We start from the raw sequence: 72,089 nt of genomic DNA on the forward strand, positions 1-72,089 counted from the left end.
TGCTCATGCTGGGCCAACAGGGCACTGATCTGCGCAGGGCTAAAGAAGACGAGAAAAAAGTTACGTTTCAACAATGGCCTGAGAAAACAATTGACACATGGTTAGAGGCCTTTGCAATATTATCGTCTGTAGTAATGGAAAAGTTTTCTGATCAGGGCCCTGGTCTGGTGCAATATGGCAGACTAATTCACAACGAGGCAAAAAAGTGGGGTGGCGTGGGTTGGTTAAACTATGACAGAGAGTTCAGGAAGAAGATGTCCAATGCCCCAAAATGCGCTGGGATCACAAAGAAGTGCAACTCTGGATGGATCATATGGGGTCCAGGGCGCTGCAGGGAGCGGGGACAAGCGGCAAGGGGCAATACGCGCAAGCAGCGGCAGCAGAAAAAAGTTACACTCAACAACAGCGGCACAATGACCAAGGGTCCCAGACATTTCGGGGTGGACAGCGGGGGAGGGGGCAGAAAAGGGCTGGCGGGAGAACACAGCCCCGAACTTGCAGGTTATTCAACAATGGAAATTGCCACTGGGGGAGAACCTGCAAGTTTTCACATGCACGCAGCAATTGCGGAGGGCAACATCAGGCTGGAGCATGCAGAAACAACAGAGTACAGACACAGAGAGGGCAGCATGGAGGGAGGGGGGCCCTGGGCAGGCCAACTAACAACTATGCGCCCCCCGCCAACCCCCCCCTGACATGACTGCTCCCCCTTTAACAACGCGCGACCTGAACCTGGCATATACATTACCATCTCCACAACCCCTGCCACCAGCGTCACAAGCTATAGCAGTGAAAGGGCCCTCACCAATTAGATTGGACCACCTGATCCCCTTGCTGAACAGATACCCCAACAAGACAGACGGGAGACTGCTACTTGGGGGTTTTGCCGAAGGTTTTGTGATACCTTATATAGGGATCCAGCGAGGGTGAGATGCAGAAAACCTAAAATCCGCTAAAGAAAGACCAGAAGTGGTGATAGCTAAGGTCCTCACGGAGATCGAGTTAGGTAGGGTAGCGGGTCACTTCCCTGAACCCCCCCCTTGAACACTTCGTAGTTTCTCCCCTGGGTATAGTTCCAAAGAAAGAACGTGGAGCATTCAGATTGATACATCACCTGTCATACCCCGAGGGCGATTCCGTCAACCACAACTTGGCAGAAGGTGTTTGTTCAGTGTCATATTGCTCATTTGATGTAGCAATGGACTTGGTAAGGTGGGCTGGCAAAGGAGCATGGTTAGCTAAGGCAGACATAGAATCAGCCTTCCGCCTACTGCCGGTACACCCAAGCAGCCAGCACCTGTTGGGCTTCAGGTTAGGAGAGGAGTACTACTATGACAGATGCATGCCGATGGGGTGCTCCATATCTTGTGCATTTTTTGAGGCTTTTAGCACTTTCCTGCAGTGGGTAATTGAAGCTACAGAAGGGGTGGCAAGCATGATGCATTACCTGGACGATTTCTTGTTGGTAGGGAGCAAAGACTAGCAAGAGTGCAGGAATGCATTATCGAAATTCAAAAAAGTGGCCAAACACCTAGGTGTGCCTTTAGCCCCTGAGAAGACGGTAGGGCCAGCTCAAGTATTAACTTTCCTGGGAGTGGAGATAGACACCAGGGCGAGGGAAGCCAGGCTCCCACCAGACAAGGTCAGCGAGCTGGCAGGACAAATTCGGACAATGCTGGGTCAAGAAAAAGTGTCATTGGAGGACATACAGAGTTTACATGGCAGATTAAGCTTTGCCACCAAAGTGATCCCCGCTGGCAGGGCATTTGCGCGCAGGTTAGCCAGGGCAGCTGCGAAGATAAAAAGGAAACATCATAAAGTAAGGCGCAGCAATGGGGTGAAGGAAGACTTACAGATTTAGGGGGAATTCTTGGAACAATTCAATGGCTCTGTAATATGGAGAGCCCCTTGGACCAGCAGCCAGGAACTGACACTGTTTACCGATGCATCAGGCAGGGAAGGCTTTGGCGCAATCCTGGACAGGGAATGGTGCGCGGAGAGATGGCCAAACGCATGGAGGAAGAAAAGAATAACGGCCAACATAACAGTCCTGGAACTATTCCCGATTGTGGTTGCTTTTCACCTCTGGCCGACGATGCTGTCAGCTAGGAGGGTGGTCCTGTGGTCCGACAACCTGGCTGTAGTACAAGGAATTAACACACAGTCCCCCAGCTGCGCACTCGTATTGTGCCTGCTCAGGGAGCTAGTGAAGGTATGCTTATATAACAATGTAGAGTGTAGAGCTAGACATATTCCTGGGTCTCTAAATACTGCGGTTGACGCTCTCTCCCCGTTTTCATTGGCAGCGTTTCCGGGAAGCTTGCCGAGAGCGAGGGAGGAGATGACACCTTTCCCGGCCCGGCTATGGCACCTGCTGCGGTGGCGCAGCGCATTAGAGAATTAGGTGAGCTGTCCCTGGCACCCCGGACAATGAGGAGGTACCAGGCTTGCGTGGAAAAATTCTGTGAAATCATGGACCCGTGGGAGCAAGCATATTACAGCAGGAGCGACAGGGTGCAGGCGTTCTTGATATGGGCCAAGGATGGGGGGAGGAGTCACTCATGGATGTCGGGGCATCTATCGGCCATTGGGCACCATGCAAGTTTATTGGGACAGGAAGACCCCACCACCTCATTCTCAACTAGGGCAACCCTCAAAGGTTGGGCCAGAATAGTGCCCAGGTCTCCTGACCCCCGGGCCCCCATTGACTATGAGACTCTCCAAGGTATGTTAGAAGCCCTCCCTTCAGTCGCACAGTCCGGATATGAAGCAACCCTCTTTGCCGCTACCTTTAGCCTAGCGTTCTTTGGGGCTTTCAGAATAAGTGAAATTGTAGCTAGGACCAAGACAGAGACCTCCCCCAAGGCCTTGCTGATGCAGGACGTACGCTTGTCCACAGAAAATGTAGAGATCCTCTTACGATTTTCAAAAACGGATCAAAAAGGCAAAGGGAGGGGGATCTCTCTGCATCGATTAGGGAACGACAGATATTGCCCGGTAGCACTGTTGGCTGCCTTCTTAGCCATACGCCCACTATCAGACGGCCTATTGCTCTTACACCTGGATGGATCCCCAGTCACTAAACCAGGTGGAGCACGTGATGCAGGGCTGCCTTTTCAAGGCAGGGTATACACTAAAAGGTGTTAAATACAGCTCCCATTCATTTAGGATCGGGCAGCCACAACTGCATACAAGGAAGGGTTACCCGCAGAAGAGATCAGGAAGGTAGGGCGGTGGAACTCGAATTGCTTCAAAACCTATGTACGGCCAGTAAGTGTGATTCAGCCCTTTACCGGGAGCAACAACAGTTAGGCAGGACAAAAAATGTTGATAAACATGCGCAGTTTGTGTATGCGCAGTCAGAAAAAGGACTGCTGTAATTTGTGTGACGTGTGTAATAAACTAAGTTTGCCAATCACTGTCTTTTATTTCAGGGACAAATGTGTGGGAGATGGAGCACCCATATGTTGCACAAACTGCAAGATGGGTGAAAGCGGTTCCGTGGAAACATGGTTTCAGCAACACCATTATATCCTGGTTTGGAGTACCGGGCATGCACTGGGCGGATCTAGTAGGAACGCTGCGCAGCACTTTGAACGAGGATAGACCTCGGCCCGACATCTTGGTGGTGCACCTGGGGGGGAATGATTTAGCAAGGGTTGGGAAGAGGCGCCTGTTGCAGGAAATGAGAGTGGACTTAAGCACGTTAAGCAGCGAGCTGGGCCCTTGCGGCAACTGGTGGTCAGAGATAACACCTAGACCCATATGGCACGGAGCTAGATCACAAGAAGCATTGGAAGTAGCCCGTAGGCGAGTGAATGCGGCCATGCGTAAGTTTACGGAAATGCGGGGGTTAGGTTTCATTAGGCACGGCCTGCTGCATGCGAAATCTATAGGTTGCTGAGATTCGGACGGGGTCCACTGGTCCAAAGTAGGCATGGCGATATTCTTGCTAGACCTAGGCGAAGCGCTGGAAGTAGCAGGATGTAGGTAGAAATAGTGGTGGGGGCTCTGGGTGCAGCTGCAGCCACACCCAGGGCTGTGGAGGAGTTACAGGGCGATCCCACAACAGGAAGGCGCAGGAACAGGAACTGAAGCCTCCAGGAAAAGCACACGCGTGCATGTCATACATGCTCTAAGGGGTCCTTCTTGGGAACTTGGAGTACGACGGCGCCCCGTTAGTTCTTAAGGCGGTTGTAAACCTGAGCAACCGGGGTCTTGCCATATTTAGCTCAGCCAGGCTGGCGAAGGTGTGAGTCACTCTCCCTTGCTCAGTGGGCGGAGTTATGGTGGACGTTAGGTTCACCGGTGGGAGTGTAAGTGCTCCCAGGGTACATCACCGTGCTATGGCCGCAGGTGAAGTTTGGCTATACTTCAGGTGCCCAGCAACTAGGGGGTTGCAGGGCTGAAGGGATCGTCTGTAAGTTAACCCACCTCTTATTTGTGTTACAAATAAACCTGCAACTTAATTTTCCAAACATCACTGTGTTTGTGTTTTTTGTAATGTGCGGGTTACTGTGGGGGGGCAGCGTAACGATAAAAGTACTATGCAGGATGCCCGCGGTCCCTGAAGGGGACCCCGTAGGAGGGCAGCCCCTCGTAGTACTTTTGAGGGAGCAGCTAGCAGTAGGACCCGAGAGGGGGGAGGCGGCGCGGGCGGCCGCCGGTGAGGGGCCGGAGCTACAGGTATATAGGGCTCCCCTCCTCACCTGCGCCCTCTTTGCCGCTGCTCCCCCTGCTAGACAGGTCACCATAGGGTTGCCTCCAGGCCTCAGAGTTTTAAGGACTATAGATAGCCTTCCCCCCCACCCCTCTACTTCGCCCTCCAGGATCAGGATCCACCCTTACATCGATTCCCCTCACTACCGTTCACCCGGATGAAGGGTGTGAAGTGGGGGGGGGACTGTCATAACATCTGTCTTGTGTTGCAGGAGGAGTTACAGGGCGAACCCACAACAGGAAGGCGCAGGAACAGGAACTGAAGCCTCCAGGATAAGCACACGCGTGCATAAGTCATACATGCTCTAAGGGGTCCTACTTGGGAACTTGGAGTACGACGGCGCCCCGTTAGTCCTTAGGGCGGTTGTAAACCTGAGCAACCGGGGGCTTGCCATATTTAGCTCAGCCAGGCTGGCGAAGGTGTGAGTCACTCTCCCTTGCTCAGTGGGCGGAGTTATGGTGGATGTTAGGTTCACCGGTGGGAGTGTAAGTGCTCCCAGGGTACATCACCGGGCTATGGCCGCAGGTGAAGTTTGGCTATACTTCAGGTGCCCAGCAACTAGGGGGTTGCAGGGCTGAAGGGATCGTCTGTAAGTTAACCCACCTCTTATTTGTGTTACAAATAAACCTGCAACTTAATTTTCCAAACATCACTGTGTTTGTGTTTTTTGTAATGTGCGGGTTACTGTGGAGGGGCAGCGTAACGATAAAAGTACTACATACTGTTGGCTATCTTGTTTGGCCACGCCCCCATCACTCAGCTTGGTTAGTCATGTAAGTAACACTGCAGCCTGTGTTCAAGCCCAAGAACGTGGGTGCTATCTTCTCTTTGTGGAGACAACGTAGAACAGACCACTTTTTGTATAAAATTCAGTATATGCTGCCCTCGTATACATTGCCAGCAATCAAACTGACTTTCTGTAAAGTGCAGCAATTGCCAGCAACAGTCAATTTTAAGCTGGGTGACCAAATTTCCATTATCATTTTTCAGGAGTGTGGAGAAGCATCACAAAATGTTTGGGGAGTGGTAGGACTGAGATACGTAAAGCATTTTGGGGGTGAATTCCATCTCCCTCTATAAATCAGGCCACAGAAACAATGAAACTCAGGTGGATACTGAGTTTATCATCTGGGATTACTTATCATATTGTATACCAGTCTCTTTACCGTCTCCTAAAGTAAGCCAAGACTGCTAGTTAATGCCACTTTAGAGAGGAAAGTTCATAAAAATACATTATTGTTTTACAATTTGAATGAAATAGCCTTATGCCTTGACACATCAGAGGTAAATATCAGTATTTACAACAGATACTTGCCAGTAATCACCTACTGCCATGGGATCCAAAGAAATAGTCATGTGCCTATTTATGCCTTTTACCCATTATATGAAAATATTGAGAGTACTTAGAAAGAAACAGGCGGCAGGCAGTGCTACAATAAAACCTTGAAGAGGACCCCATAAAAGGTAGATAGGTCACTGGGAAGAGCAGACAGCAGAACTAAATGTGTTCCTTTGGGTATGTTTTGGCTAAGGAACTAAAACATGTGAGCTTTAATCTCCGCTTTATAAAAATAATTACAGAGCGTTCAATCCCTGCAGAACTCAGCAATTTGTTTGCAGGTCTGGAATTAGTCAGTCGACCCATTGATTTTTTATTAAAATGATATGTATAATACCATAATAAGGGCTTTCAGACTGTCCTCTTTATCCATCGGAGTCCATAGCTGCCAAGGTTTTAGATTGCCATGTGTGACATTTCCACAATTTCAGAGCAATTATGAGTGACATTTCAAAGACTATGAGGGACACTTTCTCGTTCGCAAAATCAAGCAATGACGACGAGCGAAACATATAAATATCAGAAATTGCACCCATTTGCGCAACAGGAAACTCTAGGAAGATCTTAAAACTGCTGTAAAGCACCAAGACTAACTAAATGCCGAGGTGCCAGAGTGGTCTCAGGTACTGACTTAACACAGCATGGACTGTTGTTGAGTCATTCACATTCTTCATAGATCTATTGACTTTGCCATTGCTTGTGCAGTCATGCTTTCCTTTATAAAACCAGGACTAACCCGGAACGAAAAATATCTGGGGGCATATTTACAATAAGTGGCGCATCCCTGCTGATATGCAGGGATGCGCCACTTATTGTGCGCCATGCCTATGCTAACATGGTTGCGCTGCGTTTACAATGCAGCGCACCATGGGGCAAAAACGGCACAGATGCGTCACGCATCTGTTCCGTAAAAGTGTTGCATTGCTGGAGTTGCGTCGCAAGCACGACGCAGCTCCAGCAATGCTCGGGGGCCCTATTTTTCCAATGCTGCGTCTATCCTTACGCCTGCTTCAAGCAGGCGCAGGGTTTTGACTCAGCATGGGCCCCAAAATTACTGAGTGAAATCTTGTAGATTTCACTTGGCCACTTTCAGGAGGCGTTCCTGCGCCGGAACGCCCCCCCCCCCCCCCCTGCGCACAACGCCTCCTTCTTGTGCAGAGCTTTACAACGTGACGCATCTCCCAGATGCGTCACGTTGTAAATACCCGCACCATGGCGCATCTTTTGTGTCACCGCTGCGTCACAAAAGTGACGCAAAAGCGGCGCAAGGGGCTTGTAAATATGCCCCCTGGAGCGGAGTCACTACTCAAGATTAGACCAGAGAGAATTCGAGACCTGCAGACAAGATCCCCTTAACGTTTCTGTGCGTGCTTCTCATTATTTCGACCAGTTTCTGTCCTCTGAAAGGTGAGAAAATTTTTCTGAGAACGAGATCCGTGCAGCTTTGTGAGTCTTGTGTTATTACTTTTCTAACTCTTTTGAAAAGATTATAACTCTGTAAGTTTTCAGCTGCTTTATAACCTTGAAAATAACTTTGTTCGATATGTGTTGGCACCAGAATCCGTTATTAAAAAAAAATATCTATTTTATTGCGATTTCAATAACTAAAACATGTGAGCACGTTTTAAAACGGTTGCAACATATTTTAGGTATATGTTGTGCTTCAGGCACACAACAGTATAGATACTAAAAACATGATAAATCGGTTTCCTTACTTGATTTCTTTACACGGTTTCATGAAATCTCCTATTTCAAGATGGTGGCTTTGTTGTAGTGATACAAATGCTGTCCTTCTAGGAATTATCGTCGACCGTCTTCAGTTTCAATGGGATATTGAGTTTGCTGAGCTTGTAACCATGTGACCTTCGGTCATATGACAAACCTTTTGGAAACTGGTAATAGGAGTTCATAGGAGCCTAGGGTTGCAAACACTCCAGGTGAGCGCCTCTTGCCTTTGTCAGGTACGAGTGAGTCTGTGTGTGATATACCTTAGTTCGTATGTTTTGGGGGAACTGAATAAAGCTGCGCCTGTGTACAATACAACTAGTTGCAGAAATTGCATCTGTTTACAACTCAACATTCTTAAAATTCTATTCTATATAATGTGTTTATTTTTTTGCAATTTTATATAGCGCGGACATGACCTGAAGGTATCAGAGCGCTTTACAACAGTAGCATGATACAAGGGTTGGGCAAGTCTTGTGTAAGGACTTTAAACCTACTTCTGCCACATTCCCATCTCTCAGGAACCCTTCACTATCTGTGTCAGCCGATATCTTTCATCACACCCGTAACCCAGTCTTTTACGTATTTCCGATTATCCAGGGTTTCGATGAAGAATCGACCCCCACCTTCTCACGCCGATTATTCACTTTACTTTTTCGCCTTCCTATAGGTCAGCATTTGTGAACAGTTCGCGGGTTTAACAAAAAACAGATGTTTTTTTAGTTCCCATTAACGAACATATAAAGTGGAGGACGTTTTAAATGAGATACAGTGACGTGGAAGCAGCATTTTTCTTTCGCCACCTCCCCTCCCCTTTGTCAAGGAGTCACAGAAAAGTCACTTGTGATAGCAGGATGAAAGGATGGTGTTTCCTCTGTACAGATTTTGTGCACATTCTGAACTGCTGTATCTACTTGGTTGGGTATTTATCTCGAACTGAGGCTTAAAGCATCAAATATATGTAAATATTGTTGACAGTGAAGCATATCCTGCCCCACAGTAATAACAGAGAGAGGACTAAATCTGCAAACCATAGAGGTTTATTCACACATTAGTGAGTTTACAGTTTAAATCCAAATCTATTACGTCTTAAATCGGTAATCACCTGAATACAGCATATGTGAATACAGTCCGGGGAAGTCAAAAAGACAAATGGGAAGAAAGTAAAGTTATTTAAGGTTTGAACATGGCAAATAACCTCTTCTGTTCTTCTGACGGAAAGCTGCCTAATGCTAAGGTAAAGTGGCAGCCAAAGACGGGAAATTCATAAGCGGTAGGTGTCAGCAAATATAACATCTCGAACAATACCAAATGAAAGTGCCTATCAGAATAAGGAAGAAAGTGCTAACTCAAGAAACAATCTCTATGAGTAGGGCTAGAAGGAGTGTTAGGTCTCAGGAGTGGGAAACGGACATCCACCTCCAAAGGTGGACAGGAGCAAGTCTAACCTTCTGATACCAGAACACACTATTTAATAATGAAATTCAACAGAAAGAAACAACTCCTACGGTTCACACGGATAAGGAACAAGTCACAGTTAACATTCACAATGTGCCTGGTGTTGCCCACTTCTCACAAGAAGTACAGTGCAGAATTTTTCCATCGCCGTGGCCTTCATAGATTCCGTTTAAGTTTGGATTCTTCTTTCCCAGCTTCCTTCTCGCATAGGTGCTGAAAATCACTGGCCAACTCTTTACAATGCAACAACAATGATGACCTTCTTAAGAATCTAACAATACAATTAACAAGATCACAACATCGAATGGTGCCTGGAAAGAGGAGAAATAAACTATGCACAACAAGCAGGAATACCACGCTTCTTTTATTATGGGGTCGACCATCTGAGGCTAAATAACGTAAACATACTTTAACTCACAGTTCATGGAAAAGTCACATATTATTGTCAGTTGATATGTGAGATTGTGCATGAATATATGTAATAAATGATTATCACCATATGAACATGTAGTTCTTTGACTCGGATTCATCAAAACTATTTTTATTATCTGGAAGGAGGAGGAAATTCTACTTCTAAGTTTAGTAGAACATCTGAATGTTGGCCCGTTCAACATTAAATTAATTTTGAATATGAGCCAATAGAATATAGATTTCCTTGATGTCACTTTGGAAATAAGTGGATCAAAAATAGTGACATTAGTAACTAGAAAGAATACAACTTCTAATTATATAATAATGGGGCTATACTTACCAGGATTCATTTTGTCTCACTCACAATGGCTGAATCGCCTTGTGTATCGGCACTGCCCAATATATATTTTTTAAATGTGTGCATTGTAAACTCTGCAAAAACGCTTTGGATAAAGTTAAACATTTTGAACGTATGGTGAACCATTAAACAGGTGTGATATAAGTTACTTGTTAAACTTTTTGACAACCTGTATGATTTGAGTAATCAGTGTACATGCTGAAAAGTAAACATCGACAGTCCAATTGGACCAAAGAAACAAAGGATAACCAATCATCTCAGTGTTGTAAAGAATAGAGATGCGAAGTGTGAAACAACTCATAATTGTTGGAGTCTCCATGATGGGAAAACAGGTTATTTTAAATGTTTTGCAACTGATCATGTAAAGGTCCCTATCGGAGGTGGTGACAGAGAGAAAATATGAAAACAGTAGGAGGACACAGAGTTTTTTTAAAAAAAAGCCTCTCTTTATCCAGATGTTATTATTAAGGAATCAGAAATAAATGAATTTCTATGATTGTACCATAATCGAGTAAAGCCTCATCTGACACGTTTTGAGATGAAAACGGTTTTTATTGCAATTATCATATTCAAATAGTGTAATTGTAAGCTTTCACACTTCACAGAATAAAGCCATAACATCAGCAGGTATTCAATAGAAAACTAGGTTTATTTAAGCGGATGAAGTATCTCGCAAAAGCTGTGAAATTAAATGTGATTGGGTTTGAACTATTGTGCTGATGGGAGAGCGACAAAAGCTCTAAATCTGATTTGTGGTTTGAAACTCAAAAGTAAGGATTGTTGAGTGGAGTGGCCACCTGCTTAGGGCATGAGACGCTTCTTCTGGAACTCCACACTGGTCGACCTTAAAGTCATAGATCCTGTTGGGATGTTGTCTGGAAAATTACCTGATCCTAGTAGGTGCCACACTCTGGAATTCGGGGGCACCCCTGACTGTTGGTTCCGGATGGAATGCAGCTATAGTGAGTCCAGAAGAGGAACAGAATTCTAAATGAAAGCCCAAAATGGTGCCTACCTGACGATGAAGCATTGCAATGTAGCGCAGGGATGTAAAGCGGGCTTGTTGCAAGAGACAACAGAAGCATTGTAGACCTGTAGAACTACCAGGAGAGGTCCCATCAGCAGCATGGAGCTTGACTGCTGGATAGAGGGTAAAGTGGGCTGGAGAGTACTCCCCAACCACATACCAGGCTTGGTAATTAATTCACTGTCCAGTGTAACAAAGGCCAGAACATCTGGTTACTTCTGGATCAGCAGATAATGTTATCCGAGTCACAGTTGCAGGTTTGTAATGATGGGTGCCCACACTAGATCCCAGGAACCTCATTGATTGTGCACAAATTGTTTGATGGCAAACACCAAATCCGAAATAATAATTAGATATGGCGGACAATCAGCAGTAGAGCAACACCAGTCTTCTACTCCTACCAGTATATGTGGGAAATTGGGACGCTATTGATGGCCTCCATTTTGTTCTTTGGCAGGAGGCCGTTGTCTTGCCATCCTAGGTAAAGTTAAGATGGGGATTGTTTATTTTCGCATCTGATATAGAATAGTTATTTGCGTTGCTTGGAGACCAAGACCAGATGCTGGAAATACCTGGAAACTGGTGTTAAGAAACTGGTCTTTAATACTGCTCCGAAACGCTAGTTGTATGGTTGAGATCATTGAAGATTTAGGTATCTATAAATGGCTAATCTGAATGGAAGTGTTACCAATATACTCCAGGCTGCAAGTACGAAAAGACTGTGATGTTCAAAATCTTTGAAAATGATCTATTTAAGGCCCCATCTATCTGAAGTGTGGCATGCTCCATCACAGGGCTACTCCTCACCTGGTACTTAGAGGGTATCAATGTAGGCTACAACCTTCATAGAGGGGAGCTCTTGGGGGTGTAAAGAACGAGGACCTCCTGTGACTACTGGTGTGGGTGTCTTTCCACTAGTATTTGCTTTAGTTACTGAGCCCCTTCCAAATGAGGCAAGGAACAGGGGTACAGACATTAGCATAAATATATCAGGGGGAACTCCTGCAATATCATCATAAGAAGATGATATTCAATTGCATTTGAAATACACAACTCCTAGTCTTCAGAGCTGATTAGAGATCCTGAATACGTTTGGGGTTATGTCAGGCTTGAAGGTAAACTGATTTAGAACTGAATAAGAAGGGATGGCTTTGGGCAGAGGGAAACCGTTCCCTCAGATGGGAATAACATGCTCTGCTGTTTGGGAATCCAAGTATATCACAGCGAATCAGACTTGACATGTTCCTTACTAATCTAATTTGAAATAATGAAAAACATTGAAACACAATTGGAGGGATCATGGAAAAATGAATGGGAAAGAATGCATAATGGTATTGTTAGATATGGGAAGCAATACCAACAAATTATCAAGGACAAGTGTAGGGAAGGAACTTTAAGGCATATCGCTTACCAGGCATTGATAGTACATTTCATAATTCAATACCAGAAACACAACCTAGCAGGGCCTAACTGGTATTGCCTTTTAGTTGCACAGGACTCCTAACCAATGAAAATAGAATATTGTTGGACTGACAAAATATATAAAACCATTATGGAGTCCCAAAATGTTAAAATATTTCAGTGGGTGTGTAGTAACAGGATAGGCAGCGGCGGCTCCTCCGCTAAGGTGGAGGAGCGTCGCCCCAATGCTTTCCGAACAGTGCAAAGGTAAAAAAAAAAAAAAAAACATTTTATTTTTACTACAGAACTTGCAGTCAGGTTAGGGGGGGGCTGGTCTCACGTGACGTGAGATAGGAGGAGTGGTTGGTGCACCATAAGTGCGCATGACAGTTTGGCCGGCTGCCTTGGGCCAGCCAAACCATCATGCGCACTTGGCATGTTCTTCACCGGGCTGTATTGCATAGCTTGGGTAGAGAAAATACACAGGCTCCCACTCCATGTCGGAGGGCTGAACCACGTGCTTAGACGAATCACAACGCTGCTGTCATGCTGGTGACTGCAGCGTCAATATTGGCTAGGGGAGTCTGAAGCCTGGTTGCTGCCTGGATCCAGGAAAACAACGAGAGACTGCAACTGGTAACCTGCAACGAGCAGGTAAGTCGTCTTCTTTTTTTCTAAATCCATGCCAGCCGCCACTGAGAATCGAAGTCATATTTTGCCCTGTTCACAAATATATTTAGTATATTAATGTAGAAGTTCAGCTGGAGGATTCGGTTATACAGTGTAAGGCGCTAACACAGTGCAGGCAATAGTAATGATGATGGATAGATAAGGAAAAGTTTGGACGGTGCAAAACAGTATAGAGGGAAACCAAAAAGCCTCTCTAAGGTGAACAGGCACGAAGATGCCTGGACACTTGAACAAATTAAACACCAGGTACTGTGCACGCGTATAATATAAACAGTATCGGTAGTATGGTAGTTTTTAGACAAAGAGAAACGTGGACGTAGATTGATAAATTGAAGATGGTCTGTAGTATTGGGTATTTGTGGATCATCCACTGCCAGACCTCGGCCAGGAGCATTACCACTATCTTAAGGACAGCCTGGAGCAATCATACCCGACTGCTCGGCGCCCCTTGTACAACGTTCATTCTTGCTGACTCCCACTCATTCGGATGCATTCAAACATCACCATACCCTGCCCTGATGAGTCACAGGTTGTATCCTGTTGATGAAACACGTGTCGGCTGGCGTTTGCTAAACAAAGAAAAGAAATAAAGACAAATACCCAATACTACAGACCATCTTCAATTTATCAATCTACGTCCACGTTTCTCTTTGTCTAAAAACTACCATATTACCGATACTGTTTATATTATACGTGTGCACAGTACCTGCTGTTTAGTATATAAATGTGAGTGAGCATTGCTATAGTACAAATGTTGTGCTGTGTTAAAAGTCATAGGCGAGAATTCGTTCTAATGAATTAGGTGGTTTTGAATTGTGCATTTAATTAACAATGCCTTGATGGCCTCATGCAGCGATGTGAATCTATGACCCCAAGCTGTGAAGAGCATTAATGACCACAGGTTAGAATATGCACCAAAGATCCCACACAGTAATGAGCACAGTCAGCCTGGCTGGTCCCTGAGAGCTGAAGCTTTTTGCCGGTGCGGATAAGATAACTTTGCACGCAGTCTAAAGGATACTGCATAGAAGAGCATTTGAAGATGCACACATTTAGCTTTATTATTTATTTATTTATTTATTTATTTTTGAAGCTTATAAAGCGCACAGCTACCTCCGGCGGAGGTGTCCCGGCGCTGAGATTACCCGAATGCCACCCAGAGAAGGTACCAGCTCTGCAGCTGAGCTCCGGAATTCAGCTGGCTTCAGTAGCCTGCAGGTCAGTGATGGCCAGGCAAGAGGCAGATTCCCTTTGACTTTACCACTCCAGGACCAGTCTTCATAACAACTTCCATCTGCTTATGATCCAATTCATTTTTTTTCTTCATTTTTCAATCTTTATTTCGACCATTTGGTCATAAAAGATACACATACATTAAAATCACGTAAATTCTGTCACATTTGATAAAACATCAGTGCATGATTTTAAGATCCACATCAAACATTATTAACAATGTTAAAAATAAAGCAATTCTTCAGACTACCCAGCATTTTTTAAAAGACGATTACGCATATACCAAACATTTGTGAAGAATTTGGCAAGCGCAAAAACAATTGGGCCGGAAACATCACATTTTAAAATCCTGTACATAGGTATATATTCCCTGCCACCCAAGTTCTTAATCAAAGGCAGCAGCCAGTACTTTCTGGCTGCCTTATATGCTGGGCAGAAAAAGATCACATGCAAGTCATTTTCCTCTTTGTCAACACAAAGGGGGCAGTACTTGGTGGAAGGGACTTGTGACCAGGTGCTAGAAAAGGAGCGCAAAGGCAATGTACCGTATCTCCACTGGAGAAATAACTTTCTAGTGAGTACGGGATATATGGGATCAATTACAATCTCTGAAACTCACTCTGGGGCTGAGACACCATGCACTTGACTTTAATTGCCCTTCCAATTATCTTGATGCGACAGGAGGAGGTCTGGGAGAACTTTAAGGCTCAGGAACAGAAAATGAAAAATAAGCTATCCGCTCAGGTAATTTATATTAGTAATCTAGTACCTTTCTGTGAAGAAGGGAATTCCCATAAAGTGTTATGTCGAAGAGGGCTAGAGTGAAGGAGGGACCTGCTGAGTGTGATCAGTGGCCTGTTCAGATTGTTAAGTACTGTTTAGGGTGACGATGACTCCTTGAGGCTTTCTGGGTCAGTACCAGCTAATGGGGAACTGCTAGGATTATGGGATCTTGCTGAGGTGAAGAGGGTTTGCACTGAATTTGCTTGAGCCTGTCATGAAGAGGGCCTGATATGGGTGAAATGGTACTGCCATTGTGACTAGTGCATGCAAGGTTTGATGAGGAACCTGGTCTAAGTAATAGAGGCCGGATTGGTGTCTAACACAATTGAAATACAGAAATGCCACACATGGCACCTAAACCAAGGAGCCATCCTTCCAGTCTATCATTTGTTCAGCCTTTCATGAGTCACATGAGTCATAGGTTGTATTGTAGAGTAAGGTAAGGTAACTCAGTTGATTTAGTTTTGGGCATTCGATTAGCTACCTGGTCGAAAATGGTTGAATTTGTCTTACCTGCATTTCTATTATGGATTTATGTTTATCAACCTGTATATGAACATGTGCACTGAAGGACAGAGCCTTTGTTCTGCTGTAAATGTCTTTAATCATCTTGAGGCTAATGAAGCCTTTTAGGGGGAGATAGTGTAGCTTTTTCAAGGTTATAGTGATATAGTCTTATTCTTTTAGACACCAGTGCTTCTCAAACTTTTTAGAATTTTAGAACCACAACCAATATTCAGAACAACAATTTTTCACTACCCAGCTAGCTTTATTGAACATGAGTTGGGGTGATTATTTTTATTTTTTTATTATTAAATATAAAAACAGCAATTGTTTGTAAATATCAAAACCTTGACCATGCCCATCGATATCGGACTTTTGCCAAGATATTAATCTGTCAATAAAAGTGGCAGGATGGTAAAGTGCACTGGAGTTGGAGCACCTGTCAGAGTGGGCTGCTGGCCTGAGGCATCGGTTCTCTAAAGTCTCAAGTTTCTGAGAAGTCTTAGATTTGATACCTATAATTTTAGAAAATTCGAGAAACCTCTTCTGCAGCAGAGTATGGGGTAAGGCATCGTATCAATTTTTGTGTTCAAATGAAGTCCAGTGGTCGGTCGGTCTGTCTATCTAATTCATTTTATTATTAAATTAACAACCTTCTACAAAAAATGGCCCAATGTGTTTCATCACAACACCTTCCGCTAGAGATGGTAATATACTTAATAACTCTCCCTCTCAACAGGCCACCAACCAAGGGGCATTGGAGTGCTTTACATGTTCATCATATTACATTACACAAGGTCAGATTCATTTTATTGTAAGTGTGGGATATTAAGTGATTTGTTCAGAATCAAAGGATCTCGAACCAAATTGGGACTTGAATCTGGTTCCCCAGATCCAGAGTCCGCAGCTCTAGCCATTAGACCACATACACATTTCTCAATTTATATGGGGAAGTCATATACAAGTGGGAGTCTTGCTTGGGAATGCTTGCGAGGGATTGTTTGTAAAACTGGACTTAGGGATATTGTTCACCTCCTTTGCACTAACACAGCAAATCAAAATCAATGTTATGTACATATAGACCAGGACTTTCACGATCCACAGTTTGGGACATGCTGCTTCAGACCTTTGCAGAAAAGTAAAAGATGCTCTTCAAATGAGCAAGGTGGCCACATGGATGTGGATAACAAAGCATTGCCACTGTCCCAAGAATGTGAGGACCAAGTCTGCTGTTCTTTGATGGTGGGACATTTTGGAGCATTGGCACCTTGTACTGATGTCTTCCTGCGAGTTGCCAAGTTTACATCATTTGAGTTCATTTACTGTAGTCCGCTTTATTTTCAGGAGGGGAACTTGTGTCACATTATTGTTTGTGTAGGAAACCTCCCCACGTTGTTAAGGTTTCAAAGGCCTCTTCATTGAGTTGCCTTGGTATGTTAAGCTGTCCTCTCTTCCAGATGGTCACCATTGCACAATTCAGCCAGCCTTCTTAAAACTCTTTCAGAGCATTTTATGTTAGAGGTGCATTAAATCTACTACATAAGGATTCCATTTGTGGAATATTATTTCAAAACAGAGAAGCAGGATCTTCCAAAGTGCATCGAGTTTCTATCTGTATTACTACCAACCTCCTATATAGGCGAGGGGCCCATCATCCATAAAGAAAGCAGACAAGCCAAACCCTCCAAACACTTAAGGACAGTAGTTTAGTTTTGAGATGAGTACACATATGTATGTATGTATATGTATGTATAGGCATTTATATAGCGCACTACTTACCCGGAGGGTCCCAAGGCGCTTCGACCGCTGCGAAACCCTTCCTGGCTTCCCTGAGAGATGGTCCCTTAATGGGTATCTCCAGGGTGAGACCAGGCATCCCCGGCGGTCTGGTGGGGCCATTAGTGAAGATGAGGCAAGCTAATGCCCAGAGTTGCCGAGTGTGATCGCTGATCAGAGTGGGCACCGAGGCGAGAGAATTATCGAGTCCGCTGACCCTGGTCCAGAAACCTGCCGCGCCGGGAATCGAACCCTGGTCCCGGGCCGTCCTCTGCTCTCGGGTCTGCCGCCTCTAACCAGTGAGCCACACTACTGCACAGCATCTAGTTAACAACGACTGAATAAAAGTCAGCAGTTTCCTGGAATCCAGTGTAATACGTGACTCGACTCCTATCTGGTTTAGTGTATTTGTATATTTATCTTGTTTTGCTTGTCCAGTTTCCAGCCTCCTGTCCCTCAGCCCTTGTTGGCCTTGAACTAATGCGAAGCTCCCCGGTCACATCGCTAGATCTCTACACTTCCGCCCCCTTTTCAAAGAGTAACTGCCACTTCCTTATGTGACCTTCCCCCCCAAGAGTGTCTAGCTTGGGCATGAAGGTCAAGGGATTTTGTGCCATGGTGTCTACCATTTTCAGGCCTTGTTCCCCACCCACTGACCCAACACATATCCTTTTCTCCCTTACAGTTCAACGTACCTACTAATTATATTTCTTCTACACCCCCACCACCAGGACCAGTAGTTCTGTGACAACCAGATGCCCACGATGTTGCCACCATGTCGCTTCTAATTAATACCAGAGAGCACTTACTGAGACTGTCTTTAAGCAGTGCCCGCGGTAGTCTCCTATACCTCTCTGAGTTAACCCTCTAGGCATTTATCCTGGGTGACTGTAACTAATAAAAGCCATGGGCTGCTCCTCTTTTTTTTCTTCTGGGGAGAGTTGGTGTGCATTTATCCTGCCGTCCTGTACCCAGTGCAGGTGCTGTACCTCTGTTGCTCCAGGGGAACTCCATAGAGCATTCATCTGGTCTGTCTGTAACCAGTACGCACCATGTACTCTCCCTTAGTTGCCTCTGGGAGAGCTCTAAGGGCATTTAATTCGGACGGCCTGTAACCAGTGCATGCCACAGGCTACTCTATTTGCTTCTCAATGGACCCTAGTAAGTAAAGTCAGAAATCTGCCAGACACTGCCAACTATTGATGACAAAGTGTTTAATTTATGAGCTGGCATTAGGCTATATCTTCAACTTGTGACTTCTTACATTTGTTTGACTTGTGTTGCCATGATTCTGTGTTTTTGGGCCTGCTTGTTTGTTTGTGACCTTGGCGGCTTGTAATCAGTGCACTCCTCCAGGTTGCCCTTCCATTACTGCTAGGTAGATTCTAAATATGGGTTACTGTGGCTGTATTTCTCTTGTCAATGCCTGTAGATTGCACTTTGGATTATTTCTGATGGCCGCTTATATCCCTGCTCCTCTCTTGGTCCGGGAAGGCCCTTTATGCCGTTAATCGGGCCTGGCAGAGACTAGTGCATGACCATTGGTTGCATTTCTCTCCATTCTGGCTGCCTGTAACAAATGCACTGTTGTGGCTCTCTTCTCTATTGCCCGAGTAGTGAAGATCATTTACTAGTGCTGTGCATGTCCTGTACAGGCTTGCGGGTTACTGCTTAGTGCTTCTGAATGGACTCCGTTAATGAGACCATCAGCCATGGATATACCTGTGGCCACTCGCTTGTTGCTCCAGGAGTTTAAAGAACGCACGTCAGCCATTACTGCCTGTGTCCAGGGCATGCCTCTGGCTCCAGGGTTGATCCTTTGGATACCTCTTAAACAGATATAACAATAAATGTAGTTGTCTTTACACGCCTAGCAACAGCAATCTAAGTCATGAATATGACGCAGGCCACTCAAGCACAACATCCCAACACTTCAGTCAAAGGCCATCACTGATAAGGTGTTCTGTTGGTGTATGTGGTGAAACTAGCAGAGACCCATGATACTTCCAGACTTGAGGATCACTCATGTAAGGCTGTCTTGGAGAACTTGAGTGGGTGACAGCAATGAGAGGCCGATGCAAATCTTTGAGGAATGCAGAGGCTGGTGCTGCAAGACTTCAGCAGCAACAGCCCACCTGCTGCTAGGTTTGGGCAGGGAAGTGTCCCCCAGAGCCTAGAAATGCTCCTGAAAAGATAGGACGACTGCTGGACCTACAGGAATGACGACTCCAGGCACATTTCAAATACCACATGAAAATCATTGTCCACTAGGGGCAGTAAAGAAACGCATGGCGTCCCCGATCTGACCAGGTCCGATGGAACCAATGTGCTATGAAAGTTGCAAGAAGGTCGTACCTTTCGGTATTCTTATACTGACGAAGTGGCACAGGTCCATTTGTTTTCTAGGGTAGAGGCCAGAGGTTTGACTGGTCATGTTACCAGGCTTGGCTCTATGCATGGTGACTTCACAACTTTGGTCAGCATTACTTGTTGCATTAGCTATAGAACCCCGCACGCATTCTGCTCAGATTTCACATGGAAGGGTGGAAGAATTTAGCAGTTATAGAGGATTAAAAGATAAATTGACACCCAGGTTGGTATAGATGAAGTTCATTTCACTCCCAATGTCTAGTAGCCATAACTTTGAACTTGGATCACACTCAATCCTATAAAGGTAACCATTTTTAAATGTATAGAAAGATAATAATGGTCACACTTGGGCCTCAAAGGGCTAAATGGTTGTCAACAGGTGTAGTGTTTTTTAGTACATTGTCCGTCTCAATGTTCGAGCTTTGACCCCGAGTTTATAGGAACCTCTGCTGAAGGATCCTGTGAATGCTGACCTGTCATTCTTGCCTGCACTGATGTACTGCCATGGGGTTGCCGGGTTATCAACTATGTCATTTTTTTTTCCCAGTAGGAACAATGAAGCTTATTATTTTGGACGACTATGACCAGGCAAGTGAATGGGCAGCAAAATATATCCGTAATCGAATCGTTCATTTCAACCCTGGTCCTGACAAGTACTTTACGTTAGGCCTTCCCACAGGTGAGAAACTTGTTAATGTTTAATTTCCTTGCCCAAGCTTACAATTGAATAACTAGACCATGTATGCTGCACCTATGTTTATTATTTAGTTTGCTGTTTTTTTCTCCAAGTGCCTGTGGATAGTAAGTGGGAGAAGAAACCAGTAACATATCTGGTTTAATGTCTGAAGATCAATCTGTGTGTTGATGATGCACCTAAAAAAAAAAACCTGATTGTTCATGATAATGTTTGGGCGCAAAAAACGTGCGCAAACAACAACTCAATTCTATGACCTTTATGATCTGAAACAGCATTGAAGAATGTTGATTGCAGTCAGGGTTTGTTAATTGAAGGGGTGAGGTATTTTTTTCATACTGCTGTAAAGTTTACGAAGGTGTTATCTCCCTTCAAGTGGACCTTGCATGGTGGTTTGCCTTTGCACATAACTTTGATAGGGTGCATTCACTGCTGGTCGGGGGTATTTCTGGCTCCCAAGTAAAAAGGCCAACTTTCTGCAAGCTCAAGAGGATTCCAGAGGTTGCTTCCTTCCTTGCAGCTTAGAAATGATTACATTGCATGTTTCTGTAACATTCATTGTTGACAACTAGTAAAGCATTCATGAGCCACTGGCCTGACGGTACATTGGAGGAGTTGTGGGGAAGGCGGGTGTGTGGATCCAGCAGTAGTAGGCTGTTCATTTTCTGCCACTAGATGGAGTCTGCTTTGCCCTCCTTAAAGAGAGGAAGTGCATGCAATAGCAATCCATTCACTTTTCATCTCCAGAAGTTGCTAAAGTGCAGAAAAAATACACAAGTTCCCATAATGTCAGAAGACGTTATTTATCAATTTGCTGGTAAGAAAGAAGTAATACAATTAAAACTAAACAAAAAGCTGATCTGGTCTATGAGATTTGGTAGGCTCAAGTAACCTCCAGGGGTGAATTCTGCGCTTTAAGTCTAAAAAACATTTACATAATCATGAAAGCTCATATAGTACACTATTTTTTGTTATACCGATGATAGCTGTCAACTCTATAGAATACGCTACAAATGATTGTACAACGTCCATGCAAACTGTGTGTGAAGTGTGAAAGTAAGAATTACAGTAGCTGTTGTAGGGGTTAAATACAGCAAAGGGTGATCTGAACACCTTAGATACAGAGAATAAAAGAACATTTGATCTTCTTCAAGAACTTTAGAGGACATATTTCTGGTGGCTGGATGATTACACAAGGAGAGGCTATAAAATCTGGATGTACTTGTGCAGTTGGTGATGTCTTTTTCTGGTCTTTCAGGAAGCACCCCGTTAGGATGCTACAAAAAGCTCATTGAGTATCATAAGAACGGAGACCTCTCTTTCAAGTATGTGAAAACCTTCAACATGGATGAATACGTAGGTGGGTCATGTACATTGGTTGGTGTGGCGGAGATGAGACCGCTTTGTCTGCATGTGTAGGCCTGTTGCTGAATTATCTATTGGTGAGGTGTTTCTTGTTGGCTCAAAAGACAGTGTGTGTTTTTTCTTACCTCACGCGAAACCCTGCCTCTTAGCTGCCAAGGCTATTCCTTTTATTTCATAGTCGTTGTACATACTGTCATATGTTTGTCATTAATGCACATTTACTTACCCCTGACTTCTAATTGTGCAAATGAACCAGTGAAATCCTTTGATTAAAGGGCAGCAGAAAGTGGTGTTAGGCCGCTTATTATTGGAATTTTCTTATGTTACACATTACAATAGGATTTTCCTCATTTTATTTGTATCACAATATATTAAAGACTCCAATAAAATATACCAGTTGCTCTTGCTTCCACTTACACCTTTTTTTTCTCCAATCACAACAAGACTAAAATAGGGTAAACCAGAAGGGTGATAGTTGAGCATCTTTGAAAAATATTACTATTCGGGGTCATTCCACTGTGAATTTCTAAAATGAAGGCGCACATCCGACAGTTTGGGCTTGATTTAGAATTAAATGTTATAGTCGCCCAAACTGCTTAGTTTTGCTTTGGTGAATCATTGCATCAGAAGTCTAATGCACATAGACATGTTACTGACAAAATCACTAGGTTTTTTAAAATTCAATACTATCTGGTGATCTCTGAAAATGGGGAAATCGTTTTACAGATGCATCAGGCTGTTAGTTTGGAGTTGCGGAATCCCGTACCTGGCAGTATCCCCAAGAAATCTGGGTCTGTGAATACTTATTGTTAACATTGACAACTTTAGCTGGCGGACCACCTACCTGTGGTAGGGTGGGCAGCTTAGAAATCCTCCATCTTCATGTCCTTTCTTCCCAGTGCCACCTAGTTCGAAATCTGTTTTCTATACTTATGTCGAATCAACAAACGGTTTAGTATCTTGAATCTCCTGGTCTGCAGGTCTGCCCCGGGATCACCAAGAGAGCTACCATTCCTTCATGTGGAACAACTTTTTCAAGCACATCGACATCTGTCCTGAGAATGCACATATTCTAGATGGGAATGCGCCCGACCTCCTGGCTGAATGCAGTACATTTGAGGCGAAGATTGCTGCAGCTGGAGGAATTGAGCTCTTTGTCGGAGGTACGACTCTGTGAAGAAATGTCTCATCATGCATTTTACTCTGCATGTAGGGTGTTTTGGTTGTTTTCTATCAGTCGATCTGCTTTACAGGTCTCTCCTACAGCTGTCTGTTGTCTAATGGCCTATTGTTTATAATAACAATGCTTAAAGTGGGCTTTGGGTCATCCAGTTGCTTATCATTGGTTGAATTTATCAGTATCTGTTCCTTGCTTTTTATTTGATGGCTTTTCTTCCTCCTCTAGTGTTTGTCTCTGCACTGGAGCATAGCTGTATTGCATGTCTTTAACTGAGTTTTATCTATCCATTACTTACAATCAAGGAGCTGCTTTTTTTTCTTTTTCTTTCAGTAGTCCATAGAAGAGTATGTTTTTACATTTTATGCCAAACATTATCTCCACTATGCAAGTACCAGCATTTTGCCACTGATGCCAAATATGCCAAGAATAACGTCTAGTGTAACAGTGTCACTATTTTTCAATGGATGCTATACATGCTAAGAATTACCTCCTGATATGCCAGCACCAGCATTTTTGATGGGGGTCCCATAGTCAAAACATTACCTCCTGTATACCAAGGCCAGCTGCAGACTTTTAGCATAACACACACAGACACACTTGCGCTTACATTATTTCACTCACACTCATTTATGCTCACTTGCTTTCACTCCCACTTGCACTCATGCTTATTTTCTCACTTAGTCTAATTTATCGTCACTCGCTGTTTCTCATTCTCGCTCATGTTTTTGTTCACTCTCACTCATTCTCACTCGCACTCCCCTTTACTCCCCCAATATACAAGCTCACTCAGCTCACTTTCACTTACTTGCACTCCTTCTCACTGACATCCACATACTCATCCCTTCACTCTAACTTGTACTCCCTCCTACTCTCTAACCCTGTCTCACACATTTACTCTGACTCACTCAGTGTCACCCACTGTCACATTCACTTTACTATCGGTCTCATTCTCACATTCATTCACACACTCTTGGTCTCACTCCCTTTCACATGTTATCACTAACTTGGACTCACTCATTTTCACAGTTTCACAAACTCTCCTTCACTTTCTTTTCACTCACACCCATCCTCACTTGTGCTCATTCATTCTCGCTGACTATCACACGTGTAATCACTCTTACTCAGCCTGTCTCAGTATCACTCTTGCCTAGTCCTACCTACTCTCACTCTGATACACTCATTCTCACACAGTGTCACTCACGCTAACCCCTTCTTACTCACTTTCCTATCACGCACTCTAACTTCCTTTCAGTCACAAACTCGTGTGCTCACTTCATTCATTCACTGACACCCACATACTGCCCCACATTTTTTAACTCTTCCTCATGTTCACTCACTCACTTGTACTCATCCTTACGATCAGCTCATTCTTCCCTCTTACACATTCTCACTCACTCATTCACTAATTTTCAGCCACACGCATATGCTCACTCGCACTCATTCTCTTACATGCACTTGTTATCCCTCATTCACCGCAAGCACACATTTAACAGATTATTCCCTCTTACTTCGCTTCAGCTACATATACCAGTACCGGATCTGCTTCTCATTTGCTGGTATATGGAACCTCAGCCATTCAGACCGCGCTTCCTGTTTCAGATTGAGGCAGAAAACTGAAAACTGAAGCCTGTGCAGTATTGTGTATTCACTCCCAGTTTCAGCAGATGTGGAAAATGACTCTTGTCTTGTGGATCCATAATCTGAGAGTTAGGCTGTAGACCACAACTGTTCAACCTATTTAATTGTGTCATTTGTACCAGAATGTACTGCAGATCAGGCCTAGATCAGGTGAGTTGGGGGTGCAAATGTGTCTGGGATTGCTTGAAACAATGTGGTGTAATTCAAGTTGGTCTCTTTGGGCAAGGATAAAGCTGTTTTGACATATGGTTGTCTCCTTCTGTAATGGCACTAATCAGCCCAAAATACAATTAAAAGGAATGCTGTTCAAAGGAATTCCCCTGGTTAAGAAGCATTGCTCTGCATCCACCATATTTTTCTTGTTTTCTACTGTGAGGACAGGATGCTGCATTCCCTCCAATATGCTAGGACCAGCCTTAGAGTTCCAAGGAAATCACCACAATATGAGCCCTTCCTTTCTGGTTCAAATTTTTAATTTATTTCAGACTATCATATCTGACTTTCATTATTTGATTGCTGGACCTCTAACAAAATCGGTTGTGCAAGGTATTATTTCTCAAGGTGTTCTCATTGATTTGACGGCATCCCTTTTTAGTCGCCCATGTTCAGTAGTGATGAAGCCTTGCAGCTTTCACCAATAACTAAGCGTCTTTCATATCCCAGACACTTTGGGTACAAGAGCAAAGCACTTGCCTATTGTTTCTAGAAATAATCATTCTCGAGAGTCATTCTTTCTCACCTGTACTCTTCGGACGATGTGTATGTTGGTTTTACTAATGTCACTTATTATTAATAAAAGGACTACATTCGTAACACATCCCAAATTATATAGGCTGTAATGAAAAATATAAGTTTTTATCCAACTCAAGTTGTGTGTCCTGGAATGATGAAAAACAGAAGTAGCTTTTTGTCTGCACAATGTATATTCCTTTTAGGTGGCAGATTTCTCTTCCATAGTTGTGTTTTCAATTTCTCTCACCTTGTGTTGCTCACAGGCATCGGCCCTGACGGTCACATCGCCTTCAATGAACCTGGGTCCAGTTTAGTCTCCAGAACGAGAGTGAAAACACTCGCCATGGACACCATATTGGCCAACGCCAGATTCTTTGATGGGAATCTCTCCAAAGTGCCAACTATGGCACTAACAGTTGGTGTAGGCACAGTGATGGACTCAAGAGAGGTAGGAGGTTGATAGGGTGAGCTAAATAACTTGAATGGTGTAAATTGTAGTTTTCTGGGTATTGCTTTTATCATTTCGCTTCATGGGTTTTAGCATTGGTATTTGAGATCTACTTATTGAAATGCACATGGTTTAGCCATGTAGAGTTTGTGCCCTTTGACGGGCACAATTTGTGTGCTCCCTTTCTGCCTACTGCAATTTTGTATCCAGTCTTACAATGGCAATCCAATCTGAATAACGTACGTCTCCCTCTTGTTCATTCTAATGTGGTGACCCCTTTTGTATGCCGAATTCCATATTTTAGGAGTTCTACATGGAAATTGAGGGAATTGTGAATTGTCAGATGCAGCCTCTTATCCTCCCTGATGGAGAGATTCAGTGGTCATGTGCTTTCTCATGCATGTGTTTTTGGAGTCCATTTGACATCTCTTTAAAGTGGAATGCTCATGCTGGTGTATCCTAAACTTCACTTACCTGGCTTAATGTTTAAAAAAAATGAAAATATATTAAATAAATAACTAAATGTAACTGTGTAATGTATAAGTTATCCCATTTCAATTCCAAATCTAATCCCAGCTGTGACCAACATAATCAGGCCTAAGATTTGTGCTACAACTGCACTTGTTTACTCCGCATCAGGGTCGAACACGAAACAAATAGTAGCCCTGGCAAATTTGAGCAGACTAGCCCCCCTACTGCATGGTGCACGCCTGACCACTGTAAGCAGGAGTTGTGGGGGAGGTGGTTCCTGCTCCCTTAATATATATTTTTTTATTGCAAATATGGTGTGTATTTCAGCAGACGTTTTATTATAGAAGCTTGTTCAGTCATTGAATGGATAGATGAAATTAAAGACATGGCCTCAGTGAGTGGGTGAGTGAATGAATTAATTCAGTTGAATGGGTGAGAAGTGGGTGGATGAATTAATGCAAGAATGGATGACAACAAATAAAGACTTAAAGCTACGTGGAGCAAATGGTTTCAATGTACTGACCAAGACTTGGGTGCTCTGGTTCTCATGTTCTGCTTCTGTATTAAAACATCATCCTCTCCAAACACTACGACCAACAATCTTTATCTAACATGCATAGTGCATATGTATTTAACACAGTACGCTGGTTTATCACCTCAAAGAATTAATATAAAGCACTAAACTTCTGATCTAAAACGAGAAAGAGAGATTGAACAATGTGAAACCAGGAAACCTTGCCTCCGCTTTCAGTTAACCTCGGGTCTTTGGCAACGGCTTTTTTACTTTGCCTCCTTGTCTTTTACCATCACATGGGAGCACCTTGAAATACATTGGTTTGGGCCTGTGGAGCACAAACACAAACGAATATAATGTTTCTCCATCCATATTAACACTCGAGGCCACTTCTAGTGGGTAAAACAGAACTCTCTTTCCTCTTGGTTCACTAGTAGCGTCGTCGGCCGGGCCGTGGCAGTGGGGCCATGAATGTTTAGAAACTCATGATTAGAGTCACTTCTTACAGCTGTCATTCAATGGCATGATATAATTTAATATACTAAACTGAAAATGCATTGCAATGATCACATTATAAATAAATACATTGTTTTGAATTTTGATGAATCTTTATCATATGGACTCTTTAGGCTAAGAAACAGCAGACCCTGACCCAATTTCCCCCATTACACAAGGTTCTTAAATGAAAAATATTTTGTAATGTTTTCATTGTTATAAAAAAAATTTGGCGGAACCCCCAAGCCCTGCCTCGTTGCTCTGGTCCGGTTCGCTCGCTGCGCCTGCGCATTACGTGCATTATGAGGGCTCTTCTCACAAAATTTGCCAGGGCTGATTTTAATGGTAAAAAGTGTAATCTTCCACTTTGGAATTCAATCCTCTTGAGCTATAAAACAGAAGAGCCTTTTTCAGAGTTTCAGGATTTATTGGAAAGGTAAGTTCTGTACTGCAGCTAAAATATGTCCTTTTCCCATTTTTATAACGTTTTATGATTTGTGGGTCTCTTTTGCCTGTAATTTGACAAAATGGCCACACCCAGTTTACGTTATGAGTGGGGCTTTGGATAGGAAGGGTGTTTTTGTAATGTCTTTTTTTCTGCTCTCATACCAGACAAGTGATTGCCATGTCTTGTTTGTTTGACGTTCAGGTTATGATCCTCATCACTGGAGCACATAAAGCTTTTGCTTTGTACAAAGCCATTGAAGACGGTGTCAACCACATGTGGACTGTGTCTGCCTTTCAGCAGCATCCGTCCACGGTCTTTGTGTGCGACGAGGACGCTACTCTGGAGCTCAGAGTGAAAACAGTTAAATACTTCAAAGGTAGGGCTACCTTGTGTGCCTTGAATAGAAATATGTTGGCTGTAGCTTTCAGCATGATTACAGAGGTAAATATACCATGTATAACAAACATGACATTCGGTGTGTGTTCTCACTGTTGGACTCTGCAAGCACCAACTACATTCTGGGCGTTCTTGCTTGAAATTTGACGGCATAGCCATTATATAAAGCAATATAACTAGAACTCTCTTCCTCCTCTTTCTGCCCCTGTGTTCAGCATTTCATCTTTAAAATCATGACTCCTATAAAATGCTTGACAGTCTGCTCATGGTTTTTAAAACTATTTTTATTGTTGCAATTAACATATACACACAGTCAACAATTGCATTAGAATTGTGATCGAACCAATAACCAGTTCATCAATTCTTCCTTTCCCCACCTTCCCAAACTTTATTTCCTGGGGTTAATGTACTTCTCGCAAACCTGATAATCCATCTCAAGCGACTTATTTATTGTATCGCAGCTGTTATGTGACCCACATAGTAAAGCACCCATTCATACACCAGTCCATGCCTGTGATCCACTGTCTTTTTATAGGTAGTTATTGTTTACCCCAATACATGCCGATATCGCTTTTCGCTAACATGAAGCCTAGACTACAGAACAGTAGCTGTACATGTGTAGGATCCACCTTGCACGGTATTCCCAGAATGCTTTATTGGAGGCTGCCTTTAATGGTAACCCCCAGGAATACCTCTAGCTCCCCCTTAATGCGTGCCCAGTAGTTGGCCACTCCAGGGCAGTCCCATAGAGAATGCAGGATGGTGCCCCTGTCCACCTTGCATTGAAAGCACAAAGGGTCTGCTGCCCTGCCCTTCCTATGTAGTCTACTCCTACTAAAGTAGATTCTATGTAGGATTTTAATTTAACTAATCTCAATTTAAGATTGAATAGCCACTTCTCAGGGGTGCATCCAGGCCGCCTCCCAGTTCACATCTTCAGTAGGCCCCAGGTCTCTCTCCCAGGCCCCTCAAAGGCTCCTCAGGGTGTCTGTTTTATTATTTACTATGGTGCGATAGATTTGAGAACACCCCATATGCCTATTTCTTCTCTGAGGACCTGATTGAAGCCCAACCAAGTGTTCCTCCAGCAGGGCGTGCTGCAGTTGCACATACTTATAGTATTGTGTGGGATCCAGTTTGTATTCACTTTGTAGGGCTTCAAATGATTTCAGTCTCACCTCAGATAGGACGTCCCCCATGCTAAAGACCCGATGGGTCCAACCTGTGGAATCCCGCTCGCCTCCCCTCCTCTGGCAGTGTGTCCCCCTTCCACAGTGGCATGCGCCCAGTCACTTGGCCATATCACCCCAAACGTCTATTGGCCTTGTCCCATGCCACCAGTATGGCCTGGGTAGGATGCAACAGAAGACGCCTACTCCTGTGATTGTCATACAAACAATGCAGATATGAGTAGTCTTCCATAACAGATCGCTCTAGTCTGGATGCTGGATCCAATGTTGGGGCAAACCCTCATTTGGAGTTACGTAAGGCATCCAAGAGTGTAATGCCACCGTTGTACATGGACCGCGTAGTGGCTTGTAGGGCTGTTTGGGTGGAGGGGGTCCAGTAAGAGAGTTTGTCTCATTTTCTGTATTCTGTCAAAATAGGACTTGAGGATGCAAAACAAGGGGTTCTGCATGGCGTAAATCAATTTAGGGAGTGTGACCATCTTAAAGATGGCAGCCCTTTCCAGCAGTGAGAGTCGCAATCGTCTCCAACTATAGGCGTCCATCCACTTCTAGCTTTCTGTCCAGAACGTGCATTTTATCTAGCTTTATTTCGATGCCCAGGTAGCGAAACCCATCCCTCCGCACCTGCAAAGTACAATAGGAGTTTTCTCGACAACTCACTAGGGCCTACAGCATATAATCTAGATTTTTCCAAGTTTATCCAGTACCCTGAGTACCATCCAAAGGTTTGGAACCCCGCCAGGACTGTAGGGATAGAGATCCATTGGTCCAAGAGGTACAACAAGATAGCGTCTGTTAAAAGTGAATTTTCCCCCTGACCCATTACCTCCAGAAACCTTTCGGGCCTGATCTGACCCAGCAGGCCAAGCGCCTTATACACAGTGCGAAAAGAAGGGGAGAAAGCAGGCACACCTGCCTAGTCCCATGGCCTAAGGGAAAGGGGGTTGTCAAACTCATTGTCAACTGCAGCTGTGGGCATTTTATAGAGTAGCGGGACTATTTTACAGAAATTGGGGCCAAATCCATAGGCCCGTAGTGTTTGGTAAAGGTAGACCCAGTCCACCGCAGGAAACGCTTTTTCAGTGTCTAGTGACAAAATGGCTTGTGGCTCCTGCGTTTGCCCTATCACGTCTAGCCAGCTATGCAGCCTCCGCGCTCCACCATGTTGCCTTCCCCAGCATGAAACCCGATTGATCTGTATGGTATAGGTAAGAAATTATGCTGCTCAGGCAATTGGCTAGTATTTTGGCGAGCACATTTACCTCTATATTGAGGGGCGAGACGGACCAATAGGCAATACACAGATGCTTTGGTTTGCTATTCTTAAGTATTACAATTATGGTGGTGTGGTAGAGATGCAGTGGCAGTGTCCACTCCACAAAGGCCCCTTAAAGCATAGTGAGCCTATGGGGACTAGTGATCACAAAAGTTGTTTATATAGTTCTGATGGAGCGCAGCAACTAAAATTCTTTATAAATGATGACACAATCCACTATCACACTTACCAATCAATACCAGGCCCATAAACATAGAGAGTGAGGTGAATGGATCATTATGTTATTTATGACTTTAGGCAATAAACTATTAAGCAAGCATTAGAAAAAGTCATAAGAAAGTTTTATTCAGCATTTTATAAAGAGAGCTTAATTCAAGAAAATATTATTCATTAGCAGAAATAAGTGAAAAAGAGCATTTCCAAAACCTAACTGTCTCTCTGACTCTACCCTCATCGCCTGGAAACAAAGTCTTAAAGGTTACTTTCCTTACGTGTAATCATCGGACAGCAGAACACGTCCTTCTGGAATCAAGAGCGTAAGCCAAAAGTTTGCAGCTAAAGCCTATTCTTATACCCTAAATTAAGCTGAGCTAACTATTTTTCACATTCCAACAGCTGAATTCTGACTCTCCATTGGCTGAATCACCTCACGCCACAGTAAACTGTGACATCTTCCACCACGAGATCAGGCTTTACACAGAGCCATTGTTCATGCATAGAGTCCTGGCGACAGTTCCTTAGTCTGCTACATTTTGTAGCAAAAATGTTCAAGCAATACAAAATCTTGTCACGTCTCTTCCTTTCAACCTTGACCCTGACCGTTCTGAGCTTTCCGTGGCACATCCAAACCCACTCCACAGAGTTGACTTTAGCAGTTCATTTTCTAGTGATTTCAGAATAAAAGTTTATCATCCACTTCAAAATATGGGTTTCTCATGTGGCTTTCAACATCAGCAGGCCTTTTCTGCGCCACTTCTGATTGCGTCACTGCGCCACTTTTAGCTTGCATCACTTTTTCAGAAAACTATTATTTAAACAAACACAAAAGAATAATTAATTCAGGTAAAATAAATCCTTCTGTTACCCACCCTTTCCCTGCTAGTAATTAACCCATTAATAAATGACAACTAGCAGAAGCAAACAAATAAAGCAACACATATAATAACTACCATTCTTCATGTAATCCAGCTTTATGTTTCTGAAAGAGTAAAAATATGATTAAATGATACACAGACAGACAAACACAACATAAGACTTACATGTAAGCACATAAAATAAGCACATGCCATGAATGATCAGCTGCATATTAATAGTGACAAAGACAATAGGACAGACATAACAAACAGGACAATATTAATAATGTGTTACAAAAACAGACTTGCAAATGCAACAAGAGCACATGTAATTAGTTTCCCGCATGTTCATGTGTGGTGCAAACTTAATCTAGGTTGGTTTAATCAAACAAATCATGCAACAGCTCATTAATTGATTAGTTCATGTTATGAGAGTATGACATCACGAGCCAGAATAAAATATTTTCTAAAGCTCGCTCCATCAACTCCCTCATCTGGTGATTTCAAAATCACCAAACAACACCCAAACATTTTAATTAAATTTTTTTATCTATTGAACATGTTTCAGGCTTACTCAGGATTAGTACTTAAGCTCTAATTTCATCTATCTCATAATTAGTATTGAGTCTTACATCTTACTAATTCTGTATCCTTTACCCTTTCTTTATTCAGCTAAGTTGGATCCTTTCATGTTATGAGAGTATGACATCACGAGCCAGAATAAAATATTTTCTAAAGCTCGCTCCATCAGTTCCAACGGGAAGCCATAGGGTCCTGGTGATTTCCTATTGAACATACTTGCCAAGACATCTGTGAGCTCCTAGTCAAGGGCGGTCCTGACAGCTGCCAGTAACACCAGTAGATGCAGTTCAGCTAGGAAATCAGTTATGCCCCACTCATCTACTGATTGTCGTCCCTCACATAACTTACGAAAGTAACAGACAAATTCTTCTGTTATGCCCCTGCCAGTTCGAATCATCCTTCCCTCATCTGACCTGATTTTTCCTACCCATCACAGCACTTGCTCTCTCTGAGTGAGCTAAGTCTTGTCTCCTGCTTCATAGAGACATTTTTGCTGCACAATATATTGTTTCTTGGCCGCCTCAGTGGTCGCCATCCTGTATTCCTCTTTCCTTAATTCCAGGAGCCTCCAGTCTTCCTCTGTTGTACTTGTTAGGCAACTTGTCTTCCTGTCTGCAATCTCTTTCTCCAGTTCTTCTTGCCAAGCACTTTTCCCCTGTGCTATTAGATTTTGAGCTTTATCTCTAAGGACTGTTTAATGTGCCTGCCAGAGTGTCACTGGAGAGGCGACCCTACAGACAAAATACAGGTTGGATGCCATCCTCAACTCCTTTGACTAATGTCATACCCTACAACTCCCAGGCGCCAAGTCTCCAGCCCTTCCTAGCTCACTTATCCCGTCTCCTCACGTCCCAAGGTGAGCCTGAGGGGCGAGTGGTTGTATATTTCCCGGGCTAGATATTCTGCTTCTTCAACCTCTACCGCTTCGGTGCTGCTACAAACACACAATCTATTTGGGGAAAAGGATTCATTTGCTCCAGAGAAGTAGGAATGCTGCCTCTCTTGGGGGTGTTTCAGTCTCCACAGGTCTGTCAAACCCAGGGCGAGGGTGGACTGCCCTTAATCATTAGCCTGGTGTGATGCAAATTGGGGGCCGCTGACCTGTCCCTACCCTATCCAGGATGTCATTAAAGTCTACCCCCTATGATGTGCCTTGTAGCTGTAGATTACATAAGTACGGGGCCTATCACTACTGTGGCTGTAATCTGGACAGGGCATAGACATTCAGGATCAATATGAACTGATGACCTCGGGTACCCTGGGTTCCAACTTAGCATCCCGCTGTATCCTCTCATTTCTGGGTCAACTTAAACAGGGGATTTTTTTCTCATTAAAACCGCCACCCCTCTGAAAGGCCTGACCAAACCCGCATGAACGATCAAAACAAATGGACCCCGCTGGACACACTGACAGTGCATGCCCAGGAGACTCATCTCCTGGAGAAGCACCAAGTCTGGCGCCTGTCTGCGGATGAACTGGAACACCACCCCTCGTTTAGTTTTATTAACAAGACCATTAACGTCCCAGGAAAGGGTTCACTATGGGGCTTGGCCTGCATTAAGTTTCGTCCATTTGGCCCGTCTGCAACATGGGAACTGATTGTATCTCGATTATGTGTATCCTTTCAATCTAGTGTGCTAGCGTCAGTGTTACTTTAACATGGAGCAAATTTCCACAACCGGTCCCTTCTCCCCACATTTCCTGCTTGTGAGTTCTGAACCAACCACATCCTCAACTTCTAAAAGGTCTGTCAACCACCTGGTGCACCCTCACCCCAAGCGTTCAAACAAAACCAATGACTCCACCCCCCACCAAGTCCCATACAGGGTGCAGTGAACTAAGAAAAAACCTTATGCGAGGGGATGGCTCTCAGATCCCCGCTTAGGAAATGATACTGATCGTGCTATAGTACCCCTCCTTGGTTCGTTTAGTTTGTTGCTGAGGTACGAACTGCTACTGCTTCAAAAATCAAGTCCATAGTTTTTTTTTAAACTGAGTGGTCAAAGTTGAGATAAGCTCTTACAAGCTTTGCCTTAGTTCTGGCTGTCAAGATGTATCTGTCACTCACACATATTCACCATGGCAGGAGACCAAAGTCAAACAGGGTACTTGGAAATAAGAGCTCTTTCCCTTGCAAAAGACACTTCCTAATTGCTAGGCTAATGTTTGAAGAATACGCATGGACAAGAGAATGATTGTTTCAGCAATTGTTGACTTTTTTCTTTGTACAACTTGTAATTTTGTCCGATATTTAATAATGTACAAATCCACAAGCTACAGCATATTACCCCAAGGGAACATACTATTTGAATATTTCCGTTGCAGCCTTTAATGTAAATTGTTGCAAGGAAGACCAGCATGGGCTAGATTTGATCTTGCTGTGAAAAAAAGCTGGATACTTTTTATTAATGTAAACATCTCATCTGATATTAACTTGGATTTTGTTTACCATCTTTTGCATTGGAGTTTGTCCATTCCTCACATGGCTTCTTTTTTTTTTATTTAGTATGTCTAATTGAAACGTTTGCCTTCGGGTTGCCACCCCACAAAGATCGGCACTCTATTCTATACTCTTTAACATTCATAGTAACTTTGGCTAACCTCACTAACTTCTTCATTGTGGGGCAGAAAATGTCCAGCTCGACCTCCATATACAGGAGGGCTGTGAAACTAGATGGCACATCACAGAACACCTGATCCTTTTCATAAAGTATATACAAGAAAATATTTTCCGTCTTATGGCGTCAAACATGGATGACAAACATCTTCACATCAATTCCATTGACTTGCCTTCTTCAAGTGGGAGGACAACCAATTCCCTTACAAAGCGGTGGACCCAACCCAGGAATTTCTTTCAACACAGACTTTTGCATCATTCTCCAAATCGATGTTTTACCCAGGTGTGCTTTCATTAGTCAAGTCGTTTTCAGAAGTCTGTGTGCACGTGTGCAGTGGTTTCCCCCTGGTGTTAGCAGTGTCTGTGCCCTTAACTGGTTATTGTAACAGGGTGTAGGACGGTGATCACACAAATATTCAAATCCGCACTGGCAGTTCTCTATGGCTTGTAACCGTTTTACCACATCACCTTCTCAATGAATGTACTTCAATTACTCTTGATTACATGATGGATGGAATTAAAAACGATTGGAGAGCACTATACCTTTCATGGGGCTGTACACCTTCCTAGTCACCAGATCCTCCAAGAAATAATTCCATCAGACTTTACCTCGGGTTTTGGCCTAAATATGTCTGACGGGGCAACATCCGTTTATGCCCCAGTCTCTATATTTTGAAATAGGCGGATCACATATGTTTAATAAAATTATGTTTGGTGCAGGTGCACCTTCTTAGCATTGTGCTGCCATCTAGTGTTTGGGTTGGATGTTTGCAAGTTCTTTGAAGTAGTCTTTGTAGTCACGAGATGTGCTGGGCCTCCTTTTCTTGTACATTGTGCATGGGCACCGATTCTATCTTGTTTCTTTCTTTACCATCGGGTTCAGACGTGCACTGAGATGACTCCAAGATTGTGTGTTGCAAACACGTCTTCGGTCAGGCAGGTCTAGTTTCTTTCTCATCCCATTTCGCACCAAGCTTCGGCATCATACCAGCACGCACATTGGCAGCACTAAGGATTACTGTTGCTGTAGTGAGGCGTTAAGGGCCCGGCTCTCCTCGGGGTTAAGCATAGTTTCCATTCTTCCGTCACCTGAAAATGCTACACTGACTCACCGTTCCAGAACTGTCCTTGCTGCCACTCCAAATACCATGTTGCAGATCAGCAAGAGCTGTGCAATCTCTACCTAGCCACCGATCACAACAGTGCTTCACTTTTCAATCAAAAAAGACCCATTGGTACCACAGAGAATGCCACTTGTCAATTCAATTCAATTTGCTTTATTCGATTTGGATTAAAATCATAAAAGCGTACAGTTAAAAACAGTCATAAAACAAAACATACAGTAGCACAAAGTATGTACAAGTTAAAGAACTTAGGCCCAGCCTGTGGGAATAATTTCATTATTGTTTACGTGCTTTCCACAGGATTAGCATTCACAGATCTATCACTACATCAGATTTTCACTTACTAGGAGCAAATTAATAGAACTTTCCATGCTTATAGCTATTGTACATTGGTTCGAGTCGATTAGAAGCGGAAAAGCTACTACCATTCAATACACAGGCGCTTCTACCCATCGAATAATTAAACCCTGTCTTTGGTCTTGATAGAGGGGGGTTTGACGCACTCGGGTAAAAGTCATGTAAATCCCAGGTGGATATAGGGCCGTCCCCTTCTTGGGGCTGCCAGGTTTGCAGGTACGGGACAATATGTCTGTACCTAAATTTAACTAGCACTAGATCACCGGGAATGTCTTTTGGGAGAGAACCTAGCTAGCCCACCCTTCTGATGCTCACTATTCTTCCATTAAGGTCGGCTGGCAGGGGTCTATTTTTTGTTAACCAAAACATAACCTTGTTTAGTAGATCTTCTTGTCTTTCGACTTTTCCATAAGTGAGTGCTGGTACTCCCGAAAGGACATACATAAATGGGGCAGCCTCCGGTGGTAGGTGTATGTAAGGTGCTTTATTAAGCTCTGCTCTAGGAGCAGTATACTGTGCTAATACAGGTTTAGAAGGGATCTTGGGAGCATTTGGGGCTGATGCATTAAGGGCTAGTGGCTGAATTTGAACATTAATGCTTTGTGTAGTTAGCGTAGGCACTTCGGAGGCAGCAGGTGAGTGAGAACGGTTAGATGTTACAGAGTTTTTAGTGGGTGGCAGGTTGGCCTTGATCATTTCTTCTAGTCCAGTCAGCCTGTCCCCTAGAGTGTTTAATTTTTCCACCAACGGCGATGTAATATATTTAACCAGTAGTTCAATCTGGGACAGTAAAGCCAACTGGGAGGGAAGTACTAGGTGGTCTAATTCTTCTGCAGCCTCTGAGGTTAAGGGGAAATTAGTGGTGGACAGTGAGGTCCTACGGACAGTTTTTGTAGCTTTGGGTGATTCCCATTGTGTTTATCCCCGTTGTGCCTCCTTTTAACGGATAAGACCTGGGGGAGTGCTATACTTTGGGTATTAACTTTTTGAGGAAATAGGGAGGGTTCCAGCGGGAAGTCATAGGGGATAATGTACCGATACTATTAGCATGACAAGGCAGGGCACTATTTTGTTCAAATCTCGGTTCTACTGAAACATACCTAGTTTTACACAGAATATTTAATTCCTCTTCCAGTGAGAGGCTTTGCACAGTACCGGCTGCTAGCATACTCAGTCAAGATTCTCCTTTACTATCTACGGACTGGCGAGAATTATTTCCATCTGTTTCACTAGGAATGGGCAGTATTATCCCATTGGGTGGTGGACTTGAGTCCCACGGCACGAACCCCTCTGAGGGATGACTTTTCTGTTGATCCCCTTACGAGTCATAATGTGGCTTGGTTATGGGTAAGATGTATATAGGTAATACCAAGCAGCGACACGGTCAGGAAATTTAAAGTACAAAAGTTAAAGTCCATTAATAAAGTCAAATATTAGGTAAACCACGAAGTATGGAGTCCAAGTCTCTTTACCTCCTGTTGTGAAAAAGCCAAGGGGGGTGGTCCGTCCCATCCTCCTCAGGCCTCTGAGGGCCACCGATCCGCGCGCGGTCCCGCGACGCGGGTGCTGTAGTCCCTTTTGAAGCGCCTCCGGGCGCCGGCCCGAGTGGCGGCGTGTTCAGCCGCTAAGGCGTCTGGGTAGTGTAGTTTTCTAGTGGCTAAACGCCCCCCTCGCACTGCGGCCGCTGGTCTGGCTATGCGGCGGCGGAGGGGAGCGGTGGAGCTGCCCTGGTCCTGAGGTCAAGGTATGCCCCCAAGTGTCATCTGATCCCCCCCACTCCACCGATGCTGTAGTCCCTTTTGAAGCGCCTCCCTGCGCCGGATTTCCGTGTGGCGGCGTGTTCCGCCGCTAGGGCGTCTGTGTAGTGTAGTTTTCTAGTGGCTAAACGCCCCCCTCGCACTGCGGCCGCTGGTCTGGCTATGCGGCGGAGGGGAGCGGTGGAGCTGCGCTGGTCCTGAGGTCAAGGTATGCCCCCAAGTGTCATCTGGTCACACAACACAATGCAGCAGATGGTATTTTCTCTCCGCATCCACTACATCCTCAGGAAAGATCCTCTCGCTGCCCAAGAACAAGAGGAGGCCTGACCGTCTGGACTCCCAGCAGTGAAACAGTAACCCAGCTCAGATACCGTGTTATCCAGTGAGTCTGGTGAACAGTGCATGGAGAACTGAGACTCTGTGCAGAAAACAGTCCCTCACTTGAAGACCACACCGAGGGTAGTGAATGTGCCTTCGGCCCAAAACGCCCATACCTCCAAAGGGTGGCCCCATACGAAAACCCATGTCAAGGTAGAGCGCCGCTCCCGGTGGAGTCTGGCATTGAGCTCTGAGCACAAGAGTCGGGACATGGGCATCTACAGGCACCCGCCACCTTTGGGGACTAGTCGGCACCCACAAAAGGCTTTGGACACCACCAAGCCTCCAGCCAATGGCATTGACCCATATTGCCTGACGAGCCCCACCAACTCACTGAGTGCTGAGCACCAGCACCCCCACGCCAAGATTGCACCTGTCCACAAGTAGTCATTGACCCCCAAAGCCTTCCTCTGCTCCGAAACCCTTCTCGGATCAGAGTGCATGGGAGAAACCCAGCCCACCATTGATGAAGACGCAGTGCCCCCAATCTTGGATACTCTTCAGCAAGAGCTGGACGCTAAAGAAAAGCGCCTCTTAAATCACCCAGTCTTGGGACAGATCGCCGCAAAGCTACCTCTACCGGCTTCACAGCCTCCTTTTGGAGCCTGTTCCTCAGAAGAGGAGACTCTCCTTCCAAGGCCTACCTCCCCAATACCAACACTCAAAAGGTGCAGGAACACAGTTACTAGCCCTGTCCCCTTACTACACAATCTGACTGTACCCCTCCACCCCCCCCCCCCTCCCCCAGCCACGTGAGGGGTCACTCGTCTCAGAATGACAATCTGGCAGCTCCTATGGCACTTTTGACCAGTACGACTAACCCACGGGCAATGTTCTCTCCGATGACCTCTGGGATGATTACAATGTTGGTTCTTTTGGCTGATCTGGACTTGGATCTTTATCCAGTGATGGCCTCAACCCTGATGCAGTACAGCATACCACAAGGGCTTCCAGAAGTCATAATGTAGAGTTTCACATCACCCAAGAGATGGGCGATTTCCTGCTGGAGATGCTTTTTAAATTTGAGTGCACAGTGCAGTTTCTCCCCATGCCACAGATACGGTCAAAGTTAGGTGGTCACCCAGAGTAGAAAAGAAGTTTAGGCTGTCTCCAACCAACCCTGCTTGCATCAGGGTCAGATTTCCCTTAATTCCTCAGTGATACACACTGCTCGCAAGCGTGCCAATACCCAAGCAACGGGTGCTGCTTTTTCTCGAGATAAGGACAACAAGGAAATTGTTGTGGCGGGCAAGAAGGTGACTGTACAAGCGGCAACCCATTGGCACATAACCAGTTCAGTGGCACTCCTGTCGCAGTAAGACCAGGTGCAGTGGAAGGAGCTGAACCTCCATAAGCAGTATAGGAAGCAGGGAGTGGAGATAGTGTCTGAGAACAGTCCTCTTCAATGCCAGCATCCATTGTGCATAGGATGGCACAGACACAGCCTCCAGGGGCATTAACACTACCACCTTTAAAAAAAAAAAAAAAAGATTTTAGTGGATGACCAAACCTACAATCATTTTACTAACCTTATCAGTGAGGAGTATGCCCGCATCTGTACGTTTGATCACAAACCATTGCACATACATGTTTCTGCAACATGCTGTTTAGTCAAACTTTACTCACGCTGCAAAGAGCCCTGGTCATGTTCCAACTGTGGGGGTTTGCAAAGTCCTCGCCTGAAATCGTTCCATTTTCACCATATCTGAGTCCACCCCCTCGATTCGTATATTGCTCGCTCCATCAACATGTACCAGTCCATGTCCCTCTGCCATTCTGAAAATACTGGTGTCTCCTGGGCTCCCCACTTTTTGGAAATAATCAGTTTTGCAATCATATTACCCAATGTTACCCATATCCTTCCTTTGTTGTTTAGATGTGTGGGTCCCCATATGTTCAACATACACAACTTTTTAGTAGGTTCTATTTTGACTTCCATTACTTCCTCCATACACTTTATCAATCCCAACCAATATTTCTGAATATGTGCGCATTCCCAGATTTTATGTGCGAAAGTGCCCTCCTGCCTTCATCGCCTCACGCACTCTGAGTCAGTCCTATAGCCCATCATCACTAGTGCTGGGCCGGTAAGATACGCTCTGTGGAAGATTTTTTGCTGTACCAGTCTGAGTCTGGAGGAGATGGCAATCTCCCTAGGGGAGGCCAAGGCCTCCAGCCATTCCTCGTCCTCCATTCCAGCTACATCGTGTTCCCATAGAGTCCGGAGCCGTATCAAGGGGTCCAACATATTGTTAATTAGTTTCTTATACGTCATGGAAATGGATTTCCTCAGCATGTATTCGTCCAGGACTCTTCTCAAGTGGAGAGGATTCTGGAAGGGATTCCCCTTTGGGGACTATCACTTGCAATCCATGCTGTATCTGCAATTACCTAAAGTGCTCTGTACCTGCCATTTCATACTCCGACTGTAACTGTGTGAAGGAGACTACGTCGCCCGCCCTCCACAAATCACCAACCTTGGAGATGCTGATAGCCTCCCATCGGTCAAAGCCCTTAGTTTTACGCAGGTTACTGAACATCTCTATATCCCAGAGAGGGGTGGCTAGTATGATTTGCCCCTCCCAACCCAGGCTCCTAGCCACTGCCCGCCATGTGTGGGCAGCGTGCACGGTGGGGCCGGTCAGATTCAACTTGGTCGGCTTGGTATATAGCGCTCTTGTGAAATCCCCTTTAGGGAGCAGCTACCTATCCATCCGGTATCCCGGGGGTCTTTGGGGACCTATAAATGCATTGGTTGATGGCAGCTAACTGTGCAGCGCGGTAGTATCTTCTAATGTCTGGGAGGCCAATTCTCCCATCGTACCGTCCCCTTGTAAGCTTCTGGGTGGAGATTCGGGGGGGGGGGGCGGCGTTTGCCGTCCCACAAAAGTTCCCTTTGGGAGCTTTCTATAGCTCTAAAGTATTCTGAGCCGATCGGACCTGTAGAGTTCTGTAAGACATACGAATCGTGGTAGGGACATCATTTTAAAGAGCGCTGTGCGTCCCAGCAGCGACAGTGGGAATGTCTTCCAGTGCATAATGTCACATTTGACTTTCTGTAGTGTAGGTAAGAGGTTGCGATCATAGAACCTTGCCGGTTCGCCGGTGATATAAATCCCCAGGTATCTAAGCCCCTCTACCGCCTCGGTAATGGTATATCCCTTGGGTATGGGGGAAATTTGCCTTAGAGGACGTAGATGACTGATTTCGTTCAATTTATACAGTAACCCCAATATTTCCCGAAATTAGTGATAATATACAACACCCTGTTTAGTGATGTTCTGGGTGACGCCATATAAAATAAAATATTGTCAACGTACAGGGAAATGCGGTCCTTCCATTCCTCCGACCACCAGAGGCCCCTTACAATTGAATCTTTCCGGATCCACATCTCCAATGGTTCCAACATCAGAGCAAAGAGCAGCGGGGGAAAGGGGTCACCCCTGTCCAGTCCCTCTCTCAAGATTAAACACCGGGATTATTTACTACTTCTTGGGCCAATGGGCCCGTGTATAGGAGGTGGACCCAGTTTAAAAAACCCGGGCCAAATCTGAATTTCTTTAAGACTGCGAACATATACTGCTACTCGATTGTGTCGAATGCCACGACGACGTCAAGGGTTACCACCGCCGCGTCTTCCTGTAACGTGTCCAGGCTTCCCATTACTCTCTGTAAACGTCGAAGATTTAGAGAAGTTGTTAGTGCTGGCATAAAGCCAGACTGGTCTGGATGCACGAGTTTTACTATAACTTGGAGCAAGCGAGTTGCCAATAATTTTGCTAGGATCTTGACCTGCGTTAAGCAGAGAGATTGGCCGGTACGAGGGAATTTTCCCACTTTTATGGATGACCACACTGGTGGCCATTCTCAGCTCTTCCGTAAGAATCCCTTTCTCACGACTCTCCAAAAATATTTCCAGGAGATATGGTGCTAGTTTACTTGGGCCAGTTTATACAATTCGATTGCGAAACCGTTAGGGCCCATCGCCTTCCCTGCAGGTCTCTTATTGCTCTCTCTACCGCTGTGCTCGCTAGTTCTATATCCAGGTTAGCCTGGTCTTCTTCAGAGAGAGTAGGTAGGGGCATATCGGACAGCAGGGAAGCCTGTCTATGCCTCCGTGGATGGTGTGCAGGATTTGTAAACCTGCTTATAGTAATTCCTAAATTCTTCTGCGATCTCCTGTGGGTCAGTTAGCTGTTGACCGGAATCGCCTGTCAATTCTACCTGTAAACTGCTGGCTTGCTCTCGGCGATCCAGCCATGCTAGTAGTTTCCCGGTTTTATCACAGACGTCGTAATTCTACTGAACGTTGCCCTGTACTGCATTCTAGCAGCAGCTGTAACAAGGGATGTGTATTCTTTTGTTTTCATCTTCAACAAGTGTGTGGTCTCTTCTGATTTTGAGTCTTGTATTTCCCTCTCATGGTGTAATAGGTCTGTTTCTAAACTTGTTAATTGCGCGTTCTTCTCATTCCGGGTTCCCACAATTGGGGAGACTGCATAACCTCTAATCACCACTTTGAAGGCATCGCATAGTGTCTGGGCGGACTCTACCGAACCCTCTTTTTCTTGATAATAAAGCACAAACTCTTTTATAAGTTTGTCTCTAACGGGTTTTCAAAGTACCATGGGTTTATTGGGGCTGTCCTGCCTCCCTGCAGTTCCCCAACCTCCACAAGAAACAAGCTGGTGAGGGGACCAAAATGCCTCTTGGCAAGTGACGCACCTCTTTGATTTGCACCATTTGATTTGCCAGCACAATAACGTAATCAATTCTAGATAGCCTATGAAGGGCCCGTAATAAAATGTATATTGCACATCAATAGGGTGGAGCGCCCACCAGGCGTCAACCAGCCCCATCGCGCCCAGAACATCGTGGATCTGTGTACGGAAAGGCGGCAACTCTCTCGGTGGGCACCGATCTAAGTGTCCTGACACAATGAGGTTAAAGTCCCCACCAACTAATAGTCTCACTTCAGGGAGGGGTAGCAGGAGATCCCAATAGTCCTTAAAAGCTAATACTTGAAGGCCAGGTGGCACATACACTGACATCAGATTTAATATACAACATTCCCACCTCCCTGAAACCGCCTCAAACCTGCCCAGTTTGTCAGTCCATTTGCAATCAATTGCCACCTGGAAGTTATTTTTTATCATTATTCCAACACCCCTTGATCCTGAGCTAAAATCTGAGTGAGCCACTTGTTGTGCATTTCCTATTGAGTGCGTCTCCTGCAAAAGGATCACATATGGTGAATGACGTTTTAGATATTGTAATACTATGCACCTCTTTAATTTGTCGCCCAGCCCGTTTATGTTCCAGGACAAAAGCCCAATACCTTGTTTTGAAGTTGGCCCCATTCCTATTCTTCATGATCTCTTTCCCCGGCGATGAAGCCCCAACAGTCGGCATATGATCACTGCGTGATGCAGACAACACTCCGGCCTCTAACGGCAAATCATTTCAATGCTCGGTGTGAAAAGATCCCTGTTCTCTTCCTGATGTCTTGTGTAAGTGTCATTTAAACTATGTGTAGAACTTAACAAATTTCCCTGTCCCCCCCTCCGCCCCCCCCCCCCCCCATCCCACAAGGTCTGAGCTGTGAACTGTCTCAGATCCCCATTGCAATAGTTGCCATACCATTTAACAAGGTCCCCCCCAACAAACCCTTCCACACCCCCTCCCTGCCTGCTGGGAAATTAACCCCCGCCTCCCCAACCCTGCCGAACGCCTATCGCCTACCCGAAATGTGTAGTGGTGCATGGCCCAACCATGCACCCATTAACCATCATTTGTCTGCGTGAGCCAATGCCTTTTATTTGATCAGCTGGAACCAGTCCCAGATTAATCATAGTCCGCACGGCGGCCTGCTGAGATATTTCACGTGTCAGTTTTTTGTGGATGTCATACGTCGCATTCCTGTTAAGTCAGCTTTGCAGTTAGCAAAAAAGAGTATCACTACAGTGCGTTGATCCTGGCCAGCAGCGAATGTAGTGTGTTTATTCACTGTTACCATTCTCTAGGAGGGCTTCTCCTGATGGTGCCGATGTATCATGCTCTGCCTGGGTGTGGTCAGGCCGCCCTCGGTGGTCGGCTTGGCCCTTCTTCCGCACCGTGTGCCACCCTTCAAGCCAGTCCCATTTGTCTTCTGGGTAGCTGAAGGAACCACACCTTCCCCTCAGCCTCAACTCGGTGTTTAGCAGGAAAGATCATTGCATACTTAATCTCCTTATCTCGCAGTGCCCTTTTTACCTCGAGGAAGCTACTTTTTTGACATTGGACTTAAAGCGTGAAGTCTAACACTAGCATCTTACTTAGGAGCCATGTTTGGCTTCATATCTCAGGGTTCCAACCAGAGGTGCAATAGCATCTCCTCGACCTCCTGTTCGATGAGGAGCACCGTTTTGGGCCTCAGGTCGATTAGATGCTCGAAAAGAGCAAAAAAGATATCGAGACCTCAAAATCCCTGGGGGTACTTCAGCTCAGTTCCTACTGCTGCTCCTTTTGGAGGCATCAGCCCAGAGGCACAGGCAAAACCCACCTCGCCCTATCAGCCCCCACTTCTTCCAAAGGCAGCAGCAAGCTTACCACTACCAGCCCAGCAGGGGATATAATGGGGACTTCTACAGGGACAACAAACAGGGTAGGGGCATGTGTAGCCCCAGCAAAGAAGCTACCACCTCCAAGCAGTAACTTGCCTGGCCACTGCCCTGATCACACGGCACCTGTCCATACGAGGTTTTGCAAATTCCTCCCTTGCGGGTGGAAATTATGTCAGACAAATGGGTCCTGGCTGTTATCTCTGACTGCATATCACCCCACCCATCATACCACCACAAACTCACACCCTCAGTCAGGAACACCACTCCCTTCTTTCGGAGTAAGTACAGATCCTTCTGCAAAAGGATGCCATAGTACTAGTGGCCCCAGAACACCACAAGAGCAGGGTGTACTCTTGATCTTTCCTAATTGTCAAAAAGGATGGCTCACTATAACTCATCCTTGATCTCATACCCCAAATACATCCTATCAGGACATTTCTGCATGGCAACCCTGCAGGATGTTATCTCACTCATTCAAAGGGAGACTTTATGATGGCCCTTGATCTCAAGTGTGCCTATTGCCACATCTCAATCCATCCCATACACCTATAGCTCTGATGGTCTTTTTTTAGAACTTAGGAGAGGTGACTGCACTTCTGCGAAGGGAGGGCATTCAAACCTTCCCCTGCCTCGATCATTTGCTGATCAAGAGCAGTAGCAATCTGCAGTGCCTGGCGCACACTCAAACAGGGGGGATTGTTGCTGTGCAGCTTGGGTTTCAGCATAAAGGCTGCCAAGTCCCACTTTCAACCTCTGCAAAAACAGCCATTTCTAGGGTCAATTTTACATGCGGTCACAGGCAAACCCTACCCCATCCAGCAGAGGGACTTTTTCTGCCCAGTTGTCAACTGACAGTTTGTATGGTCATGCACTTTATAGAGATGATGGCCTCCTGCATTGCCATTGTCCCTCATACCAGGCTGCTAATGCACACCCCGCCAACAGTGTCTCAGGGCTTAATGTACTCAAGCAGACTGTCTCTGGGAAAATCTAGTGTTGGTACAGGTGAAGGCGCTCTACTCCCTACAATGGTGGAACACCAGCAACCTAGTAGAATGCAGACCCTCTTCCAGAGAAGACCATTATAACAGATGCCTCTTTTTATGAAAGAGGCACGCATCTCAACAAGATCAAAGTTCAGAGGATGTGGCCCTCCCACCACCAGAATTACAACTTCAGTAACCTAGAACTGCTTGCCATCCACCTTTCACGCAAGGCTGTCTAGTCGGGGTGCAAGGTAGTCCTTATCAGAATGGGCAACAACTTTGTTGGAATGCTCAACGGGACGCATCAGCAAGTCCATGAATGGGAAAATGTTGTAAATAGAAGATCCTTGCGCCAGTTGTATAAAACAGGATAAGTTTATTTAGCTTAGTTCCAGGTTAAGTTCAATAGAGGAAGTGAGGTAGATGGAATAACACCCCACCAGGAGCGACCTCCCTGTCGCTCAGCCTGCCTGCCATAAACTGCCACTCCACACACAGGCCAGGCACCAACATTTCATGATGTCACCAGGCATTCTACCACTCACACTATCTGAGCAACAGGGAAGTCCCAGCCAGGGAAAAGAGACACAAGTCAATTATAATAGAACTCTACCCCCAGGTTCTTTGCAAATACTTCTAGCGTTGGGGCACACTTCACATAGGCCTGATGACTCCCACAGAAAACACGAAAATGCCTAAACTTGGCCCCAGATACCAGCATCTACAGTCCAAGGGCTGGAGTATGGATCCTCTGGTTGAGTATATTTCCCTTATCGTTTTCACCTCTCCAGCTCCTTCCCTTCATGGTGAGAAAACATAGGCAAATGTCGCCAACCATCATCCTAGTACTGCCACCATAGGCCAGCCAGCGTTGGTACTCCACCCTCCTCGAGATGTCACTGAGCCCCCACATGAGACTGTCTCTCAGGCTGTACCTCTTCACACAGAGACAAGGTCAGGCATCCAGACTCTGGGCAGCTCAACCTTGCAATCTGGTACTCGAGATCCTAGTATTCTGGTACCTCAATCTTTCACAAGATTGTATGGCTATTTTGGAAGGTGGATCATTGGCCCACATCTCGGGTCTGTTACACCACAAAAGAGGAGATGTTTGTTCATTTCTGCTTTTCCAAACTGTCATCCAGGATGTTGTTGCTTACCTCCAACGCTTACAAAAGTCAAGCCTTGCCTACACTTCTGTTCGTCTGCGTTTTGCCATGGCCAAGGCCTACATGCAGAAAGGTGATTATAAGTCCTTCTTCTGCATCTCTGTAGCCCAAAGCTTTTATGGAGGGCCTTAAAAGGGTCATACCTCCTAGGATACTTCTGGTGTGGGAACTCCATTTAGTCTTCACCAAACTCATCGGTCCACCATTTGAGCCAGTGCACTCCTGCCCTGTATCTCTCCTGGAAGGTGGCTTTCTTCATTGCTATCATCGCTCTTAGAAGCAGGAGCGAGCTGCAGGCGCTCCTCCTACAGGAGTAATTCTTCCAAGTACACAGAGATATGGTAGTCCTTAGGACCAGTACTAAATTCCTCCCTACGTAGTGTTGCCTTTCCACTCCAACCAAACCATGGCTTTCTTTACATAACCGGACTCCGTTGCGGAAAGTGCATTTCACACTTTGTATCTGAAGCAGGCTTTCATGTACTACCATGTGCTCTCCTCTAGGACCAAGCCAGTGAGTAATTTGGACCGCCTCTGTCTCCTCCGGAAAGCCCCAGAGAGGTCAGTCCATCTCCAAGGCAGGCATAGACAGCTGGATATACAGATGCGTTCAGACATGTTATTACAAGGCAAAAAGGGTTCTACCTGCTCAACCTAGGGCTTATTCCACCATTAAAAAGGGCACCTCTCTGGCATTTCTGGGAAAATTCCCACTGGTGGATAGCTGCAAAGCAGCCACCTGGTCAACACTGCAAACTTGTAGTTGGCATTATGTGATAACACATTGTCTATCAACAGGTCTATATATAGGCCAGTTTCATAAAGACCTTATCTTACACATCTGCATCATCGACATGCTTGCCACCCCTTTCTGGGGGATCCTGCTAAAGTATTCTAAGCATGTGTATCTCCAGCCACACATACAAGCAGAAAATACTATTTATCCTGTAAGCAAATGTTCATAGTGGGCAGATTTACATCCACTGGGTGCAGATCATTCTTTCGCTAGTTTCCAATGCACATTACGCTTTATGCACCTTAATGTTCATTCATGCTCTATGCATATGCTCACTCACTGTGCAAAAAGCAATACAAGATGGAATCGGTGCTCATGTGCAATAGGAGGAGTCACAGCACATCCTGTGATTTGAAAGACTTATTTGAGGATAAATAACTTGCACTCGTATGAGCCTTACAAGATTGCAGGAATATGCTAAGCATTTGCATCTACAACACTACACACTACGAACAGATGCTTGGAGGGCAAGTATCATTTTCCATTCTTATTTCTCCTCTCTTAATAATCAAATTGTATTCGTTTTAACAATTGCCAGCGGCATCCACCAAGAATCGATTAACATCATCGCAGTGCGTATTGGATATTGGAACAGAGTACAAATCTTTTTAAACAACAACAGCATCCCACCAGTAGACCATGGTATGCCCACCAGCCACCACCCACCCCATATCCTATGTTTTTGGGGACATACCAAGCTTCATAGATTGGCTTCTCCAGGCACGCACACCAGTCCACTCCCTTCCTCGATACTGCCAACGAAGGGGCTTCCAGCGCCTAAAATTTCTTTTAATACAATTTATCACTAAGATATGCAATTAACAGATCAAGAATCTAGACATCTTTCAAGTATCTACCTCTTGTTTGTAAAATCCAGCATAAACCCACAACACCCCCACCCCACATTCCCCAAATGATTTACACCCTCAATCATTTTAGCTCTATATAACTGAAAATAAACTGAAGAAAAAAGTTAATGCAGAAGTTCAGCCAACGTTGCTGAGGACCGGCTCATCCCCTTATGCTCCCACATAAAAAAGAGCTATCAACATACTACGTTTGCCTTCTTGGATAACATTCAGAAGTGGTGGACGGGTGTTTAAATAGATGCTATGTTTGTTCCCGAGCCCCCATTTAACATTTCTTTTTATATTGTAGAACACTAACAATCTATTCCTTCGTTTTTTTGGTGATTATTCTTCTACGGGCAGTAATGAATCCCTTTTGCTATGTAAAGAATATCTGTCTTTTCCACCTTCATGTATGATGATTAATTGATGATTTCTCCAGTTGTAGAACCGTGAAGCGACCTAGCACTGGCTTCGAACTTGACTTGGTGATCCCACTCTCTGATAGCATATGAAATAAGGTGCTATTCTAACAGTCACTTCAGCAGGTGTCTGCGGATCTGAGAAAGGTGCCCTGTGCCTAGCCGAGATCAAATACAACGTCCTAAATTGTCATTAAGGTGTTTTGGTGACTTCATAAAACATATAACAGGATACAGAGTGGTTTGTAAATGTCACTAGAACTCCAAGATAACAGTATGGCACCCTACTGCAAAGACATTGCCAGTTATGCATTTTAATATATTATATGTTTATTTTGGGACAGGCAGGTTGAGCAATGTGTTTTTTCGAAAAGGTAGCTTTTTATTAGAAGCAATTAATAACATGCCGGACTATGCTGTTTGGGTTCTGTGGGGGAGAGGAGAAAAAGACTAACCTCCATGTGCATGAAAGTAGAATTTAATTTTAAAAACGCTTTCTGTCTGTAGATGAGCAAGATTGCTTGGATCAAGCTGTTCTCTGTAAGATGCAAGTGTTCACGTTTTGTTTGCCTTTAATGAATAGATTGTTGCTTACACAATAGACAACAATAAGGCTGTGCAATGTTAAGTTTGGGCCTGTCAATAAGCTGATGAAATCCATATATCCGAGGGGTGCATTAAATATTTTCCACATTATATGGGTTTTTAGATCACTGCATTTTATGCAATAATAGGACCCAAAAATGCAATTTGTAATACAAAACTGTAAAAGTAAAGGTTACAGTGGAGGTATAGCTAGGACTTCTACTAATAAAAAAATCATACTGTTTTAAAACAAAAAAAAAACACTGAAATTCACCAGTTAGACGGAACTGACCTAAGTTTAGCTTGCACTGCCACCGAGTACACCTCATTGGTGATGCATTATGTGAGGTCATATTTAGAGGGTTTTATTCACGACTGCCACCAACGCGTTTCATCATCAAGGCTTGTTCACGGTCACAGAAGTCCTTCCATTATTTCTCATTTATACTACGCCTCCCTTGTGCCCACAATGAGGCATTATGGGATATGTAATTTTATGTATCAATATGTTACATTTATATTTACAATATTTACAATGTTTCTTCGTCCAATTGATTATATTTACATAAATTATATTGTATACATGTTTTATTGGGGATGATTTGCTGGAACACACTATTATTTATGTCTTGTCTTAGTGACTTTTGTGTACATTCCTTCTATTCTTTGATGTCTCGTCCTGATGACCCTTTAGGGGTGGGGTACCAGAGATATCCCACCTGGGGCCAAAAAAAAATGTATTGGCATAGAGTATCTGCTGATCAAAACGGCAGTTTCCCAACCTTTTTTAATCTGAGCCCCCCCAGGTAGGCTAGTGCCCTGGAGATTGACGCTTTTATATTTTTGGAAGGGGTGAGCCTTTTTTATTCTCTAGGGGACGCTTTTGATCAAGTGGCCCAGGGTAGGGGTGAGACACAAAGTTCTTCTTTTGATCAAGTGGGCCAGGGTAGGGGTGAGACACAAAGTTCTTCTTTTGATCAAGTGGGCCAGGGTAGGGGTGAGACACAAAGTTCTTCTTTCGGGGCCTTTTTTAAGGACCAGGGACCCATCCCCTAAGGCTGCTTCTCATAAGATTGAAGGCTCACGCGGTCCTCTTCCCTGAGCCTTTTTAGGCCCTGAGGACCCCATCTCCCATACTGCTGTTTCCTCTCCTGGAGAGTGCCGGCAGGAAACATGAAACATTATTCCCTGCCCACACTCTCTGGGGCAGGGAACACTGCTTTGTTTCCTCCCGGACGGGAGCAATGGAAAGAAGCCAGCTCCCACCAGCACCACAATGGATACTGCCTAGAGAGCTGGCGGTGCCTTGGGGTTTGGGGCTCCCAATAAGAAGCTGTGTTGTGGATGCCCCAGTTGGGCAGCGGGGCTCCCACTTTAAAAAAAAAATATGCCAACTACCTCTGACACGTGGGTTGGGTGCTGGCTGGGGAGCTGGCGGGGGCCTTGGGGCTGTGTTGTGGGTGGCCCTGCTGGGAACCAGATCACCCACTTAAAATACAAACAAAAGAATAATAAATGAGCATGAGGAGCTGCTCATTTATTATTCTCTGCTCCATGCAAGGAGCCTCCCATTCCCATTCCCAGGAATTTGTTCAATAATATGTTTTGCTCCCGGTGGTGCCCCTAGCAGGGGCACCACCAACCATTTTTTAAATATTGCGAGGGCTGCAGGAAGTGTAGCTTTTGATATTTTAGTATCCCGACAGTCAGCAGGTCTACCTTGGTTAAAATGCCACCCTTTATATTGTTACATCACATGTTCAGCTGTGCCTGCCCACTGGGGGGATGGCACAGCCATGAGGATGGGGTTTGGGCGTAAGCCCTAGCCATGTGCAGCGGAGGATAGGGCCCCCAATGCCACATTCGCACAGTGATGGACATCTTACTTGATGTTAAATAAAAAAAACAATGACATCCACAGAAAAAACTAAAGTTTAAAGTGAAGTTATGTTTAGGAATTGTAATATTTTACCTAAAAAAGAAGCCTTTAGAAATTGGCTGAAAAAAAAAAAGTTAAAAGGACGTTATAGTAAGGTCAAAATGTCAGTTTAATCATACAGTTTTAAACTAACAAAGCCCCTGCAATTCACCAGCTATAGTTATCTCAAGTAACTATAACTCGTGCCCTAAAGTACTTCAAACTTGCACCCTCGGAGTGCACTGCTAATTAACTCCCATACCGCATCACTCATAATCTGTTCTGTTCTATGACATCATTGATAACATGACTGCAACATCTGAACTTACATCATCGATGACAATAGTGTGCGTAGCAGGGGCACAAGTTATAGTTACTTTAGGACACGAGTTATAGCTACTTGATATAACTAGAACTGGGGAATTTCAATGGTTATTTTCGGTTAAAATGGCATATTCTAGCTGACATTCACCCAACTAGAACGTCCCCTTTTTTCTCAGTAAATACACCCACCCCACCCCCTACCCAAACCTGTGTAAAGTTTTAGGTTCCTAACTTAAAAGCTTGACTCACCCAGTTTAGAAACTGTCAATACCTAATTCCTTAACCCAAATCCTTTGCAGAAAAGCTGTTCATTTGTTTTTGCCAGTCATACCTCTTAATAGCATGCAGTATTTAATATGAAAGAAAACGTGTGTTGCTTTGGACACTGTTTGGTCTCCTGCAATTTAAATTCTTGCCCTTGTCTCTTCAAGGTTTAATGCACGTGCACAACAAGCTTGTGGACCCTTTGTACAGCATGAAGGAGAACTCGAATGAGATCAGCCAAACAGCAAAGAAGCCCTACAGTGACTGAAAATCTTGTGATGGGGATTGACCGTGTTGTCCTCTACTTTTGAAAACCCATCCAAGACCAAGAAAAGCTTTGGGGCTGAATTTTGCTTCTTCAGAAAAGTCTTAGTATACTCAGTAATTATAAGTCAGAGAAATGGAATTAGGGTTTTATGTGTATCTGATCTTAAACTGAAATTCTAGATTTCAGCTGCTCTATAGATCTGATGGTGATTTTGTAGCCTTTTTCCCGAATATGAACTCCACTGGAATGGGCTGAATGAAGCTGTCCAGAGTGCAGTGCTCACTTTTTCAGACAATGCTGTCAAAGTATTTAGCAAAGCAAACCTCAAGTAGGGTTCTGTACAAAACCTGTTGGACTCACCACACAAAAGATCCAGTTTAGTCGCGCTTATTCTTAATGAACTGGCCAGTTTCATAAATGTATAGTCCTAGTATTACCTGTAGTTTAGAAAAGCAACTGGTGCTAGAAGTCTTTGATTGCCATGCTTTTTTAGTTTTGTACGGTTTCATTAAATATTCACTTTATATTATCCTGAAGATCAATATACTTTAATCTTGTGACTCTGCAGGGTTGGGTCATGAAATTAAATATTTAGCAGCTCATAATGTTTTATGTACAATATAACTGAAAGCACTTTCTGAATGTGCGTGGAAACGTATGAAAATGTGAAATGATTAATCGTGGGATACCTGCAGCTAGACTTTCTGGATTCAGCAGAAGGCTTCATTACAAGGGACGGATCTTGGATCAAAATAAGGGAACCAGAGTAACTGTAAGATTGTGATGATGCTTTAAGACTGATGCTCTGCAACCAGTCAATAGAATGTAAAGTTTTGAAACATTTTATATTGGTTAATGATTCTTACATCTTCAGTGAGGCCTTACTATGTTTGCATTTTTTTAAAAATAAAAAATCTGCTAATCAATAGGATGTAACATACATTACAAACAATTTTGAATTGGAAAACCTTCTGTTCATCTGTTTATGCATATATACTGGAACTGTGATCCCATTTAAATGTAGGCTTTTAGAAGTCCATTATCATTTCAATTCGTTGTTGCCACCCTGCCCCCTGTCTGCTCCAATGTGGTTCTAGCTTCAGCCAAACACTAACTTTCTTGAATGAAATTAGTAGTTTTCAGTTCTTGGCCTTGTGCTCCTCTGTACAATTTGCTTGCTGGTTTTTTTTTTTTGGTTCGATTTTTTTTCTCCCTCGATGATTTCTATGAAATTGATATTTTCAGTTTTAGTGCATCTTTTACTGAAGTTCACTTAACCTTCTATATCCTTTCCGTATATGAGATGTGCTATTCTGGATTTCATCCTTCTCAGCAATTGTAATGTGTAAACCCTTATGACATGAACATAGAAGCATATACAGGACCTGCCTGCTCCATGGGCCCTACCTCAGAGCACTCAGGCAAACCGTACATTTGCATTATATTCATGACCCTAGTACTGACTCAGATGGAGAGGAGTGGGATTGTTTCTTACTGTGAGGGAATTGAGCACACATTTAAATTGTTGGTGATTTGAGAACCATATTACAAACATGCTGTTCGTATGCAGTTGTGCTAAGTGCTTTGTTAAACCTCATTAAAATCTGTTTACAAAAAAAAATGAACACCGAAGCACATGGATAATGTTGCATATGTTTTGTAATGGGAATATTTTCTATAAAGTAGCAATGCATTAAAACCATATTTGTGATTATTTTGCATATTTTTCTTCTTAAAACACTTTGTTTTATTTTGATTTTAAGTGCCTAAATGTTGTCTGCTTCTTAAGTGAAATTGTGATGCTAATAGGATGGAATGAACACTTATTGGCTGACTGGCTTTGTGGAGCTCAAGGTGAAGGTTTTTGAACACCGACTTTTGGCCATGTTCTTTATACTGAATGAAGATGTCACACATTGTGCAACCCCATTCCTTTCATTACAATAAATGTCCTAATGATCCTGACGTTCTTACCACTCTCACCTTACTCGCACCTACTATAGCCCCTAACTACACCTACCTACACAACCTCCGTCACCTACCTTCACCTCTACGCCCAACATGGAACCCATAGGCAAGCACACATATAAAATTAATTACCCCCGAGCTCTCCCAAAAAACCGCCAAACGTTTTAAACACAACTTCCTGAAGTCCCACCCTGAAACCCCCTTTGTAGACACCTACTTCTCACTAAACAATGGAGCCAAGAACACTGATATCGTCTTATACACTATACGTAGAGCACAATGCTCACTATCTCTGCCACCAGGAAATCCGCCCATGGCTTAACACTGTCCACCACACCTTCCCAACTCTTCCCAGCTAGAGCAACCATCACTATCTATAACAACGGCATTATCCTAATTCAATCCACAGACAGGAACCTTGACCTATTCGACAACTTGTTCCCCACTTTAAAAAAATATATCTCCAACCCTCAGACTCCAATCCATCTGGCCTCCAATCCTAACAACCTTGACTCCACAGCGCCTCCTACCACTAACGCACATCTCCCCCTCCTCCCATTACTCTATTCCATCACCCACCCGCTACAGTCACCACACATCCCTCTATTACAGTCTTAGATCTTTCCTCTTCCCACATCCTCCCCACCCCCACCCCATCCACCCCCCAACAGAACCCTGCCCTCCCACTTCCTACTAGACTCTCAGAACACCCTACCTCCCTCAATTGCACACCCCCTCCCCACAATAGGCCCTTCTCCCATCCCATCTCCCCCCATTCCGAGTCCCCTCTACCTCACCTACACCCCAGCCGCCCCTAGCCCTCTCCCAGCCAGCAACTTCTCCCCCCCCCATTCTCAGTCCCCACTACCTCACTTGCACCCTAGTCTCCCCTAGCCCTCACTCATCCCTCAACTTCTCCCCCCCCCACTCTCAGTCCCCACTATTTCACCTGCACCCCCACAACGCCCAGCCTAAACTCACTCCTCAACGTCCCTCCCCCTCCTAACTCAACCACACCATTCACACCCAACCTACCTACCCTTCCGAACACCAACCCACTCACTAATACCACCAACCCCTGCAGTAGCACCACATCCCCTCCCCCACACTCCTGTAACATAGACACCTATACACTTTCAGTACCCAGTCCCAACTCCACTCCCAATCCCACGCTAGACATGATTATGTCCACCCTCCTCCAAGTCAAAGAAGATCTCCACACCCTCAAAGAGTTACTCTTCAAAGAACCCAGACACCCCCTACCTACCACCACTTCCCCCCCCTAACAAATCCCCCACCCATCCTACTCATCCTATCACACAAAACTCCAGACACTGGACCTCAATCCCCGCTCGCAATCCCATCAACCGCTCCCGACGCACCGTCAATCCACTTTCGGACCATGACATACGCACCCTCCTCCGCTCATATGACCCAGTTCCCCAAAACAACCTAGCCACCACACAACTTTCCATCCCCACGATTCACCCGAACGCCCTTAGGCACCCCACTCAAAACAACAGAGGCTCCGTCCCAAATAACCTTAAAGTCCCACTCACTCTAGAACCCTCTACCACCCCCTGCACCCCAAGGCTCAAATGCATACTTCTTAACTGCAGGTCGGCCCCTAGACACTCCTCCGACATTGCTGATCTCATCAAAACGCTGGACCTTGATCTAACCATTCTGACAAACTTGGTTAACTGAATCTTCTACACCTATCGTGGATATTCTAGTCCCCCCCCACTACCACATCATTAGACTTGACAGGTCTAGCAAGACAGGCGGTGGAATCGCATGTATTTTTAGGAGCAACCTCTCCGTTACTAAAGCCACCTCCCCCTCTCTCACCTCCTGTGAATACATCTGCCTAGATGTCATCAGCGAGAGCAAACCTGTATGCTCTCTACACGTCATCTACCACCCACCTGGGGACAACCTCATCTTCACCCAACAACTCATGGACACAATCTCAACCAATTCCGGTCGGCAACAAACTCAAATTTTCCTTGGTGACTTCAATCTCCACTGGAACGATCACAATGACGCGGTGGTAAATAGCCTAAAAAACTACCTCAACGCTCTTGACCTCACCCAAATCTGCAACAGCCTGACCCACGATAAAGGCTCGATCCTCGACCTTATCTCTAAAGAGAACTCTACCCAACTTGGATCGATCCAACCCTGTGACTGGTCAGACCACCACATTATCACATTCTTCATCAATGAAAAAGTTAAATTTAACCCGGTTCAACCCACCAAATCCAAGGTTTGGAAAAGGGACCTGAAGAAACTCAATCCAAACTCTTTACCTTCCCACAGCTGCAATCTCCTCCTTCCCCCTACCGGTGCTCTGGACGTTCAATCTTTGACCGACCACTACCTCAACTCTATGACTTCTATAATCAATGAGGCCGCCCCCTTGCAACTGAAAAGAGTCTCCACCAAGAAAACTAACCCATGGTACGATGGTAGACTCAACAAAGATAGACGGGCCATGCGAATGGCAGAGCGACCTGGAGATCAGCCCCTTCGGCACTGCACCTTAAAACTCTGAAGGTAAAAAGAAACGCCTACTTCAGGAAAATCAAGCGCACAAAATCAGATTTCTTCAGCCTCCAGCTCGACCAAGCAAAAAAACGACCAAGAAAACTTTTTGAATTAATCAATACACAATCCAAGGAACAACCCCAACTATCGCATAGCACAATAGGCGATATTCCATCCTGTTAAGACTTCTCTGCTTTCTTCAATGTAAAGACTGATAACATAAGGAAAGATCTCCTCAATGACGTAAACCTTTACTCCAACCCCCACAGCATAACACCCACTGAACCAAAGAACAATGCTGCATGGTCATCCTTTGACACCTACTCGGAAGAAACAATTAACAAACTGCTCACCACATTGGAAGGTTTCAATCACCTCACAGACCCCCTTCCTGCTAACGCTGTAAAGGACTTCATCCCACTACTCCTCCCACTATGGACCAAAATTATTAACAGCTCACTTCAACAAGGACGCATCCCCGACTCCCTCAAAGTTGGACAAGTCACACCTATACTCAAGAAACCAACAGCTGACCCTACTGACCCAAACAATTACCGTCCTATTACCAACATTCCCACCCTTGCCAAACAGTTGGAAAAATGCGTACAACTCCATCTAACGAAACACATTGATCGGTTTGACCTCCTCAACCCTCATCAATCAGGCTTCCGAGCAGGGCACATTACTGAAACTGCTATTACACACATAATTGATGACGCCCTCCAAATCCTAGATCAAAACGATACCTGCCTCCTCATCCTTCTTGATCTGTCCTCAGCATTTGACACAGTCAAACACGAGAACTTACTCGAGTTGTTAAACACCAGAATGGGTCTATCTGGGACTGTTCTCAAGTGGTTCACTTCCTTTCTACATAACCGGTCTCAGAAATTCAAGAGCAACAACTTGATGTCCCCACCAGTGCCTGTAACACTAGGCGTCCCACAAGGATCTTCCCTATCTCCAACATTGTTCAACCTGGTCATGGAACCTCTCACCACCTTGTTATAAGCATCTAATGTACACTTTCACATATACGCAGATGACACCCAACTATACCTGAAACTACAATCCCCCAATGACATCAAACTACTGAACTCAACGCTCCGAAACACGCAATCATGGCTTGCCGATAATCACCTCAAACTCAATGCTCTGAAAACGGAGTTCCTTCTGATCTCAACTCCCGCGAAAAGCTCCACCTCTCAAACCTGGCTTAAGCACCTAACTGCACTCAATGTCCAACCTACCATCGTGGACTCAGCGAAATCTCTAGGCATAACACTTGACGCCAATCTCAACATGCAACGGCATATCAGCAAGGCAACTAAGGGAGCTAATTTCCAAATCAATACCTTGAGGAAACTTAAACCCTTCCTCCCAGCCAAGGACTTCCAAATTGCAGTACAAGCCCTAGTCATACCGCGCTTAGACTACGGTAGCGTCGCCCTCTGCAGACTCCCCCTATCTACAACTGCCCCCCTGAGAGCCTCTTTGAACGCTGCAGCGAGACTTATCACTGGATCAAAAAAACACTCACATATTTCCCCTGACCTAAAATCCTTGAACTGGCTGCCTTTTGAAGCCAGAATACATCTGAAAATTGCATGCATGACTCAAAGAGCTATACACCACAGCTCACCTGGCTACCTCACTCAGAAGCTGACAATTTCTGGTGGCTCAAGAACCACTAGAAGTACAAAGAATCTTCTTCTGAAACCTCGTAGATTCCGGAAGGAAAAAACATATAAGCGTTCCTTCTCAGGAATGGCACCGAAGATCTGGAACTCACTCCCTCCAGAAACCAGACTTATCACCTCCACTACATTCTTTAAGAAAGGTGAAAGCTATCCTCATGGCTAAATTCACGTGAACTTGTACCTTACTTTGGATCTATTTGAGACTCCTCACTATTTGTAATATTCGTTTTTCAGACTGTCTATTTGTATTATTGGTTTAACTGATTTGTTTATGCTCCCTCTTGTATCTACCCTATTTTGCTACTCATTTACTACCTCCAACTATCCTTTGCTCAAAAGCTTGTTAATTTCTCCCTTGTTTCTCCTACCCCTTGTTGTAAAGCGCTCTGATATCTGCAAAGATCTTGTTCGCGCTATATAAAACTCTCAAAATAAATAAATAAAATTGTACAGAATTCCTCTGCGTTTCATGGTCAGTGGAAGTTTACATTGAATGAATAGAAAATATTTTTTCATAAGTCAAACTTCACGAATTTCAAACCTATGTCAAAAGTTTGTAGTAGATTTCCTACGTTCTGTGACTGGATATGTCACAATTTCTACAAGATGGCAATGCCTTGCATAGTTTAACTTTAGGATGAAATCTTCTAGATCATTGCATTTCTGTCACATATCAGGACCTGTGTGTAAAGAGTTTAGGGGAAAGACATTTTACCTGCAGTTGGTTGTGCCTTTTTGTTTCTGCAGAATCTTATTTTCGGGTTTTTATTAAGTGCTGCTTGCGATTGATGGTCACCAAAGAGCATTTTATGGGGGTATGGGTATTGAGTTTGTGCTTATAAAGATGTCAGTCTTCTAAACAATTCATACAAAATGTATACATTTTTCAGCACACTCGTAGAACAATTCGTAAAAAACATGTGCATACTTCATAGCTATTTATACTACAACTGTGTTCCTAATGACTTGTTTTGAATTAACTTTAAAGAGGACTCGATAGCAATTATTACATATAAGGAACTTTGAATTACCAGACATATATGACTATGTTGCAGGGATTCTGTTTGGAAATAGAACTATGCCTTGAGAGAACACGACGTCAGAATGTAGGGACTGAGTCTCTCTACCATGTCAGTACCTGTATGCCCAAATCCGACTAGCTCACAGTGCCTCACCTGCACTCCTATCCTTTTCAGAGTAGCAGGTGATTTTCGGCAAACCTAGAACATGAACGTCTAGTCCACAAGGGAACCGTGGAAACAGATCATCACCTTTTTTTCTCACTTATACGTGTCCATAATAAACAGAAGAGGAGCCAAAGAAAGTTTACAATATATTTATTGAAACCATCGTAGTCCAATTTGAAGTGGGTTTTCTCTGATTAATAAATAGATACAACTGAGAAAATTAATCATTATTACTAACAGTCTGTTAACCATGAACAACCCGATCATGGTACCTAATATATCTATTAAGTCCTAGCCTCACTATGTGAGCACAGAAATATATTTGTGATCTCTGGGATTGGTGCCGAACCCCATACCTGACGTGTAGTTCAGTGGTCCGCATCAGAGGTGTAAACTTAGTTTGAGATTGAGGGGACTTGATCTCCTTATCAATTAATTTTAGCGCTCCCAAGACTATTACATGTGAATAAATATCACACAGTGGGCTTGAGCTACGATGTCCCCAGGCTATAAGGTTAAGCTCCAATCTTACCACAGCTACTGGCTAAAGCTATGGTCCAAGCTGTAAATAATGTATGTACCAAATCTTCAGCAGAGACCAGTTGACTCTGGGTCGCAAGCTAAAGGTTCAACCCCATATTGACCCTGAGTAATTATCTTCCCAAAACTGCCTTTTGTCAGCAAGGCTGTAGCACATCAGTTGTGCTGTAGCAAGCCCTGTTGTGTGGCGTTTTAAGCTCCGAGTGAATTTTCCTGATTCATGCCCTTATGTAGGTACAATTCACATTACCCTTATATAGGCATAGAAATCAAGCCCTTATTTATGCACAGCCCATGCTAACCAAATATAGGCATGGCTACTTCCACCCGTACCAAACGTCACAATGATTTCTTGGAAAACCAGCTTAAGCAGTTAGGGAACTTCCCCTTGCTTGAATATTGATTTGTCCAAGAACTCAGTTGTTTTACAAAGAACAACTATTCACTAGGGGTTCTTTTCTGATGTTCATGTGCCCGACTTTACATCAAACTATGGCATTCCTAAACACCTTCAAGGTATAAATATACCTTCATTTGCTCTAGCAAGATACGGTGGTTCGGAGCAGTTCGAAGACCTGCTTGCTCGACGCAGCTCGCTACAGCAAGTGCAGAAGGAAGCCGACTCTTCAGCTGACGCACTGATCAGGAAGCTGCCTTTCTCCTGCCAATAATTCAGCTCCTGTGTTTCCAGCTCCCCTTGCGGGGTGTTTGGAAATCGAGTCCTGAGACCGAGATACCAGACCTCCTTCATTCTAAACCAAGGTATGGAGCTGATAAGAACCTAGAGAAACCTATAGTAGATTCTTGGCAAAAAGTAAACCTATGCTACACAATACTTACTTCTTCCCTTGTACTAGAATTAAGTTAGGTACATCGGGGTAGGCATATTTTAGAAGCACCAGTTGAGTATTTTAGTCTGTTATTTATGTATGTATTTTTATATGGCTTAGAAACCATACAATGCTCTTACAGTATTATTTTATAATACTATTCTCGCTGTACGCATTATACTTTGCAGTCTGCATAACAATTGTAGCAGTTCACTTCTCTTGCATGAGAAAGAAGACTGTTCAATAAACCTTTTTATTAAAAACGCCCGTCTCACTATTTGTCTGCAACTCTGTAGAAACAAAGCATGCACGATTGGCTGATTGAAATACTTATCTATTGTTACCACGACTCTGAGAGATATATTCTTATTCTTGGGAAACCAAGTTGTCATAAACTAATCCCTTCTTGTGTATATTGGAAAGTTTGTAGTGACCTCTAAGTTAGCTGGCACACACACTATTAAGTTTAGTATATTCGATAGAGACCTAGTTGACCTCAGTCCTATGTCAAATCTATAGGATATATTATTCCAATGCGCAGAGCCTATTGGGAATATAGGAACTACACTACATGGCGCCCAACGTTTGGTAAGGCACTAATATTACGCTAGATACTAAAGTAACTCAGTCGTGCTTTTCTTTTTCCGTAATACTCCAATAGACGTCTGGAGTGGGTAAAGGGATAATATCCGCCATAGCTGAGTAGGACGAAAATCCTATGTATTAGTTTTTTTTTTTCAACGTTGAAGGATACAGTGTTCCAAAATATTGTACACCTTATCTTTGTTTCCTTGAAACTTGCTCTGCAATTTTCATTAAACAATGTCGAATAATTGCAACAACACCGAGAATGGTGGAGTTACAGACGAGAACGCTGTACAAGCGTTAAACTTTACAGGTTTCCAAGAAACCGACGATGATCCTATAAGCATTCCAGAAACTTTAAGGACAGCCATCACTATGAAACTTATAAGAAATGGCCTATCAGCAAGAGGTGGTAGGGTAGGTTTTGAGATGGAGGCACATGAATATCATCAGACAGAGGTATTCTATTCATGGATAGTCTTCCCTAAAGCAAATCCAGGAACAAAAGTGGTTTACTTCTACAAAAAAGAACCACCAGAGGAATACATTTCTTTTGAAGACATTGAAATTTCACTAACATACCCAGAGCATGCTCTCTGGTTTAAAGGCACCCTGAAACATATAAATCACATTACCAGGCTCGGTCCACTAGGTAGACCAGGAGCAACATGGCTAGCTTTAGCCACCTACAGACCTGGCCCTGACATTGAAGCAATGTCAGAGGATGGATTACTAAGTGATATACAGAATTTAGTAGATTTACACAGTTAAAGGTCTTTATTAAAAACACTCCTACTCCTCCTAAAAAGAAGTGGGAGAACACTAAACAAACTTCTAAAGAGAAGTGTTCTCAATCCAGAGGTAAGTCTCCTCAAAAGGAGCCCTCTGAAAGGAGGTATAACCCCAGGAATAGGGATAATTTGAGAAAACCTGATAGATTTCAAGATACTGATACACGTTCCTCTCGTACCTTTCAAAATTCCTCACAGAAATCCAAAAGAAGAGGACGGTCAGAACAGAAGGAAGAACGCTTGAAGTCCAAAAACGATCAACACGTTCCAAAAAATAAGAAAACTCAATTCACCAAAAAGAAGGTAGCAGGTCTAAAAATCAGACATGCCGAGGATCTTGAGGGCACAACTCAAGAACGGGGAATAGGTTTAAACGATGTTAGCGCAGAAGAAGTCACCATAGCTCGCAAGAATTTGAAGGATCATCTGGAGGCAGTGGACTTGAATGAGTACATCCAAGTTGAAATTGCAGATACCAGGGTTAGTGTCCCACATAGGTTATATGATGTAACTCTCCGGATGGAGGGGAACATAACTAGTAAAATAAGAGCACTCTTTTGGGAGCGACTCTCTCAGGGATATGACATTCTTCTAGCTGAACAAGACTGGCCACCTGAATTTGTCAGGGAGTGCCCACATGGCGAAGAAATCATTATGCCGGCTTTCTCCAACCACATTCCAATTCATTTAAAATATACTTATGCCAGGAAAAGGGCAGTCGCCCAGGCTCCTGCATTATATAAAAATCATGTAGGATGGGATGAAGATTCTCCTCGCCATAAAATCCAGTTAAAAAATCAACCAACTGCACAAAGGCAGTACCCAGTTAAGCAAGAAGCTAAACAGGTCAGGGAGATATTAGATCAACTTGTATACCAAGGGGTGACTGAAACATGCACCTCGTCAATGAACAATCCTTTGTTTCCGGTCTAAAACCAGACCATACATATCGTCTAGTATTGGATTAAAGACATTTAAACTCTTGTTGCAAAACTTTTGTAGTACAAAATGCACACAGTGCAGCACTAATGAATAACATTGTGCATAAAAAATATAAAACCACATTAGATATTTCTAACGGTTTCTTCTGTCAAAACATTGCACATGAAAGTAGGTATTTGACAACTTTCTCAATAATGGGGACACATCGTCAATTCTGTCATCTCCCACAGGGATTTAAGAATAGTCCAGGGTTATTTTCAGCCAGAGTAACAGTTAATACAAACCTATGATGATATTATCATATGTTGATGACATCTATCTAATAGACGATGACTTGGATAGGCATTTGAAAAGGGTGAACACCATCATACTTGGCTTCGCCTCTGAAGGGTATAAATTCAATGTAAAAAAATTGAGAATTGCCCATTTAAACTTCCTGTTTCTAGGATATGTACTTTCAAGGGAAGGCAAAAGCCTGGCAGCAAACTTTCTAGAAAAATGTGTGCTACTCCAAAGTTCAAAAACCCTGAAAAAGCTATTCGATTCTAGGTTTCCTGAATTTCGGTAGAACATACATTCTAAATTACGCAGAAAGGGTTAAACTTCTCTGCGCATTAATCAAACCTGATTTTAAAACAGTTAATTGGACTCAAAAACACATAGAAATTTTGCGTTCATTGCAAACAGACATGTTCGCATCAAAACATTTACAAAGACGCATAAACGTATGCAACTTAGTGATCTGAATCATTCCAGGACAATGCGGATTCACATACTTAACCTTTAATGAAAGAGAAAAATAGCTTACAAATCACATTTGTGTACACAAACAGAAATTGAATTAACTTCTACAGAAAAAATTCTGACAGCGGGTCAAACTGCAGTAGCAAAAGAGAGCCCTCGCATAGGGAAAGCGCATAATGGTCGTTACTCCTGTACCTGCCTTAGAAGCAGTGACAAAGGCGAGCATTCCGAATACTAAAGCTTTACATCCGAGATGGACACAATGGGTTAATTCTCTTGCTGCAACAGGCGTTGAATACGTTTTTGACCCTTACTTGAAAACACAAGCTATTCTACAATATGAACAAGAATGTCCTCTGCCTACTGAGATTCTGCCTCTGGAGCAGTATGAATGTATAATTTATACTGACTGATCAGCCCAACCCGCTACGGGGGACAAACAAGCTTACAGTACTGCGTGTGCGATCGTTAAAGGTTGCTGGCGCGATGGTAAATTCCGGCCAATGGTCACTAAAATGCAATCTCTAGGACATTGTACAGCTCAGCGAGCTGAACTACAAGCATTCAAGATGGCGCTTGAAAATACTGATCGCGAATTCCCCACACTCCTAGTGTGCGATTCGTATTATTGTGTTCAATCTTACAATGAATACTTGCAAAACTGGATTCAAAACGGTTACAAAGATGCAAAAGGTAGCACAATCAAGCATAATTTGCTTTGGGAACAAGTAGTTCAGTTACGACAAGAACTACAAAAGGCTCACGTGATACATACACTGAGTCATCAACGTGATGGCGTTCACGTTGCAGGGAATTCACTGGCTGATGAAGCAGTGAAGTCAGCTGTGCAAACGGCTTCCGTAGCTGCAATCACTCGTTCAAAAACTAAAATAGACCGCGAGATAATGCAAGCTATCAATGCTTCAAGCAAAGACAGTAGTAAAACATGACCAAAAGGCTTTCCACTTAAATACTCGTACATTACTGATGCAAATAATGTTCCATTTGCTCGAATCCCTGGAGTGGGGTATAGAGTAATTCCAAACATGGAACATAGATTAGGACTAATCTTAGCAGCACATGAAGGGCTTGCTTCTGCACACACAGGTGTTTCTGCCACAGTGTCCTTATTGAAACAGCGATGCTGGTGGCCGCGCATGAGGAAACAAACCGGAAACTATGTTTTGGAATGTGAAATCTGCCAGAAGATGAAAGTGTCTACAGTGAAACGTCCTGCGCAGATTCCCCTGTTAATTTCAGCTAAACCTTTAGCTTGCGTTTACCTGGACCACTGCGGTCCCTTACAGAGGAATGGTAACTATAAATATATCATGGTTGCAGTGGATTCGTGCTCAAGATTTATTTGGATGTGGCCTCAGTGCTTGGCTGACGCTCAAACTGTTATAAAGAATTTGTGAGTCTTTATCGGCACATACGCAGTCGGCACGCTACATTCTGATCAGGGTCCTGCGTTTAGCTCTCGAGCTTAAAAGGAGGCCATGGCCAAATTGGGCGTTGCATTGCGGTACTCTAGTCCATTCCATCCTGAGGGATATTCGGTAGTGGAGAGAAAAAACTGGGACATAAAGCAATCTATAACAGCTAGGGTATTAGGCTCGGGTGACGGGTGGGTCAAACATCTAATAAGTGTCCAACGTAGTCTTAACAATCTGCCAAGAAGTTCTCTTGGGGATATCACTCCATATGAAATCCTTTTTGGAACAAGAATGAATATTTCGGATCTTGATTGTCAGACTTCAGTGGTAGAACAAAAACCATTTGATATCAAAGACCGTTTGGTGGGACTTAAATGAAATAAGAAAAAGCCAAAGTAACGTGTTCCTGAAGCCAACGACCACTGAAGAAAAACCAACCGTCCCAGCAAGACCTGTTTGGATTCCAAAGATTGGGGATCTAGTCAGAGAAAAGATCGCGGACAAGAAGGAATTTGGGACTTCTTACAGACAACCAGTACTTGTCCTAGCCATCCACGGATCAAGACAGTATTACTGCCACCCCTTGCTGGTAAAAAGGAGAACAGGTTTGTGTCCATCGACCTGGTAAAACCACATCATGTGGCCGATCATAAGCAGTAGGCCAAGTGGACTCCAAAAATGTAGCAGACGCCTGAATCTGGCTACTATCCAAGAGGTTAAACTGAGAGACTCATCACCTTTGAAGAATCTGCAGTGCAAAAAGGACTATGCAACAAAGCCATGGAACTTGTACCTCTTGAGACCCAAATAACAGTTTGTCAAGAAACGCCGGTCTACAGTGAAATAGCATCTGACTATTCAAATGTAACAAGTGATCAAGTGGTTCCAGCGATTTCAACGAATCCTGAAGCAACCCCTACAATCGACAGAACTGCCTCCGGCTATTTCATTAACTTTGATACGTTTTCCGAGGATCCCAGTGAACCTGAAACGACGCCAGTGAAAAAAAATTCAAAGAACAAGCAACGGAACTTTTTCATCAACTGGAAAAGACTTATCTGGTTTTACCATGGATTGAACTTTGGATTGTGTTGGGTGTACTTTTTCTTCTACTTTGGTTGACTCTTGTAATAACCTTGGGAATGCTGATAAATGGAAGATATGTTAAAAGGGACACAGCAAGTAAGAACACCACCAACTTACTCCTCATGCCACACAAATCATCTCATCGTGAACAAAGAGACTTGCCATCAGTGAACATCACAGCCATTCTTATACCTGGTGGTATAGCTTGGGACAGAACTGAATATGACATTTTTGGTCCAGCAGAGCTGTTGAAGATTCTACACCAATTCAAGATTTCCTTGAATTACTTTGTTTCATCTAGTACTTTTTCTGATGATTGGGACTTTGAGACTTTTAATAGTGTGATGTCAGGCTTAGAAATGTCTACAAAATGTACTAATCATGAATACTTAGAGGGTTCATCAGATTATGAACAAATGTAGTGTTATAATCACTATGGTCATAATTGCTTGCTTAAATCTGCAAGCCCTAGAAATGTATTAAAATATAACCAATGAGAACATTGTCCGACGCCACCAAAGGGTAGCTCAAAAACATTTTATGGCAAATTTCCATACTATTCAGGTTTTAATGTTTCAAATCCAGAATCATTTTACTTTAAAAATGTTAATAGGGCAGGAATGAAAAGTATGTTGACAAATACCAAGCAAATGTATTCTGCGGCCTTTTATGCTCAGCTGTCTTCATTAGGTTTCGACTTTGGAAAGACAACATTGAGACAAAAACTGTCTGGGGCACAAAAGACTGGCAGGTGCAGGGTTTAGAAGCTTTATTTAGAGCCTGCATCATCCCAGAGCAAATAATGTTTTTGAATGATACTGTCCAACAGACATCTTGTCTTGGGTTAACCAAGATCAAGGAGTTAAACAAACCGTCCATACCTGCACCTACACCTGATAGTAATAACACTTCAGAGAGGGTGGTCGACGTACAGACTATTTTGCTTCATAACAGAACAGATCCAGATTGGAAAAAATGGCTAATCTGGCCCACAGACACAAACAACTGTCAAGATCGATTCCTGAATAAGACACAAGGGTTCACATTCACTAGGCCAGATCCAAGATATGTTCAGAGACAGCATCCAGGAATAGTAACAACATACCGTGTGGGGAAACTATGCATTGAAGATGGCATTGATCTGAGGGACTTCTTACAAGGACCTACGAAACTGCGTCATAAACGTTGTATATAGGCCGGTATCTATACAGTTTATAATTAAGCATAGAAGGTTACGCAAGCAGAGACTGCAGAACGAATACGAGAAATTGATTGTATTAACTTAGAGAAATCTCTCTCTGTAGTTGACAATGGGTTAACGACTGTCGTCCAGGATATATTCTTTGGACAACATAGTATCCTCTGCCATAGACCTAATGGAACAGGACTTAGTCATGTTGCAACATGGTCAGTCGAAATTAAGTTTTATCATGCTATTAGGCTGGACGTTACAAAACCTTCGTTCAGGCTATGTACCTTGGCGTTTAATCAACACTATGTCACTGTTTTCATAATTCAATCTCACTGATAAACAGATCAAATTGGCACAGAGGGAAGCAGACTATATGGTGCTGAGCATTGAAAAACTGGAAAGATTGCCATTTACAGTCGCTGAAAAACCAGCCTTTGAATAGATGATACACGGTACAATCACTCTGTCTGTTACAATTTTCCATTTTTAGTATTGCTTAAAACATATATCAGCAGGCCTATATGAAAGGTTGGGGAAAGAATACATCAAGACATCCTGGGAATTACCTTACACACACAGATGTTGGAGTGGGGGAAAGAAGTGTTTCTTAGTGGTAAAAATTGTGAAAACGCCCTAAGCGGCTCTCTCCTTTGTCAGGGTATAAACTTACACGAGGCCTGCGATGGTTCTTCTAACAACTTACCCTGCTACCTGCAAGGTTCACCAGCTGCAGTGATTGATCCAATTTTTAGGCAACTTTCTAATAAAAGTTACATTATGTTGAATGATTACAGCTGCTGTGGCATGTTGCCAGGTTTAGCCTATCTCGGAACTGTGTCAGCCAGGGTCACTTGCTGTATGCAAGTATTGTTTCCTAAAACCAAGACCGACGGGGAGTCGCCGTTATGGCCTTCACTGAACATCTCTTCTATACGAATTGATACTTTAAGCAGAATGAAAGCCATTCTTTTACATAAAACTGGGCCATTGACCTCGGCCAAAGAGATCTATGATCTGCAAGTCGCAAGGACTTATGCAGAGATACACACCCTCTTAACTACAAATTGCCCTATACATTTCTCAGAAATGTTAAGTCGTATCTTAAACATGTCTGATACGAGCGGTATTGTACATGTATTTAAAACAGTTTTTTCAGGACTGTTAGCACCTTTTGAAGCAGTCCTAGGAATATTTCCAAACTTCGTGCATTCTGTGTTTGTCGGACTGCCTCTCATTTTGGGACTCCCTGCAGGGATACTATTTTTGTTCCTTCTGCTTCGATATGGCAAGCCAATCCACAGCAGACACCCAGATCACAGTGGAAAATACTCTACTGGCGATTAAGTGTCGTGAGCGCATAGTCCAAATGTTGAGATTAACTTTTTTAAGAGAATTGAATACCACATGGTTTATGTCATTCAGACCAGTCTGGCAAGATGAGCATCTTACCTGTTCTACGATGCCTGCTATGTGGAGAAGAATGCGTGTTAGGCACATGTCTCACACTCCCATCAGTCATGCCAACGGATGTTGATACTATGCTGGACCCGGTAAAGACCCATGCGCAGTGTTGTCCCCAGCGGCCACCAATTCTGATGACGACATTCATTGAGATCTCACAGATGCAAAATGCTGACAGTGAGGTGCGAGAGGAAAGCGGCACATAGGTACCTTCCAATCGAACATTGCTAATGCAACCAACGCTGACGGCAATGCTTCACATCTATGTGTGATTAATCTTCTTAACGAGGTAATCCAACTTTCACCTACGATGGTAGATTAATTCTTTATAGACTTAGAAGATTTGATGTTTTCCCCAAACAATAACACTGAATTTTGATTTGGCACGCAGTGTTCTGAGAGAATCTGAATTCAACCTTCATTTTTCAAAACAAAGTTTCTAACTTTGGAACTCTATTTTTTCTATGATCAAATTTCTGTCTTTCTAAATTTGTATTTTTTCATTTTGAGGCACAAAGTAATCTGCTTAAAGTAGAACAATTCATAGAGAACTAGAATTCTTTGAAAACTTCCAAGAGACAATATTTGACCTTGTCCACAATCAACCAGTTTATATAACTTTTTCTATTGTATTTAAGAGCCATTTCATAAATGTATTTTCATGATTTATTCGGATAGCATTTTCAAATGTCAAACTATATGCTTTGAATGAAACATTGCTTTAAATGCGTACAGCACAATTGTTTTTTTCGTGTACAACCAGTACCAATGCATTTTTATGTATTTTGGGTGGGTTTTTAACACATCATGTTTAGATATGTTTTTATGTGTTTAGATCTTAGTAATGTCATACATAAGAAAGTGGAGTGGGTGTTGTGTGGCGTTTTAAGCTCCGAGTTAATTTTCCTGAATGATGCCCTTATATAGGTACAATTCACATTGCCCTTATATAGGCATAGAAATCAAGCCCGTATTTAGGCATAGCCCATGCTAACCAAATACAGGCATGGCTACTTCCACCCGTACAAAAGGTCAAAACGGTTTCTTTTAAAACCAGCTTAACAGTTCAGGAACTTCCCCTTGCTTGAATCTTGATTTGTCCAAGAACTCTGTTGTTTTACAAAGAACAACTATTCTTTCCTGACGTTCATATGCCCGACTTTACGTCAAACTATGGTATTCCTAAACACCTTCAAGGTATAAATATACCTTCACTTGCTCTAGCAAGATACGGTGGTACGGAGCAGTTCGAAGATCTACTTGCCCGACGCAGCTTGCTACAGCAAGTGCAGAAGGAAGCTGACTCTCCAGCTGACGCACTGATCAGGAAGCTGCCTTTCTCCTGCCGAGAATCCAGCTCCAGTTTTTCCATCTCCTATTGCGGGGTGTTGGGAAATCAATTCCAGAGACAGAGATACCAGACCTCCTTCATTCTAAACCAAGGTATGGAGCTGATGAGAACTTAGAGAAACCTTTGGTAGATTCTTGGCAAAAACTAAACCTATGCTACACAATACTTGCTTCTTCCCTTGTACTAGACTTAGGTTAGGTACATTGGGGTAGGCGTATTTTAGAAGCACCAGTTGAGTATTTTAGTCTGTTATTTATGTATGTATTTTTATATGGCTTAGAAACCATACAATGCTCTTACAGTATTATTTTAGAATACTATTCTCGCTGTACGCAGTATACTTTGCAGTCTGCATACCGATTGTAACAGTTCACTTCGCTTGCATGAGAAAGAAAACTGTTCAATAAACCTCTTTATTGAAAACGCCGTCTCACTATTTCTCTGCAATCTGTAGAAACGAAGCGTGCACGATTGACTGAGTGAAATACTTATCTATTGTTTCCGCGACTCAGAGATATATTCTTGGGAAACAAAGTTGTCATGCTTATGCTGTTGTCAGAAACGAATCCCTTCTTGTGTATTCGAGAATGTTTCTAGTGGCCTCTGAGTTAGCTGGCACACTCACAATTAAGTTTAGTATATTCGATAGAGACCTAGTTGACCTCAGTCCTACGTCAAATCTATAGGATATATTATTCCAATGTGCAGAGCCTATTGGGAATATAGGAACTACACTACAACCCACCACTTAGTTTTTCAAAACAGACAGCAAGGAGCCATATCAAAATGATCATCCCAGCTTAAATTTGCTGAAAATAATTAAAATTACATTTTTATACTTTGACCCTTGCTCCAATTTTACTCTTGATCCTCCACCAGGTGATAATACGCGGTCGCTTGACAACGATTAGTATATTTGCCTTATCTTTATTAGTTCCGTCTATATTCTACAATACTGATCAAGAGTTATTCATTTCCCTTTGAAGCTTTACTGGCCTGTAGTCCATGGTGACA

The 72,089-nt window shown here is 43.8% G+C and overlaps 1 protein-coding gene across 2 annotated transcripts; it reads left to right on the forward strand.

The window, feature by feature from the left end:
* Window positions 1-7,909: 7,909 nt before the first annotated feature.
* On the forward strand, window positions 7,910-54,426 carry GNPDA1 (glucosamine-6-phosphate deaminase 1). Of its 2 annotated transcripts, none has more exons than XM_086931638.1 (7): window positions 7,910-8,020; window positions 20,343-20,474; window positions 21,748-21,849; window positions 22,835-23,017; window positions 25,668-25,852; window positions 27,982-28,156; window positions 52,612-54,426. In XM_086931638.1, the coding sequence occupies exons 2-7, from the start codon at window positions 20,351-20,353 to the stop codon at window positions 52,710-52,712; spliced, it is 870 nt and encodes a 289-aa protein (XP_086787764.1). In that variant the 5' UTR covers window positions 7,910-8,020; window positions 20,343-20,350; the 3' UTR covers window positions 52,713-54,426. The 2 variants fall into 2 exon arrangements, with proteins under 2 accessions (XP_086787764.1, XP_086787763.1); XM_086931637.1 differs by having other exon boundaries at window positions 7,910-7,996.
* Window positions 54,427-72,089: the final 17,663 nt, after the last annotated feature.

Source organism: Lissotriton vulgaris, chromosome 7, assembly GCF_964263255.1.
Source record: "Lissotriton vulgaris chromosome 7, aLisVul1.2, whole genome shotgun sequence".
NCBI lineage: Eukaryota > Metazoa > Chordata > Amphibia > Caudata > Salamandridae > Lissotriton > Lissotriton vulgaris.

Coding starts and splice junctions, on each gene's coding strand:
- GNPDA1 (XM_086931638.1), top strand. CDS start 20,351: ATGAAGCTTATTATTTTGGACGACTATGACCAGGCAAGTGAATGGGCA. Junction 20,475..21,747: donor TACGTTAGGCCTTCCCACAG/GTGAGAAACTTG, acceptor CTGGTCTTTCAG/GAAGCACCCCGTTAGGATGC. Junction 21,850..22,834: donor CAACATGGATGAATACGTAG/GTGGGTCATGTA, acceptor CCTGGTCTGCAG/GTCTGCCCCGGGATCACCAA.